This window comes from Ylistrum balloti, unplaced genomic scaffold (assembly GCF_031769215.1).
Source record: "Ylistrum balloti isolate Yb309-2 unplaced genomic scaffold, AGI_CSIRO_Ybal_v1 Utg371998, whole genome shotgun sequence".
NCBI classification, from domain to species: Eukaryota; Metazoa; Mollusca; class Bivalvia; order Pectinida; family Pectinidae; genus Ylistrum; species Ylistrum balloti.
In genome coordinates this window covers 142,922-215,010 of record NW_026782973.1, presented here as the reverse complement: position 1 = coordinate 215,010, position 72,089 = coordinate 142,922, and the positions used below count along the sequence as shown (strand labels likewise).

The following is a 72,089-nucleotide window of genomic DNA, read 5'->3' as shown; positions in this document are numbered from 1 at the left end:
GAAAGTGACTCGACTGTTACTGATGACAAAGAAATAGACGGGGAAAGTGACTCGACTGTTACTGATGACAAAGAATATAGACAGAGAAAGTACATCGACTGTTTAGTATGACAGAATCATATCTCTGCCACTGACTTACTGATGACAAAGACATACCTGGATTGTATTCATATTGACAATGATAAAAATAATCTCCAAACCATTCAATACTTACGTTGTTATACAAAGTACTTATTTCACTCGAGGTAATTATTTCTCAAAATTTACATATTTGTGAGTATTTTTGTAATTTAAGGAACATTTATCCATAAACAACAACCAGGAGTTTGTGTGAACTGAGTTTCTACTACAAATAAAGAACTATTCCGGAGATGAATTGACCAGTTTGGTACCCAGTTGTTCTTGAAATTTGCCAGTGTGTTATGATATGTCTTGAGGTGAAACGACTCTGATTGAATTCACAGTGTCAGTAATATGAGGGAAATATTCATTTGTATGCGAGGGAAATATGTTTACTTTTTCATGGCATTGATAAGATGTTACTACCAAAGTCAAGTACTGTAACAGATTGTGGTTGTAAAAAATTAGAATTGAAAAGATGGATATAAGCATTGGACTTCTGTTGCCATTTCTGGGCATAGTGAATGTCAGCTGGATAAAGGCAAGTTTGGTGAAAAACGTTAGCCAACTGAATACAGTTTAAACATATACATTGTCCTGTAGACATTCGTGTTGGCATTCATTTTCTTTATAAATGACAACGGCTCAGATTCCATTTCTACCTCTAGTTAAAGTGATTGTGATTCTGTATGAAGCTAAAATAAAATTAAAATACTGACATAGAAAGCAAACTAAAAAAACGAACAAAAGAAAAACAACAAAAACCAAAACAGCATGCGATTGTACACCCTAATTTTGGAAATGCTCCCACAGTCTGAATTACATACAAATCACCTAAGTTTATTATTTTTATCACTTCTATAAAAACACTCTTTCGATAATCCTCTTTGTGAACTAGCTGGCTTCTTTAAATGTTGTTTTTCCTCCGTGATATTTTAACAATTAAACATCTAAACACTAAATGATTAACGTGGAAATTGCGTGTGAAATAGATCTGGAGAAATATACCATAACCATATAAAAATGTCACCCTCTCGAATGTTTATACAGATGTATTATATGACTTGGTTTCTCTTATATCTTGGATAAATGTATACGAGACAAAATCCGAACTTTTTTCATTTTAAAATCAGAAATTTATCAATTTTTCACTCTTTGTCGGTTCAGTCATATCTCCGTTAATAAACTTCAAATTTCTTTGGAGAGGGTTAAAAGGACAAATCTATGCCTGAACGTGAAGATAATATATTATTGCGAGTCTCCTGCCATACAAATATTACTTACATGTACGTACTAGTTACAACTGGTGATGTTCCTCTTAAATGCTCTGAAGGTTTTTATTTCTTGAATGAAAATTCACTGAAGCGTAATAATAAGAAGATCTCAACAGATAATCGGATATAAAAGCGTGTAGCTAACTCTGAATCTTTCGATCTCATTCATTGGCGCTCTTAACATAAATAGTAAATTGTATGTTTAAATACGAATGTTTAAAACTAGGGCAATGTATTGTTGATTTGACCTGGATAGAATAAAGCTGTGAAACGTGATACATCAATTTGAAAGATCGAGTATAAGTGCCTATCAATTTAAGAACATTAATGTTTTTGTATTTCAATGAAAATAGAAATACGCGAAGCAATTTAAAGGTACATTTACAGCTTGAACAAGCAAAGACAGTTGTCTGATACAACAGATAGTTAACAGACGACCATGCTGGGTATAAATGTCTTCTACATTCACCATTATCCGAATTTATCTGTTTGTTTTCTATGAGCTTAATGTCTCTACAACAAAATCTAGGTCTTTAAAACGCCAAATGTATTTGTGACAGAGAGAATGACGAATGTTTCAATCCCATAGACGCGCTTGAATATAGTTCCGCTACAGAATCGTGAGCTCTGGACTTGATGAAGTATAATCTACACCTGGGCGATGTCAGCTCCTTCGGGGGCTAATAGTCCTGATTCAAGGGTCAAATTGTCCCTAGTGGGATCATACATGGTTCAATTTTTTCAAGATGGTTCTTATAAGAATTAATAGTTCTAAGTTAGTTCCTACGGGACCCAATCGTCCCAGGATGGATCCTACGTGAGTAATAGGAAAGCTCCTGCAGGATTCGATAGTTTTTAGCTTGCTCTATCAGAGTCTATGGTTTCAAGTTAGCTCTTACAGGCAGGGATCAGTAGTTTCAACTCAATTCCTACAGGGATAATTTGTGGTTCCTACAGCCGTAAGAAGTCCTCTATAATTATGTAACTGTCCAAGTCATTCCTTACAAATATTAGTTCAAACTGGGATTTATTGTTAAGTGTCAAGTTAATTACTTATTCCAGGGAACGTAAATACTTATACTAATCTTTGGTTTATAGTACACACAGGGGTCATCAGCTGTCTCAAGGGTAAATGTCATCAATGGAGAATATTCGCTCCAACAATGTGAAATTCTTTGAAATGTTGTGAATGTTAGTTTTCACAAGGGTCAATAGTTAAGCATCATAGTTCATGCTAGTGCCCATAAAGGTCAAATTGCTCAATATCAATGTCATAATAAGGGAATATATTAGTTCCTACTGGGGCCAGCAGTTCAGGAATGTAGTAGTTCCTACTGGGGCCAGCAGTTCAGGAATATAGTAGTTCCTACTGGGGCCAGCAGTTCAGGAATATAGTAGTTCCTACTGGGGCCAGCAGTTCAGGAATATAGTAGTTCCTACTGGGGCCAGCAGTTCAGGAATGTAGTAGTTCCTACTGGGGACCAGCCAGTTCAGCAGTTCAGGAATATAGTAGTTCCTACTGGGGCCAGCAGTTCAGGAATGTAGTAGTTCCTACTGGGGCCAGCAGTTCAGGAATATCGTAGTTCCTACTGGGGCCAGCAGTTCAGGAATATCGTAGTTCCTACTGGGGCCAGGCCAGCAGTTCAGGAATGTAGTAGTTCCTACTGGGGCCAGCAGTTCAGGAATGTAGTAGTTCCTACTGGGGCCAGCAGTTCAGCAGTTCAGGATGTTGTTCAGGAATGTAGTAATTCCTACTGGGGCCAGCAGTTCAGGAATATAGTAGTTCCTACTGGGGCCAGCAGTTCAGGAATGTAGTAGTTCCTACTGGGGCCAGCAGTTCAGGAATGTAGTAGTTCCTACTGGGACCAGCAGTTCAGGAATATAGTAATTCCTACTGGAGCCAGCATTTCAGGAATGTATTAGTTCCTACTGGGGCCAGCAGTTCAGGAATGTAGTAGTTCCTACTGGGGCCAGCAGTTCAGGAATATAGTAGTTCCTACTGGGGCCAGCAGTTCAGGAATATAGTAGTTCCTACTGGGGCCAGCAGTTCAGGAATGTAGTAGTTCCTACTGGGGCCAGCAGTTCAGGAATGTAGTAGTTCCTACTGGGGCCAGCAGTTCAGGAATGTAGTAGTTCCTACTGGGGCCAGCAGTTCAGGAATGTAGTAGTTCCTACTGGGGCCAGCAGTTCAGGAATATAGTAGTTCCTACTGGGGCAGTTCAGCAGTTCAGGAATATAGTAGTTCCTACTGGGGCCAGCAGTTCAGGAATATAGTAGTTCCTACTGGGGCCAGCAGTTCAGGAATATAGTAGTTCCTACTGGGGCCAGCAGTTCAGGAATGTAGTAGTTCCTACTGGGGACAGCAGTTCAGGAATATAGTAGTTCCTACTGGGGCCAGCAGTTCAGGAATATCGTAGTTCCTACTGGGGCCAGCAGTTCAGGAATATCGTAGTTCCTACTGGGGCCAGCAGTTCAGGAATATCGTAGTTCCTACTGGGGCCAGCAGTTCAGGAATGTAGTAGTTCCTACTGGGGCTACTGGGGCCAGCAGTTCAGGAATGTAGTAGTTCCTACTGGGGCCAGCAGTTCAGGAATATCGTAGTTCCTACTGGGGCCAGCAGTTCAGGAATGTAGTAGTTCCTACTGGGGCCAGCAGTTCAGGAATATAGTAGTTCCGACTGGGGCCAGCAGTTCAGGAATATAGTAGTTCCTACTGGGGCCAGCAGTTCAGGAATATCGCACTTCCTACTGGGGCCAGCAGTTCAGGAATATCGTAGTTCCGACTGGGGCCAGCAGTTCAGGAATATAGTAGTTCCGACTGGGGCCAGCAGTTCAGGAATATAGTAGTTCCTACTGGGGCCAGCAGTTCAGGAATATCGTAGTTCCTACTGGGGCCAGCAGTTCAGGAATGTAGTAGTTCCTACTGGGGCCAGCAGTTCAGGAATGTAGTAGTTCCTACTGGGGCCAGCAGTTCAGGAATGTAGTAGTTCCTACTGGGGCCAGCAGTTCAGGAATGTAGTAGTTCCTACTGGGGCCAGCAGTTCAGGAATATAGTAGTTCCTACTGGGGCCAGCAGTTCAGGAATATTCCTACTGGTAGTTCCCAGCAGTTCAGGAATATACCTGGGGCCAGCAGTTCAGGAATATCGTAGTTCCTACTGGGGCCAGCAGTTCAGGAATATCGTAGTTCCGACCCTGGCCAGCAGTTCAGGAATGTAGTAGTTCCTACTGGGGCCAGCAGTTCAGGAATGTAGTAGTTCCTACTGGGGCCAGCAGTTCAGGTCCTACTGGGGCAGTTCAGGAATTAGTAGTTCCTAGGAAGCAGTTCAGGAATATCGTAGTTCCCAGCAGTTCAGGAATATCTAGTTCCGACTGGGGCCAGCTGTTCAGGAATTTAGTAGTTCCTACTGGGGCCAGCAGTTCAGGAATAGTAGTTCCTAAGGGGACAGCAGTTCAGGATTTCATAATGGGGCCAGCAGTTCAGGAATATCTAGTTCCTCTCTCTCTCTCTCTCTCTCTCTCTCTCTCTCTCTCTCTCTCTCTCTCTCTCTCTCTCTCTCTCTCTCTCTCTCTCTCTCTCTCTCTCTCTCTCTCTCTCTCTCTCTCTCTCTCTCTCTCTCTCTCTCTCTCTCTCTCTCTCTCTCTCTCTCTCTCTCTCTCTCTCTCTCTCTCTCTCTCTCTCTCTCTCTCTCTCTCTCTCTCTCTCTCTCTCTCTCTCTCTCTCTCTCTCTCTCTCTCTCTCTCTCTCTCTCTCTCTCTCTCTCTCTCTCTCTCTCTCTCTCTCTCTCTCTCTCTCTCTCTCTCTCTCTCTCTCTCCTCTCTTCAAGAATATCGTAGTTCCGACTGTTCAGGAATATCTCTCTCTCTCTCTCTCTCTCTCTCTCTCTCTCTCTCTCTCTCTCTCTCTCTCTCTCTCTCTCTCTCTCTCTCTCTCTCTCTCTCTCTCTCTCTCTCTCTCTCTCTCTCTCTCTCTCTCTCTCTCTCTCTCTCTCTCTCTCTCTCTCTCTCTCTCTCTCTCTCTCTCTCTCTCTCTCTCTCTCTCTCTCTCTCTCTCTCTCTCTCTCTCTCTCTCTCTCTCTCTCTCTCTCTCTCTCGACTCCCTCTCTATTATAAATATGTTAGATGAGTTAGCATGTATCAAATATATAGTGTTTCGGTTTAGGGAAGAAGGGCGACTGGTACACTGTTGATAGCTCACATACACAAAAATAGATTCTGCGCCGTGCACGATAAAAACATTTGAGCTGCGTTGCTAATGTCGTAGGAGACACTTTGGAATGACATCATTGGCAGAAAACCGTCAATTTCACTTCTGGTGATTCCTAACAGTTTCCGACCGGATGTAAGATTTTCCAGCGTCATGCAGGCTTCACGGTATCGAGTTGCAAGCGTCGAGATGACAGGGAGTACTTAATTGTGTAATCGCAGCACCCTAGCCCTCTTCAGACTTTCCGAAGACAATGAAGCGTTGTTGAGATATAGATGACAATCAAAGCGTTGTTGAGATAAAGACGAGAATTGAGCGTTGTTGAGAAGTCTGTTGATTGACTTGCTGTCAGGGAGCTCTTGACAAGGACAATAAGTGGACACAGTGTAAGAGGAGCGACGATAAGATAGCCCCCTACTTCAATGTGTCATGAGAGGCGAGGGCCGTGTTTGTTTTCTTGTATCGATTTTACTGTCTCCTTTTTTCAAACGATTTCCAGTTTAATTGAAGATTCTAGTTTAATTGAAATTGGACCGTTGAGAAATATCAGATTTCAAAAAAAGATGAAAGGATGAAATTTGCATTACAAAGTTTTTACAGCTTGAACAAAACACAGAAATAAAACACATAATCAACCGTCGATAGTTGATAAATTGATAAAAGTTCATTCCAGGTATTGACCAGTTCGTAATTGCTTTTCTTTTATAATATAGAGGACTCGCCTGTCTGATTTGTATCAACCATTCTAGCCAAATTTTCAGCGATATGATCACAATATGGACAATTTTGTAATAATGAGTGTTTATGTGACACAACAAACAATATTGTCATTTTTGGAATCATGATAACACGAAATAACTTCACGACATTTGGCGCACGCTATGATAAGATCCAAGAAGATTAACAGTGGTTGTGTCTTGAGACAATTTCATTTTAATCACAATTTTCTGTCTCGGCTAATTCAGTTATTGAACATTTACATTATTTTTGATTTCCTGCTCCGGGTTCCACCAAACTCTGAATTGAAGTTTTTTAAAGGCACGAAACATTTTGCGCAAACAGAATCAGTCAGGTGTCCGCTCGTCCCTGACAAACACACCCTTATGGTTTATATGAATCGTGACTGGTAAAACAACAATACCTTGAAGGACGGAGGAAAGGAAAAGAGATAAAGGGGGGATTAGTTTACTGAGTATTACTGGCGGGGCGGGGGGGGTCTAGGGAAGGGGGTAGGAAGGGGGTTGATGGCACACACCCCATATACAAACACAATACAGAATAGATGTAAAGCCAAGATTTTAAACATATATCCAATTTTCCTTGTTGTCAATTTAAATTTCAGCAAACAAAGGCTTATTTTTTTACTATAACATAAAGAAATGTAGATACATCGGATTAAGTTTAAATTCAACGTCCAAAAGTTTAGATGTCTGGTCGATATCAGTTAATTAGTATCGATGTATATCATTGGAGAGTGTCACCTTCATTGTGATCACATGGCAGAGTTTTATCTTCATAGTGATCTCATCGAGATTCTAACATGTTTGATGCTCGTTAGTGTGCCTGTTGATTCTGTTCTCAATAACCATGTTTTCATTTGGGAACCTGCCCTTGCTTACTTGGAATAACTAAGGTTTACATGACGGGTGTCGTCGATGGAGCAGAAGACGCTTACTCTTCCGGAACACCTGGTACTTTTTCAGGAGTCTCCTTGTAAATCTTTCTGTTGTTTATATTTTACCTTACTTTGATTTAATTTTAGTTTTGATTAAGATTCTGTTAGCATGTCGTTATTTCCTACGTTGTTCAGCAGGATAGTATATATCATGTACCAGCGACAATCAAAATTGGTCTCCTCCCTCTATGTAGTACATAACTGTCTTTGACACTAGAAATATATAATTTGATAGGAACACATTCTAAAAACGAATTTCATTGTTCAAAGAAAGAACACATATACATATATGTCTTGATTTATCTTGGACCTGTTAAAACTCTTACTAATAACCGTGTATTTGCGATATGCTTGTGTACTATGAACGATCACTTCTTAAGATGACCTTTACTCATCACGTGGGAAAGATGATAACATTTTTATGGAATTTGTGGCAAAGTCGTATGTGATAATTTTGGCGAATCTTCAACGTGCATAGTATAGACTTACCCGTGGTTGTTGTAAACTTCAAATGAATATTTAAATAGTTATTGGGTTAGATATGTATATATTGACATTTTTTCCCATAGAACCTAACACGATGTGATATTAAGGTGGTAAAACTGTTACAAAGGAATGATAACATTTCATATAATGCACGTCCTTTAGCATACCCTGTGAATGCTTGTTCATTATATTGTTCATAACACTTATGGCAAGCTTCACGTCACCCTACCTCTTAATTTGTTTGATGTTATTTCCTTCCTGGATCGCTGTGTTTTACCATTTGATGGCCCTAATGACCTTGTATGTGTTGACGAGCCGTTAAGAATGTCATAATAAGTATGATTAAGTCAATCAGAGCCCATTGTATGTTTTATGCCAGTGTCATAATACTGAAATATCATGACATTGTAGCATGACAGCCAGCCTTGTTCAAGGACTATCTAGTTGTCACTGTTACATCCACAAATGACAGACAGACAACAGTAAATAGTTTATATATTTTGTTATTTTGTTTTGGATTTTAATATAGTACACCAGCTTATACCTTTGATTCTCCTTCATATTGTAATGATATGAGAACATCCGACATTACCTTTTATTTTAACCTGTCATCTTTTTACAGTTCATGGAATTATTACAATAATAGACGAGATAATCATTGCTAAGTTTTTGGTTTCCCCACTTTCTTTTCTTTATACGTCTTCATTTGTTACATTCCCGCACCCGTCCTTCATGAGGGTTTGGCCTTGACCTCAAAAGTCCAAGAATCATGTCCTTTGACCCAGGCGCTACAAATTTCATGATATTTAAACCCGGCGCCTGTTTTTATTATTACGTCCAGCTTCATGAGTCTGTAGAGAATATTGTAGTTAACTATTGCCCGACTGTTTTATAACGATGGTTAAAACTTCAAAGTATGACATTTCAGTGTGATGGTTTGTTAGAAACAATGTTTGATAAGACCTATCGAACGCAGTCACCTAAGATAAAATTGTGATTTTATTAAATGCTAAGACAAGCTAGTCAATATTTGTGACTCGTCAAGTACTAACGTCCGTTCTACAGATGTAAATATTCGTCGTGTATCCTGGTTCAAGAAAATAAATCAGAATGATTTGGACAACAAATCTAATTTTTACGGTGAAGTCGAGATAAGTTGTGACGTCATCTAATCATCCGATTACAATTCTTGACACTGAGAATGGCGCTTTTCTGTGGCCAATTGCGGAAGTGAGAGCGAGAAAAAAAAGAATGAAATTAAATACTGTCTATGTAAAGTATGTACAGAGAGGGAAGGGGGATGATTTATGGTACAGACAACCGGATTACCACTTACAGTTTAATCCTGTTTATCAAGAACCTGTGCTCTTGTTCTCGCCACATGACGGTGACGAATTAAGTCACTGTCATTTCGATCCCCGTGAGTCTAGTAAATACTGGACCCGCCAATCTAATAAGTGTTGACCCTAACAATTACAATAATTTCTATGTCTTCAAATATCCAACATTATGGTATCATTGTGTGTGGAAATGTCGGAGCGAATTTGTGCTCAAGGGGAAATAACTCGAAATTAAAACTTCTAAAATAAGTACCTACACACAAATAAACTTTCCGTAGCTATTTAGTTTTTTTTTTTTTTTTTTAAGTTTTCACAAATGTATTGTTGATTATAAATAATTTCATGAAAATATGAATAATTGTTTCTTTCAACTAAATCGTTTTAGATACACCTAATGTGGACACATTCAGAATAAAACAAGACATCAAAATTATATGCCTGGGAAAAAATCCAAAATAGTCGACAAGGAAAACAACGTTTCAAACGATTGGTTTAGGCAGCTATCGCCGAAGCGGGCCAGTACTTAATAGGGACGAGGGGCCAGATTAGCCCGCTTTCAATGTGACAGGGCGGGATGGTATACAAATGTGACCAGATCATGACATTCCAATGGGATGGCACTGTAATAGTACCCGTGACTAGCCCCGTTATCCATATGCATTGTCTTCAGATATCACAATTTTATGAACAGGGATGGCATTTCAGGGTGAAACGCTAAAGTAAAATAAAACTTGCAAGAAACATGTATCACTTATTCGTGTACATCAACTTTGGCAATAATTTCACAGTACAGTACAATCTGTAGAAATTTGATGTAATTGATTACCAGAACCCTGCGCATTACTCTGTATTTTAGGTAGGTTTCCGAAGATACATGTGGGAGATTGTGCCAGGGAGGTTTAAGAACAGTGGTATAGATGGCTTCTCTCTTCCACATCTCTGTATCTCACTCTCTCCCATCGCTCTATACTATTTCCTCTCTACTCACTTTCCTAACTTTTATTGTCCGCTGAAATCCCGGAAGGCCGTTAGAGTGGACGCAGTACATATCTTCATCTCTCTAGGACTTAGTTTCTTCACTCATAATTTAGCACAGAAAGCTTTAACGAACCAAAAAGAAGATATTTTAACTATGTCATTATTTTCGGTAGATCACCGGCTACATTTTGGGTCGTCGAAAGTAACAGTTACCTCCCTTGTATTGGGTGTCGTCAAACTCAAACGATAAGAAATGCGCAAATCAAATTGAAGACACGAATATATTGGGATTCGCATTCACACTGTTAACGTTTGCAAAAGTAAAACATTGTTTTTGAAACGACTCTTTGTGATTGAATATATCAGTCACTTCAAACCATGATATTTGACTTCTGAAAGGCTCTTCTTTGTACTCTGTATATCGATTTCTGTCGAGACACGAGTTTATTGCGGTCGAAATTGCGGAATACATATTTATATGTAAATAGTCTACTTAACTGATACATTTAAAACTGTTCATTTTTAAGATAAATTGCCAATTGATTTATGGCACTGATACCTGAGAATTATTATATAAGAATAACGCACCTCCTATCGAGAAACAAACTCATTCACGAGAGACTCCAGTACACTTGGGTTAAAGTTATGGAAGCCTAGTTGTCTAGATCTACTTAACGTGTACATCATACACTTAAACAATCATGGCTGGCGGTCGAGCGTTCGGCATGTTGTTAAAGAAATCTTGTCTTGATTAAGATTCCAGACTGAGTATCTACATGAGCTTCTTATGGGACATGCTACCTGATAAGTATCAAGGGTTACAATCACTTTCTCTCTCTACTCCCCTGGAACATGTCGTGGCAAAATTGAAGGTACACGCTAAGTAATGTGATTGCATCCAGGATAAAAAAATGATCATTAACAGGTTGATACGTTCCTTTTGAAGATTACGAAGGAGCTACATCCAAATTAAAAACCATTACAATATACCATTATACGACCTCGAGATTCGTTCGATATACATCAAAAGATCAAACTAGTCTGTTCATTTTTTCCACAAGGTGCTGGAGTATCGAGGATGTAGTGATCGTAACCCCTGGAGTATCGAGGATGTAGTGATCGTAACCTCTGGAATATCGAGGATGTAGTGGGCGCTACCCCTGCAGTATCGAGGATGTAGTGGGCGTTTCCTCCTTCTTAGTCACTTCAGTAACGCTAAAGGCGGGAGTTTATGGTAACATGTATTGCTAGAACGAACAACTCCTGCAACAAGTGCATTGCAATTAATGAAAATCAGCAATCGGACAAATTTATCAAAAAAATTTAAACCTAGACGATTCGAGTTGAAAAAATACCAGTTTAAAAACTATACAGAGCAAGCGAGCTTGGCGAATTACACTTCCCAAACAATTTGTAAACAGAGAATGTACAGGGCATGGATTCTGGCTGCAATAACGGTTTTAGACAGCTTTCCACCAAGCTGCATGATAAGCTTGATCATTTCAATTTCCCTATTGTGAATTTTGGATTTCTGAATAGCAACATTCTTACATCCCCAACCAAGGGTGTTTACATGAGTTTGATTGTTGGTCCCGTTGTTGTATACCTTGTTCTTGTTTGAGAACGTGACATGAGGCAGAAGACGCTTGCTATTCCAACACATCTGGTATTATTTTCCTTGTACTTTTAAGGAGCCTCCGTGTAAATCTTTCTTTTGTTCATATGTTGCCCTAGTTTTATAAGATTTGAGTTTGGGTTATCATTATGTTGACATGTTGGAATTTCCTTGATGTTTTAGGTACTGATTTTGATTTTGATTTGATTTAATAATTATTTTATTGCAAAACTTTGTACAATTGGATTGGGCACAAGTTTTTCCAACTTATTAAGCCCTCTCCATTACATGAATGATAAAACAATACTTAACTACAAGCAATGTAACAATATATTGAATCATAATATTTTTCATTGAAACAAAAAAAGAAGGATGTTAAGAAGAAAGGAGGATAGGTGAGGAAGGAAGAAGGGAATATATAGTACAAAGGAAGAAATGCAGAAACTAGCCAAATCGCCCAGAGGCATCAATTAATTTTTGAACAGCTCTAGCTAAAAGTGAGTTTTCAGCTGAACTTAGTCGTACGTCTCCATTTAAAAGTACATCTTTCGAGATATCACCCTGATACCACGACAGTTCGGTGAACAGGGTGTTACGAATTTGAATGTAGTTCGAACAATGAATTAAATAATGAAAGGAATCTTCAGAGGGATGTCCGCAGGAGCAAGATGCTGAGTTCATGAGATTGCCTCTGAATAGGTCATAGTTGAGTGAGCTTGCCCTATTTCTTAAACGACAATGAAGAATATTCAGTTGACGGGGGCCATATGATAGGAAACACGATTTAAGCTTGTTGGAGTTTTTTGGACGTAGTTTGGTTTTAAACAATTTTAGTGAACCAGCCGTTTTTAAAGATTCATCTAATCTATTCCAGAGTTCAGTTGTAGAAGGAAAAAAAAGAGTTACACATAGATTGAAGACGATAAGTTGGTTGTCGTAACTGATCTGCATTTCGTAAGTCATACCTAGTGAGATTACCAATATGTTCAGGGATAAAGTCAGTGAGGAAAGATGGTGCGATCCCATTAATTATATTATAGAAAAGAGATAACTTGCGATGTTGACGTCGTAATTTAAGTTCTTCCCAGCCCGTTTCATTTAGTAGAAAGTCAGATCTAGTATAAATGGGTAAACCAGTCACAATTCGGGCTGCCTCTAATTGAATTTTTTCAATATTTGATGACATATTAACTCCACAATTATCCCAAACTTCACAGGCGTATTCTAATAATGGCCTTATGTATGTGAGATACATTTTTTCTAAAGTGTGTCTGTTTAGAATTAATTTTAACCTACGTAAAGTTGCTATATATTTAGATACCTTTTTAATAACTTCTTCTACGTGTTTATTCCATGATCCATCATTACTCAGTATGACTCCTAAATGTTTGTGATGATCTGTAAGTTCTATATAAGTATTGTCAAAAATAATTTGTGGTTGGTGATCAGGTCGTGTGTTAGATATTATCATTATTTCTGTTTTGTGTGGATTAAAAGACATTAGCCAGTCTTTCGACCATTTTTCTAATTTTCTCAGATCACTATTAACTGCTATTCCTATGTCTGCTATATTACGAGAAGAGTAGGAGAGTGATGTGTCATCTGCAAATAAGCGTGATAAAGATGTAAGTTCTGTGTAGATATCATTTATATAGATTAGAAAAAGTAGAGGCCCTAGAACAGAACCTTGAGGACTCCTGCAGAGGTATTCATAACAGTAGAATCATTTATAAAGACAGATTGAGTTCCATTGTAAAGATAACTTGAAAGCCATTGAAGAAGTTTACCATTAATTCCATGTTTTTCTAATTTATAAAGAAGACCAATATGCCAAACCCTGTCGAATGCCTTAGAAAAATCACAAAAGACAAATGCAGTATGTTCATATTTTTCTAAACTAAGTTGGAGGGTATGATACAACTCGATAAGTTGATACGTGCAAGAATGATTTGGCAAGAAACCTGACTGGAATTTGTAGACAAGACTGTTGTCAAAAAGGAAGTTATATGTGTGTTTGTATACCACACGTTCAAAAAGTTTACCGATACAGCTAAGAAGAGATATGGGTCTGTAATTTGACACTTTGTTGTGATCACCCGATTTGAAGATAGGCATTACACTAGCAAATTTCCATTTATCGGGATATGAGCCTTTCGAAAGTGAAAAATTAAAAATAATAGAAAGGGGTAAGGCAATTTCTTTGGAAATAAATTTCGACATTTTATGACTAATACCATCTGGACCTGAAGCTTTATTTACATTTAATGAGTGAATTACATCTTCAATTTCATTTGGTGAAATAATGAGATCAGAAAGAGTAGAATTAGTTCTTTTCTCGAAGTGAGGTACAGACTTATCATTATCAGAAAGTGAAGATATGGAAGAAAAAAAGTTGTTTAAGAGTTCACACTTGTCTTTGTCATTAAAAATATATTCATGTGATTTCTCATCGTAGAGTGGGGGTATTTCAACATTTTTCTTTCCTTTCATCAATAGACGCAAGAGTTTCCAATAAGTTTTAGGTTCAGATTTACTTTTATCGATAATAGTATCAATATTTTTATAAAAAAATTCTTTGGCCCGTTTAATCATATTATTAGCCTTATTTCTTGCAGTTTTATATTTGTTCTTATTAAAGTTACTACCTCTTCGAATATATTGTTTTTTTTAATCTATCCCTTATTCTAATTTGATGACGTACAGAGTTGTTCATTCAAGGTTTATCATGAGTACGTAATTGAACTTCCTTAAAAGGAATACAGGTGTTTGCAGCAATTAAAATATTGGTAGTTAAAAATTCGCACATATCATTTACATCATTTAACTCATTCAAAGCGTGATTCCATGGAATATCAGAAATAAATTTCCTAAGTCCGTCAGTGTCAGTTCTATTATACAACCAGACCTTTCTTTTGACCACTTTGTTTATAATATTAGGTACATCAATAATAACAAAGACAGCATCATGATCACTAATAGATCTATCGATAGTTATAACCTCCGAGTAGAGAATATTCACGCTGTCACTAATTAAAATTGGATCCAATAAAGAAGAAGATTCAGCCGTGACTCTGGTAGGTTCTGTAATAATATTTTTTAAGTTGTAAGATGTAAATATGGTAGAAGGTTCACCTCGGAGAGGTTTAAGAGAGTCTATGTGAAGATCTCCCAATAGAATAACATTATTTGTGAGTTCAAAAGCCCGATCAAGAGAGAAATTAATACGTTGCCACAGCCCGTTCAAGTTACTTGTATTAGGAGGTCTATATAAATTACCAATAACAAAAATTTTACCTTTAAAAACAAATTGAGCCCATATAATTTCATCGTTAAGACATTCAAGATCAATTAGACGTTTTGCAACTAAAGAAGAAGAATAGTACATTATTACACCACCTCCAAACATATTTCGATCTTTTCTAAAGGGTTCCTTACAAAACCCATCTATTATAATTTGATCATTAGAAACAGTATTATCAAGATGTGTTTCTGTCAGACAAAGGACATCTATGTCATCAGTCAGTGTTTGGATATAATCAAGTTTGTTTCTCAAGCTTCTGATATTTAAGTGAAGAATATTGAATGAGTGGATGATGGAACTGTTGTTTGATTTAGGACCGGGATTGGGATGGATATCCCTAGCAATAGCCAAAAGAATATAGATAAGAATTGCTATGTTTGAATTTGGAGTAGACATTTGTACAAACGTAAGGAACAAGGTAAAAATCCAACATCTAATGTTAGTAATAAATATGCATGATAATGCATCGAATGAAGTTTTTGAAAAGTGGAAACTGATTAGAACTGTCGATATTTTAGAGTAAAAACTACCTTAGGTACTGATGTACGAAAGACCCACCGTTCAATAAGTATACTCTATATATGCCAGTAAGTGGTGTCGTTTTACTACGTTGTTTCGTTATCCTAGTGCAATCGATGCCATTAGAGGGAATAATTCCGGTAATATATAGTTTTAATTGGCATTTTATCCTCCGCGAAACGCGTTTGTGTGTCCGTGCGTCCGTGCGTCTGTGCTTCCGTGCGTCTGTTCTTCCGTGCGTCTGTGCGTCCGCCCGTGCAAGGTCATTTTCTGGATTAATGTTCTCAAAGCTTACTTATTAAGTAAATAAAAGATTACTCGATTACTCGAAACGTTGTACATTTATCAAACTAGTAATGTTGTAGTGCATTTTGCTCTGGAGAAGTTCTCTTTTTTGGATATTTTTTCTGTTACCACGGAAACAGACAGGCCATATCACAAATTTAAGATTTTTTGGACCAGTGCTTGGAAACCGTCCAAGATAATTAGTCGAAACTTTGTACAGTTATCAAGTTAGTGCTGTAGTACTCAGTACGTACAGCCTATTGCGACGGCCTTTCAGACAAAATTTACCGATCCTGGCCTTCTCATTGGCTGAGATATCGAAAAGAGTTAGAGCCCTCTAGCGGCAATTGATTGCATAAATAATGCCGCGATCTTTTAAATCGCTATTTTAAAAGCATCCACAATAAGTTTATTTTTTAATAACAATACGATTACTATATATTTCAAAAAAGAAGCACAGTGTGGTTGAACTATTGATAAATTTTAAACAATATATTTTACGGAATTTGCTCACGGACATCCCCGACCTGTGCTGTTGAAGAAGATCGAGCTGACGTGATTCTTATCGCCTGCTGTGAATATTCCTAGAAAACAACCATATTAACCGTAAGCAGAGATAAGTCTCTGCCGTAAGTAAGCAAAAAAATGGTTTCTTGTATCTTCAAAGTTTATTGTAACTGCGTGACTTGATTTATAGTGTATTTACTGTATGGCGGCTTATGAATCCTTCTCGACATGACGTAAGCGTACAGAACACTGTACGTGCGAGTTGATAAGAAGCTAGTCTGGGGGCTTAGTTTGAATTATTAACTAAAAGCACTTATAAACAAACAAAACTTACAAACAGAACATCAATTTTGCTTTAATCATTTTACCTCATTAGACGTCACAAAATTGGACTGTTCGTCCCACGCGCATACCCGCCGATATGACTTTTTTTCAGGTTTTTCACACCCACTGACATGACACTTTTCCAAGTTTTTGTAGATAAAAAGTTTGCGCTTCGTACGCAAGGTACAATTGGTGCTCATGATTTATGAATAATATATTTTTAATACTGTACCGATCATGATGTTGACTTTGTTATAACTTATATTTTTTGTCTTTTCGTTTTATTTGATGAAGGCTGGTTGTGCTGATTTCTCTAGGTTTGTTAATGTGTATCAAAGTTCCTTGAAATGAAAATACTCCTTCAAACAAAACGCGTATAAGAAAACCAAAATATTCATGTCTATAATTATCAATTAACTAGAACGAAATATTTCCATAACATATTTATTCATTTAGCGTGTTATGGTGACATTACCTAATGCATTGGAGATCAGAAATAGTAGTAGCTATAGTGAAAATATTGTAAATTTTGTATATATATGGAAGTCTACTTTAATCTCATAGAACTAAGTCTTTATAGATATAATTACTGGAATAAAAATCTAACCATGATACTTCAATTAAGATAGGCATGTAAATACATTTAATGTAATTATTTACACTTTATCTATCTGAAATGCTGTGTACACCTTATCTACTTTCCTCAACTACAAATTTAATTATAATAAGTAAGGACTATTACTTTGCAATACATTTAAAATAGAAGTAGGTATAAAGTCCTTTCGATTTGTCTAAATCCTCATATTGATAAGATAGTAATTGCAACATCTTAGGGATTTCAAAGGTTTTATTTAGTCAACTTCATCATAGAGCTATTTATCATTTGGCTTGTTGGCGATAAATATATGGTTGTGTGTATTTTGTTATTTTTTTTTACCTATTTTGATTTGTTCACATTATTGTCGTCAGATTTGAAATAAGAATTAAAGAAGATATAAAATCGCTTAAAATTAAGAAAAATAACCTCTGGTTCTCTTATTTTAGTAATTTTTGCATTCCAAGGTGTAGGAGTATGGGGAAAGTAGTATATATTAGCGGTTATTTGTGAACATTTTTCAATACGTTTAAGCCTCTCAGTACTTTCAGTACTTTGATTTTCTGTTACCATGGAAACAGGTAAGCCAAATCAAGTTTAGTTTTTGTCAGACCAGGTCTCTTATACCGTTCAAGATAATTACTCAAAACTTTGTACAGTTATCAAGCTAGTATTGTAGTAGAAGTTCTCCATTTCAAAACTTTGTACAGTTATCAAGCTAGTACTGTAGTAGAAGTTCTCCATTTCAATACTTTGTACAGTTATCAAGCTAGTACTGTAGTAGAAGTTCTCCATTTCAATACTTTGTACAGTTATCAAGCTAGTACTGTAGTAGAAGTTCTCCATTTCAATACTTTGTACAGTTATCAAGCTAGTACTGTAGTAGAAGTTCTCCATTTCAAAACTTTGTACAGTTATCAAGCTAGTACTGTAGTAGAAGTTCTCCATTTCAATACTTTGTACAGTTATCAAGCTAGTACTGTAGTAGAAGTTCTCCATTTCAAAACTTTGTACAGTTATCAAGCTAGTACTGTGGTAGAAGTTCTCCATTTCAAAACTTTGTACAGTTATCAAGCTAGTACTGTGGTAGAAGTTCTCCATTTCAAAACTTTGTACAGTTATCAAGCTAGTACTGTGGTAGAAGTTCTCCATTTCAAAACTTTGTACAGTTATCAAGCTAGTACTGTAGTAGAAGTTCTCCATTTCAATACTTTGTACAGTTATCAAGCTAGTACTGTAGTAGAAGTTCTCCATTTCAATACTTTGTACAGTTATCAAGCTAGTACTGTGGTAGAAGTTCTCCATTTCAAAACTTTGTACAGTTATCAAGCTAGTACTGTGGTAGAAGTTCTCCATTTCAAAACTTTGTACAGTTATCAAGCTAGTACTGTGGTAGAAGTTCTCCATTTCAAAACTTTGTACAGTTATCAAGCTAGTACTGTAGTAGAAGTTCTCCATTTCAATACTTTGTACAGTTATCAAGCTAGTACTGTAGTAGAAGTTCTCCATTTCAATACTTTGTACAGTTATCAAGCTAGTACTGTGGTAGAAGTTCTCCATTTCAATACTTTAAGTTGAATGGAACTATTAGAAATAACTAACAGAAGTTGTTGATTATGTAACGATCGTATTTGTAAATGATGCCAAACTATACTAAACATCCACAATAAAAGATGGTATACATCAAAATATCAGTAACAGTGGTGGAATATTACATCTTATTGTAATATCAGCATATATATAGTTATGGTAACGCACAACGCAACGAAAACTTTGTGCATACATCGTGCGCACACAAGCACGATACAGTATCGTGCACACAGCTGTGAGATAGGATCGCACATTTTGTGCGTTTCGGTAAAAGTGGTTGGCTAATATTACGGATTGAAAAATAAACGGAAACTCGTGAAGTTGAACATTAAAACTGATCGGTGATTATAAAACTCATTTTAAATTCGACAGTTTTTTTTAATAACACTAGACCTGCAATATTTAGTCTTATCATATATAGTTTCACACCTCAGAAAGTGGCGTGTAGTGGTGTCTCGGGCGACCAAATCTACCCGTATACGGGTATACACGTGGTAGGTCCGGATCCGTACCGGCTGGGTCGCCAGTGTAACAAAAACAACACTTAAGATTTACCCGAGCATATATTTTTTGTTTACAAAATGAATGAAAAATGAGATTAATACAGAAATAATACAAATGAAATTTCCTTTCTGACGGTATGAAATCTTAAATGAGTCATTGATGTGACTTAAAGAGATTTATGTAAATGTTTACATTTTTATTGTAAACATAATGTGTGTCTGTACACAAAGGCTGGTCACGTGTGGCACTCTGTAAACAAAACACTTAGAATTACGAGTGTATCTAATTAGTCAGAGGATATCTGATATATCTACAAGCGTCCAGCCTATATATTAATGGCTTAATTAGGAAATATATTTAGTTGTATCCTTATATATTTAGAAAATAAATAAGCGATATCCCACACATATTTATAAGTAATTTCTAAATTTATATCAACTACGATAGAATTGCGCAATTTATAAAATAGAACCACACAACGTGCGCTCAAATGTGCTGCATAGCTTATTTCGGAACGCATTTCACAAGGGATATTGTGAGCGGATGCAAGAAGTTCACCAGATGTGGCAATGAAATCTATTTAAGATGAACTCTTTTGAGAAGTAAAAATATTCCAGTATTTATTTAGTTTTTTTTTCAAAATCAAGAAATAAGCTGAAATATTTGTATACAGGTACCAAAATCAGAGAGAGATGTCCACCAAGTTGAGAGAAAACGTTTAAATTGTTGACGCTATTAGCCGAATCGTCAACAAATCTAGTCCAAGAGACACTTATTCTAAACGTCATATAAAGGACCCTGTCTCAACTTATATATATAACTGTAGATAAAATAGTATCCAAAAAGGCAGGGGTCTAAGTTATTACATCGGAATTCATTTAATATTCAATTATGTCCTGATGACGGTCAAACAGATACAATGAAGGACAATCCTTAGAATATTACCTTGATTTGACCTAAACGCCACCAGGTGACAATGACGAACAAACTATTCAGAGTGTGATGTTAAAGGATATTAACAGCAGTTTGCTAATATCCTGTGTGACATGTGATGTGTTTATTTAACTTAATGAGAAAAGTAGTATGATAATATACCATACACAGTTGGTGTGAAAGAATATACTTGGGTTATTAATTAAAGATATATCAATTAGCATTGGCACTTAAGCTATAATTTACACATAAAGCTTTAAGTCCTCGAGAAATATGAGAAGCAAGCGCCAAGGATGTCTGGTGTTTTTGCTAAATTTTCTGTTCAGCAAATTCAGAAATTGAAAATTATGTGTGATTTTATGTTTTTTGAATTGCCATGTCATGAAATATGAAACGAATGATATGTCGCTGGCTTTAGAACGTCATATAATACAGTGTTAAGTCGCTCTACTTTGTTCAATATCTTTGTGGACCTGTTATATCAGATATCTAATCCTTGATTGTAAAGCTAATGCTACCCTACAGGAATTAGTGGAGCGTGTCAAGTTTCTCACCCTGATTCTGACACAATATTAATCTATCATATCTTATTATCTTATTGTCTCTTACCTAAATCAATTACAACAATTAAAAAAGCTGGTCAGTCGGCGTCAGTTCAAACCACGATTCTAATAAAGGTTGTGCAAAGAAGCATTTACTATATGAATTGTATTTCACATGTGTCCTATTTACTGGGATCTATAATGATGTATTATCCGTATCTCGCATTATTTTTATGGTGCGAAGGAATGTCCTGGTGGTTTACATCACTTGACCGATTGGCACAAACGTTGTACATTTATCAAACTAGTAATGTTGTAGTGCATTTTGCTCTGGAGAAGTTCTCTTTTTTGGATATTTTTTCTGTTACCACGGAAACAGACAGGCCATATCACAAATTTAAGATTTTTTGGACCAGTGCTTGGAAACCGTCCAAGATAATTAGTCGAAACTTTGTACAGTTATCAAGTTAGTGCTGTAGTACTCAGTACGTACAGCCTATTGCGACGGCCTTTCAGACAAAATTTACCGATCCTGGCCTTCTCATTGGCTGAGATATCGAAAAGAGTTAGAGCCCTCTAGCGGCAATTGATTGCATAAATAATGCCGCGATCTTTTAAATCGCTATTTTAAAAAGCATCCCCAATAAGTTTATTTTTTTAATAACAATACGATTACTACATATTTCAAAAAAGAAGCACAGTGTGGTTGAACTATTGATAAATTTTAAACAATATATTTTACGGAATTTGCTCACGGACATCCCCGACCTGTGCTGTTGAAGAAGATCGAGCTGACGTGATTCTTATCGCCTGCTGTGAATATTCCTAGAAAACAACCATATTAACCGTAAGCAGAGATAAGTCTCTGCCGTAAGTAAGCAAAAAAATGGTTTCTTGTATCTTCAAAGTTTATTGTAACTGCGTGACTTGATTTATAGTGTATTTACTGTATGGCGGCTTATGAATCCTTCTCGACATGACGTAAGCGTACAGAACACTGTACGTGCGAGTTGATAAGAAGCTAGTCTGGGGGCTTAGTTTGAATTATTAACTAAAAGCACTTATAAACAAACAAAACTTACAAACAGAACATCAATTTTGCTTTAATCATTTTACCTCATTAGACGTCACAAAATTGGACTGTTCGTCCCACGCGCATACCCGCCGATATGACTTTTTTTCAGGTTTTTCACACCCACTGACATGACACTTTTCCAAGTTTTTGTAGATAAAAAGTTTGCGCTTCGTACGCAAGGTACAATTGGTGCTCATGATTTATGAATAATATATTTTTAATACTGTACCGATCATGATGTTGACTTTGTTATAACTTATATTTTTTGTCTTTTCGTTTTATTTGATGAAGGCTGGTTGTGCTGATTTCTCTAGGTTTGTTAATGTGTATCAAAGTTCCTTGAAATGAAAATACTCCTTCAAACAAAACGCGTATAAGAAAACCAAAATATTCATGTCTATAATTATCAATTAACTAGAACGAAATATTTCCATAACATATTTATTCATTTAGCGTGTTATGGTGACATTACCTAATGCATTGGAGATCAGAAATAGTAGTAGCTATAGTGAAAATATTGTAAATTTTGTATATATATGGAAGTCTACTTTAATCTCATAGAACTAAGTCTTTATAGATATAATTACTGGAATAAAAATCTAACCATGATACTTCAATTAAGATAGGCATGTAAATACATTTAATGTAATTATTTACACTTTATCTATCTGAAATGCTGTGTACACCTTATCTACTTTCCTCAACTACAAATTTAATTATAATAAGTAAGGACTATTACTTTGCAATACATTTAAAATAGAAGTAGGTATAAAGTCCTTTCGATTTGTCTAAATCCTCATATTGATAAGATAGTAATTGCAACATCTTAGGGATTTCAAAGGTTTTATTTAGTCAACTTCATCATAGAGCTATTTATCATTTGGCTTGTTGGCGATAAATATATGGTTGTGTGTATTTTGTTATTTTTTTTTACCTATTTTGATTTGTTCACATTATTGTCGTCAGATTTGAAATAAGAATTAAAGAAGATATAAAATCGCTTAAAATTAAGAAAAATAACCTCTGGTTCTCTTATTTTAGTAATTTTTGCATTCCAAGGTGTAGGAGTATGGGGAAAGTAGTATATATTAGCGGTTATTTGTGAACATTTTTCAATACGTTTAAGCCTCTCAGTACTTTCAGTACTTTGATTTTCTGTTACCATGGAAACAGGTAAGCCAAATCAAGTTTAGTTTTTGTCAGACCAGGTCTCTTATACCGTTCAAGATAATTACTCAAAACTTTGTACAGTTATCAAGCTAGTATTGTAGTAGAAGTTCTCCATTTCAAAACTTTGTACAGTTATCAAGCTAGTACTGTAGTAGAAGTTCTCCATTTCAATACTTTGTACAGTTATCAAGCTAGTACTGTAGTAGAAGTTCTCCATTTCAATACTTTGTACAGTTATCAAGCTAGTACTGTAGTAGAAGTTCTCCATTTCAATACTTTGTACAGTTATCAAGCTAGTACTGTAGTAGAAGTTCTCCATTTCAAAACTTTGTACAGTTATCAAGCTAGTACTGTAGTAGAAGTTCTCCATTTCAATACTTTGTACAGTTATCAAGCTAGTACTGTAGTAGAAGTTCTCCATTTCAAAACTTTGTACAGTTATCAAGCTAGTACTGTGGTAGAAGTTCTCCATTTCAAAACTTTGTACAGTTATCAAGCTAGTACTGTGGTAGAAGTTCTCCATTTCAAAACTTTGTACAGTTATCAAGCTAGTACTGTGGTAGAAGTTCTCCATTTCAAAACTTTGTACAGTTATCAAGCTAGTACTGTAGTAGAAGTTCTCCATTTCAATACTTTGTACAGTTATCAAGCTAGTACTGTAGTAGAAGTTCTCCATTTCAATACTTTGTACAGTTATCAAGCTAGTACTGTGGTAGAAGTTCTCCATTTCAAAACTTTGTACAGTTATCAAGCTAGTACTGTGGTAGAAGTTCTCCATTTCAAAACTTTGTACAGTTATCAAGCTAGTACTGTGGTAGAAGTTCTCCATTTCAAAACTTTGTACAGTTATCAAGCTAGTACTGTAGTAGAAGTTCTCCATTTCAATACTTTGTACAGTTATCAAGCTAGTACTGTAGTAGAAGTTCTCCATTTCAATACTTTGTACAGTTATCAAGCTAGTACTGTGGTAGAAGTTCTCCATTTCAATACTTTAAGTTGAATGGAACTATTAGAAATAACTAACAGAAGTTGTTGATTATGTAACGATCGTATTTGTAAATGATGCCAAACTATACTAAACATCCACAATAAAAGATGGTATACATCAAAATATCAGTAACAGTGGTGGAATATTACATCTTATTGTAATATCAGCATATATATAGTTATGGTAACGCACAACGCAACGAAAACTTTGTGCATACATCGTGCGCACACAAGCACGATACAGTATCGTGCACACAGCTGTGAGATAGGATCGCACATTTTGTGCGTTTCGGTAAAAGTGGTTGGCTAATATTACGGATTGAAAAATAAACGGAAACTCGTGAAGTTGAACATTAAAACTGATCGGTGATTATAAAACTCATTTTAAATTCGACAGTTTTTTTTAATAACACTAGACCTGCAATATTTAGTCTTATCATATATAGTTTCACACCTCAGAAAGTGGCGTGTAGTGGTGTCTCGGGCGACCAAATCTACCCGTATACGGGTATACACGTGGTAGGTCCGGATCCGTACCGGCTGGGTCGCCAGTGTAACAAAAACAACACTTAAGATTTACCCGAGCATATATTTTTTGTTTACAAAATGAATGAAAAATGAGATTAATACAGAAATAATACAAATGAAATTTCCTTTCTGACGGTATGAAATCTTAAATGAGTCATTGATGTGACTTAAAGAGATTTATGTAAATGTTTACATTTTTATTGTAAACATAATGTGTGTCTGTACACAAAGGCTGGTCACGTGTGGCACTCTGTAAACAAAACACTTAGAATTACGAGTGTATCTAATTAGTCAGAGGATATCTGATATATCTACAAGCGTCCAGCCTATATATTAATGGCTTAATTAGGAAATATATTTAGTTGTATCCTTATATATTTAGAAAATAAATAAGCGATATCCCACACATATTTATAAGTAATTTCTAAATTTATATCAACTACGATAGAATTGCGCAATTTATAAAATAGAACCACACAACGTGCGCTCAAATGTGCTGCATAGCTTATTTCGGAACGCATTTCACAAGGGATATTGTGAGCGGATGCAAGAAGTTCACCAGATGTGGCAATGAAATCTATTTAAGATGAACTCTTTTGAGAAGTAAAAATATTCCAGTATTTATTTAGTTTTTTTTCAAAATCAAGAAATAAGCTGAAATATTTGTATTCAGGTACCAAAATCAGAGAGAGATGTCCACCAAGTTGAGAGAAAACGTTTAAATTGTTGACGCTATTAGCCGAATCGTCAACAAATCTAGTCCAAGAGACACTTATTCTAAACGTCATATAAAGGACCCTGTCTCAACTTATATATATAACTGTAGATAAAATAGTATCCAAAAAGGCAGGGGTCTAAGTTATTACATCGGAATTCATTTAATATTCAATTATGTCCTGATGACGGTCAAACAGATACAATGAAGGACAATCCTTAGAATATTACCTTGATTTGACCTAAACGCCACCAGGTGACAATGACGAACAAACTATTCAGAGTGTGATGTTAAAGGATATTAACAGCAGTTTGCTAATATCCTGTGTGACATGTGATGTGTTTATTTAACTTAATGAGAAAAGTAGTATGATAATATACCATACACAGTTGGTGTGAAAGAATATACTTGGGTTATTAATTAAAGATATATCAATTAGCATTGGCACTTAAGCTATAATTTACACATAAAGCTTTAAGTCCTCGAGAAATATGAGAAGCAAGCGCCAAGGATGTCTGGTGTTTTTGCTAAATTTTCTGTTCAGCAAATTCAGAAATTGAAAATTATGTGTGATTTTATGTTTTTTGAATTGCCATGTCATGAAATATGAAACGAATGATATGTCGCTGGCTTTAGAACGTCATATAATACAGTGTTAAGTCGCTCTACTTTGTTCAATATCTTTGTGGACCTGTTATATCAGATATCTAATCCTTGATTGTAAAGCTAATGCTACCCTACAGGAATTAGTGGAGCGTGTCAAGTTTCTCACCCTGATTCTGACACAATATTAATCTATCATATCTTATTATCTTATTGTCTCTTACCTAAATCAATTACAACAATTAAAAAAGCTGGTCAGTCGGCGTCAGTTCAAACCACGATTCTAATAAAGGTTGTGCAAAGAAGCATTTACTATATGAATTGTATTTCACATGTGTCCTATTTACTGGGATCTATAATGATGTATTATCCGTATCTCGCATTATTTTTATGGTGCGAAGGAATGTCCTGGTGGTTTACATCACTTGACCGATTGGCACAAACGTTGTACATTTATCAAACTAGTAATGTTGTAGTGCATTTTGCTCTGGAGAAGTTCTCTTTTTTGGATATTTTTTCTGTTACCACGGAAACAGACAGGCCATATCACAAATTTAAGATTTTTTGGACCAGTGCTTGGAAACCGTCCAAGATAATTAGTCGAAACTTTGTACAGTTATCAAGTTAGTGCTGTAGTACTCAGTACGTACAGCCTATTGCGACGGCCTTTCAGACAAAATTTACCGATCCTGGCCTTCTCATTGGCTGAGATATCGAAAAGAGTTAGAGCCCTCTAGCGGCAATTGATTGCATAAATAATGCCGCGATCTTTTAAATCGCTATTTTAAAAGCATCCACAATAAGTTTATTTTTTAATAACAATACGATTACTATATATTTCAAAAAAGAAGCACAGTGTGGTTGAACTATTGATAAATTTTAAACAATATATTTTACGGAATTTGCTCACGGACATCCCCGACCTGTGCTGTTGAAGAAGATCGAGCTGACGTGATTCTTATCGCCTGCTGTGAATATTCCTAGAAAACAACCATATTAACCGTAAGCAGAGATAAGTCTCTGCCGTAAGTAAGCAAAAAAATGGTTTCTTGTATCTTCAAAGTTTATTGTAACTGCGTGACTTGATTTATAGTGTATTTACTGTATGGCGGCTTATGAATCCTTCTCGACATGACGTAAGCGTACAGAACACTGTACGTGCGAGTTGATAAGAAGCTAGTCTGGGGGCTTAGTTTGAATTATTAACTAAAAGCACTTATAAACAAACAAAACTTACAAACAGAACATCAATTTTGCTTTAATCATTTTACCTCATTAGACGTCACAAAATTGGACTGTTCGTCCCACGCGCATACCCGCCGATATGACTTTTTTTCAGGTTTTTCACACCCACTGACATGACACTTTTCCAAGTTTTTGTAGATAAAAAGTTTGCGCTTCGTACGCAAGGTACAATTGGTGCTCATGATTTATGAATAATATATTTTTAATACTGTACCGATCATGATGTTGACTTTGTTATAACTTATATTTTTTGTCTTTTCGTTTTATTTGATGAAGGCTGGTTGTGCTGATTTCTCTAGGTTTGTTAATGTGTATCAAAGTTCCTTGAAATGAAAATACTCCTTCAAACAAAACGCGTATAAGAAAACCAAAATATTCATGTCTATAATTATCAATTAACTAGAACGAAATATTTCCATAACATATTTATTCATTTAGCGTGTTATGGTGACATTACCTAATGCATTGGAGATCAGAAATAGTAGTAGCTATAGTGAAAATATTGTAAATTTTGTATATATATGGAAGTCTACTTTAATCTCATAGAACTAAGTCTTTATAGATATAATTACTGGAATAAAAATCTAACCATGATACTTCAATTAAGATAGGCATGTAAATACATTTAATGTAATTATTTACACTTTATCTATCTGAAATGCTGTGTACACCTTATCTACTTTCCTCAACTACAAATTTAATTATAATAAGTAAGGACTATTACTTTGCAATACATTTAAAATAGAAGTAGGTATAAAGTCCTTTCGATTTGTCTAAATCCTCATATTGATAAGATAGTAATTGCAACATCTTAGGGATTTCAAAGGTTTTATTTAGTCAACTTCATCATAGAGCTATTTATCATTTGGCTTGTTGGCGATAAATATATGGTTGTGTGTATTTTGTTATTTTTTTTTACCTATTTTGATTTGTTCACATTATTGTCGTCAGATTTGAAATAAGAATTAAAGAAGATATAAAATCGCTTATTATCTTATTGTCTCTTACCTAAATCAATTACAACAATTAAAAAAGCTGGTCAGTCGGCGTCAGTTCAAACCACGATTCTAATAAAGGTTGTGCAAAGAAGCATTTACTATATGAATTGTATTTCACATGTGTCCTATTTACTGGGATCTATAAGACGTCAAACGGCAGGTGATCAAACACATGTACGCCCGTGGTACCAAACCATTTCCATAATCACGTACAGTACTGCAACCGTTTCCCTGTGGTTTTTCAGATGTTCGCAATCTCACCTCGCTTAAAGCGTCGAGGAGGTAGTTTTGAGAGTATCACTGAAATCAACCAATGTTTTATTTTTTTAAAGTATTTTTCAGTTATTTCATTTTTAAAAATTTGAATTGACTTTTTCATGATATTACTCAAACCTCAAAATGATCCAGACTCTTCCAAACACATGGATCAAACAGTGTTTTTGCCGGAAGTCATGCTACAAGATATGTCCCGCTTTACTAATTTCATGTTGGTGTAAAACCTAGAGGTTTTAGGCAAAACCTTTACGGATAAAGCAGGTTTACAACTCGTGTTTCTAAAGAAGTATATACAAGATCATTACGATTTGTATGCTTTTGTAATTTTGGAAACGTTCATCGATGAATTTTGTTAATTTCTGTCTATTACAGGAATAAAACAGTGATACTTATGATAAATATGACTGGCCTGTTATGTTTCCGTAATTCGAGAGTGAATAACGAAACAACAAAGAAAATACCGACTTCTCAACATAATTTTGATTCAGACTTAAATCAAATCACATCAGGGTGAAATATCAATAAAAGAAAGACTTTGAAGAGTACAATAAAAATGTACAAGGAGAATAAGACCAGGTGTTCTAAAAGCCTCTTCTGCTTCATCGACGACACCCGCCATGTCACATTATATAAACAACAGCGGAACCAACAGGCAAACTAACGAGCATCGAACACGTCCAGCTTCATATCACACAAAGAAACAGAATATTTCTGAATAACATCACTATGACGACCGTAACACTTTCCAAACATCTACGTCAGTCTTTTCCCCTAGAAACCGTGTTGGATGTTTATTGAGAACTGCTCTGAAATAATGACGGGTCAGCTGTATCGCATATGAATCATATTACACAGGTATGTTTGTCAGCTGTACACGGCGTAAATATGTATAGTACATCTTCATTAACAGATCAAGATCGAAGGTGGTAGTTACCCCGTTGGTAAGATGTGTACAGATTTCTGACGATCGTTGATTTTGTAATGCTTGATTTCCTCAATGTCAACATTTAATGATGTATTATCCGTATCTCGCATTATTTTTATGGTGCGAAGGAATGTCCTGGTGGTTTACATCACTTGACCGATTGGCACACACACATATATCAAAATAAAACTTATTTGAATTTTACATTTATATGAATTGAGAATAACATTACAACTATGATTGATTGCGCTCGAACAGACGTATATCGTGTCTCGAAGGGAGGGTCTGGAGGGTAACACTGCGCTGTATCATTAATAGCCATCGATACCACTCTGTATTATGTCCCGAGGGGAGAGTTGTCATAGAAACACTTCGCGCTCTAATTAATGACTTATATAAATTCCCGTAAGTAAATCATATTTTTTAAACATTTATATGTTTTCTCAATGTTTCTACAAAGATTACTTATTTTCTGTAAGAACTCAGTTTCTCCCTCAAGTTCATCCAACATATCTAGGATGATTCAATATATCATAGAATCAAATACTACTGTTCTCTTGGAGAGCCCCCTAACATTTCAGACACCGCACAATGCGTTACGTCATTAAAATCGTCAATCCTATTTTACATTTACCATAAAATGCCATTCACACAAAAACACAATTGTTTTTATGATGCGTAGAATATCGAGATTCTTGTTATGTATGTTAAATCAAGAAAACAGACTTCAGTGTTAGCATAACTATTTTAAGATGACTGACTGACAGATATCGCACGTGCTTTCACTTCTTTATTGTCGTAAGTCTCTACACTATAATAAGTATTCATTTTGTAGGCAAGATGTGCAGAAATATAGAAAAGAGAAACGAAGAGAAGATAAAGGAAAAGACGGACAGATAAAAAAACATATTGCATTAATAACGCTAAATTTTCTTGATATTTAAATTTTTGTACAATCTAATTCTAAAAAAAATCTCTTTTTATCTTTTTCCGCAAGTGTTAAGTGTAAGCCATTGGGATTTGTTTTCGTTATTGTCATACAATAATACATTTTTTTATTTTTTGTTTGTTTCCCCATTCTTTTTCCTCATTTCACACGATATTTATGACACTGACCAGTGGTTTTGCGAAATGAAAAAGCATAAACCGAAAATTCCTTTCAGATATATTGAGGAATAAGAATTTTTTTTTATATCGGAATGTTTTATGGGAACGGATAGCAATGTGATATTATATCCTATGATATTCAGAAATATAACGTTTAGTGTTGATAAAATAGACGATAGCGATCGTTAACCAATACGTGACATGTAAGCGGTATAATTTCTAATCTGATTTAAAGAGAGAATGGTTACATGGAAGAGGTCATAGCTACAACTGATTTTCTGTTTCTGGATCCACGGCATTACAGTCATAATACTATCGGTGTTTTGTGGACCATTCCTTCGATAAAATCCATGATACTATCGGTGTTTTGTGTTATAATTCCTTCGATAAAATCCATGATACTATCGGTGTTTTGTGTTATAATTCCTTCGATAAAATCCATGATACTATCGGTGTTTTGTGTTATAATTCCTTCGATAAAATCCATGATACTATCGGTGTTTTGTGTTATAATTCCTTCGATAAAATCCATGATACTATCGGTGTTTTGTGTTATAATTCCTTCGATAAAATCCATGATACTATCGGTGTTTTGTGTTATAATTCCTTCGATAAAATCCATGATACTATCGGTGTTTTGTGTTATAATTCCTTCGATAAAATCCATAATACTATCGGTGTTTTGTGTTATAATTCCTTCGATAAAATCCATGATACTATCGGTGTTTTGTGTTATAATTCCTTCGATAAAATCCATGATACTATCGGTGTTTTGTGTTATAATTCCTTCGATAAAATCCATAATACTCTCGGTGTTTTGTGTTATAATTCCTTCGATTAAATCCATAATACTATCGGTGTTTTGTGTTATAATTCCTTCGATAAAATCCATGATACTATCGGTGTTTTGTGTTATAATTCCTTCGATAAAATCCATGATACTATCGGTGTTTTGTGTTATAATTCCTTCGATAAAATCCATGATACTATCGGTGTTTTGTGTTATAATTCCTTCGATAAAATCCATTCGTTTTGTGTTATAAAAAAATCCATGATACTATCGGTGTTTTGTGTTATAATTCCTTCGATAAAATCCATGATACTATCGGTGTTTTGTGTTATAATTCCTTCGATAAAATCCATGATACTATCGGTGTTTTGTGTTATAATTCCTTCGATAAAATCCATGATACTATCGGTGTTTTGTGTTATTGTGTAAAATCCATAATACTATCGGTGTTTTGTGTTATAATTCCTTCGATAAAATCCATGATACTATCGGTGTTTTGTGTTATAATTCCTTCGATAAAATCCATGATACTATCGGTGTTTTGTGTTATAATTCCTTCGATAAAATCCATGATACTATCGGTGTTTTGTGTTATAATTCCTTCGATAAAATCCATGATACTATCGGTGTTTTGTGTTATAATTCCTTCGATAAAATCCATGATACTATCGGTGTTTTGTGTTATAATTCCTTCGATAAAATCCATGATACTATCGGTGTTTTGTGTTATAATTCCTTCGATAAAATCCATGATACTATCGGTGTTTTGTGTTATAATTCCTTCGATAAAATCCATGATAATATCGGTGTTTTGTGTTATAATTCCTTCGATAAAATCCATAATACTATCGGTGTTTTGTGTTATAATTCCTTCGATAAAATCCATGATACTATCGGTGTTTTGTGTTATAATTCCTTCGATAAAATCCATGATACTATCGGTGTTTTGTGTTATAATTCCTTCGATAAAATCCATGATACTATCGGTGTTTTGTGTTATAATTCCTTCGATAAAATCCATGATACTATCGGTGTTTTGTGTTATAATTCCTTCGATAAAATCCATGATACTATCGGTGTTTTGTGTTATTATTCCTTCGATAAAATCCATGATACTATCGGTGTTTTGTGTTATAATTCCTTCGATAAAATCCATGATACTATCGGTGTTTTGTGTTATAATTCCTTCGATAAAATCCATGATACTATCGGTGTTTTGTGTTATAATTCCTTCGATAAAATCCATGATACTATCGGTGTTTTGTGTTATAATTCCTTCGATAAAATCCATGATACTATCGGTGTTTTGTGTTATAATTCCTTCGATAAAATCCATGATACTATCGGTGTTTTGTGTTATAATTCCTTCGATAAAATCCATGATACTATCGGTGTTTTGTGTTATAATTCCTTCGATAAAATCCATAATACTCTCGGTGTTTTGTGTTATAATTCCTTCGATAAAATCCATGATACTATCGGTGTTTTGTGTTATAATTCCTTCGATAAAATCCATGATACTATCGGTGTTTTGTGTTATTCCCATGGTGTTTTGTGTTATAATTCCTCGTTTTGTGTTATAATTCCTTCGATAAAATCCATGATACTATCGGTGTTTTGTGTTATAATTCCTTCGATAAAATCCATGATACTATCGGTGTTTTGTGTTATAATTCCTTCGATAAAATCCATGATACTATCGGTGTTTTGTGTTATAATTCCTAAAATCCATGATACTATCGGTGTTTTGTGTTATAAAATCCATGATACTATCGGTGTTTTGTGTTATAATTCCTTCGATAAAATCCATGATACTATCGGTGTTTTGTGTTATAATTCCTTCGATAAAATCCATGATACTATCGGTGTTTTGTGTTATAATTCCTTCGATAAAATCCATGATACTATCGGTGTTTTGTGTTATAATTCCTTCGATAAAATCCATGATACTATCGGTGTTTTGTGGACCATTCCTTCGATAAAATCCATGATACTATCGGTGTTTTGTGTTATAATTCCTTCGATAAAATCCATGATACTATCGGTGTTTTGTGTTATAATTCCTTCGATAAAATCCATGATACTATCGGTGTTTTGTGTTATAATTCCTTCGATAAAATCCATGATACTATCGGTGTTTTGTGTTATAATTCCTTCGATAAAATCCATGATACTATCGGTGTTTTGTGTTATAATTCCTTCGATAAAATCCATAATACTATCGGTGTTTTGTGTTATAATTCCTTCGATAAAATCCATGATACTATCGGTGTTTTGTGTTATAATTCCTTCGATAAAATCCTTAATACTCTCGGTGTTTTGTGTTATAATTCCTTCGATAAAATCCATAATACTATCGGTGTTTTGTGTTATAATTCCTTCGATAAAATCCATAATACTATCGGTGTTTTGTGTTATAATTCCTTCGATAAAATCCATGATACTATCGGTGTTTTGTGTTATAATTCCTTCGATAAAATCCATCGGTGTTTTGTGTTATAATTCCTTCGATAAAATCCATGATACTATCGGTGTTTTGTGTTATAATTCCTTCGATAAAATCCATGATAATCTGTTTTGTGTTATAATCTCGGTGTTTTGTGTTATAATCCCTTCGATAAAATCCATGATACTATCGGTGTTTTGTGTTATAATTCCTTCGATAAAATCCATGATACTATCGGTGTTTTGTGTTATAATTCCTTCGATAAAATCCATGATACTATCGGTGTTTTGTGTTATAATTCCTTCGATAAAATCCATAATACTATCGGTGTTTTGTGTTATAATTCCTTCGATAAAATCCATGATACTATCGGTGTTTTGTGTTATAATTCCTTCGATAAAATCCTTCGATAATCTCGTTTTTACTATCGGTGTTTTGTTCGTTATAATTCCTTCGATAAAATCCATGATACTATCGGTGTTTTGTGTTATAATTCCTTCGATAAAATCCATGATACTATCGGTGTTTTGTGTTATAATTCCTTCGATAAAATCCATGATACTATCGGTGTTTTGTGTTATAATTCCTTCGATAAAATCCATGATACTATCGGTGTTTTGTGTTATAATTCCTTCGATAAAATCCATGATACTATCGGTGTTTTGTGTTATAATTCCTTCGATAAAATCCATGATACTATCGGTGTTTTGTGTTATAATTCCTTCGATAAAATCCATGATACTATCGGTGTTTTGTGTTATAATTCCTTCGATAAAATCCATGATACTATCGGTGTTTTGTGTTATAATTCCTTCGATAAAATCCATGATACTATCGGTGTTTTGTGTTATAATTCCTTCGATAAAATCCATGATACTATCGGTGTTTTGTGTTTTGTGTTATAATTCCTTCGATAAAACCCATAATACTATCGGTGTTTTGTGTTATAATTCCTTCGATAAAATCCATGATACTATCGGTGTTTTGTGTTATAATTCCTTCGATAAAATCCATGATACTATCGGTGTTTTGTGTGTTATAATTCCTTTTTGATAAAATCCATGATAATATATCGGTGTTTTGTGTTATAATTCCTTCGATAAAATCCATGATACTATCGGTGTTTTGTGTTATAATTCCTTCGATAAAATCCATGATACTATCGGTGTTTTGTGTTATAATTCCTTCGATAAAATCCATGATACTATCGGTGTTTTGTGTTATAATTCCTTCGATAAAATCCATTACTATCGGTGTTTTGTGTTATAATTCCTTGATAAAATCCATGATACTATCGGTGTTTTGTGTTATAATTCCTTCGATAAAATCCATGATACTATCGGTGTTTTGTGTTATAATTCCTTCGATAAAATCCATGATATAAAATCCTTCGATAAAATATGATACTCTCGGTGTTTTGTGTTATAATTCCTTCGATAAAATCCATGATACTATCGGTGTTTTGTGTTATAATTCCTTCGATAAAATCCATTATACTATCGGTGTTTTGTGTTATAATTCCTTCGATAAAATCCATGATACTATCGGTGTTTTGTGTTATAATTCCTTCGATAAAATCCATGTGTTTTGTGTTATAATTCCTTCGATAAAATCCATGATACTATCGGTGTTTTGTGTTATAATTCCTTCGATAAAATCCATGATACTATCGGTGTTTTGTGTTATAATTCCTTCGATAAAATCCATAATACTATCGGTGTTTTGTGTTATAATTCCTTCGATAAAATCCATAATACTATCGGTGTTTTGTGTTATAATTCCTTCGATAAAATCCATAATACTATCGGTGTTTTGTGTTATAATTCCTTCGATAAAATCCATAATACTATCGGTGTTTTGTGTTATAATTCCTTCGATAAAATCCATAATACTATCGGTGTTTTGTGTTATAATTCCTTCGATAAAATCCATAATACTATCGGTGTTTTGTGTTATAATTCCTTCGATAAAATCCATGATACTATCGGTGTTTTGTGTTATAATTCCTTCGATAAAATCCATGATACTATCGGTGTTTTGTGTTATAATTCCTTCGATAAAATCCATAATACTATCGGTGTTTTGTGTTATAATTCCTTCGATAAAATCCATGATACTATCGGTGTTTTGTGTTATAATTCCTTCGATAAAATCCATGATACTATCGGTGTTTTGTGTTATAATTCCTTCGATAAAATCCATGATACTATCGGTGTTTTGTGTTATAATTCCTTCGATAAAATCCATGATACTATCGGTGTTTTGTGTTATAATTCCTTCGATAAAATCCATGATACTATCGGTGTTTCGTGTTATCATTCCTTCGATAAAATCCATGATACTATCGGTGTTTTGTGTTATAATTCCTTCGATAAAATCCATGATACTATCGGTGTTTTGTGTTATAATTCCTTCGATAAAATCCATGATACTATCGGTGTTTTGTGTTATAATTCCTTCGATAAAATCCATAATACTATCGGTGTTTTGTGTTATAATTCCTTCGATAAAATCCATGATACTATCGGTGTTTTGTGTTATAATTCCTTCGATAAATTATAGCCAATATATATATTATTTTTGTTACTGATACCGATTTTAAGTTATTTCATGACCATTTTGATGTAATTTTCTTTTCATAGCTGCTGAATACAGCATCCACAGAGCTTGAGAAACAATTTACTGTAGTACAGAAACAGATTAACTGTGGAAGTAATGTGCATGTATTTTCTTTTTCCTCTTCTTTAAACCTCATTGTTAATCTTCATTTTAATATGAATGAAAAATCAAAAACAAAAAACAAAGTAAAAGCGAAAACAGAAAAACAAAGAAATAAAAAAAGAGGTAAATAGATAAGTGAAAAAAAAGAAAAGAAAAAAAAAAGGTCGAAAAACAAAACAAACAAAACAGAAATATCTTAAAATATCAAATTGGTATCCCTAAAACAATCGGTCGTAATATCTACAATGACGTTACAATAAGAATTACTGTAAATAGTGTACAAAGAACACGCACAAAACTGTGGTTAATGACTATCACACAACTTATACAAAACGGGTTAAGGTTTACAAATTAACATGTTAAAGTATACACAGTAACAGGTTAGGGTATACAAATTAACAGAATAGGGTATACAAATTATCAGGTTAGAGTATACAAATTAACAGTACAAATTAACAGGTCAGAGTAAACAAATTAACAGGTTAGGGTATACACAGTAACAGGTTAGGGTATACACAGTAACGGGTTAGGGTATACAAATTAACAGGTTAGGGTATATAAATTAACAGGTTAGGGTATACAAATTAATAGGTTAGAATATACACAGTAACAGGTTAAGGTATACAAATTAACAGGTTAGGGTATACAAATTAACAGGTTAGGGTATACACAGTAACAGGTTAGGGTATACAAATTAACATGTTAGGGTATACAAATTAACAGGTTCGGGTATACACAGTAACATGTTAGGGTATACAAATTAACAGGTTAAGGTATACAAATTAACAGGTTAGAGTATACTCAGTAACAGGGTAGAATATACACAGTAATAGGTTAGGGTATACACAGTAACAAGTTAGGGTATACACAGTAACAGGTTAGGGTATACAAATTAACAGGTTAAGGTATACAAATTAACAGGTTAGAGTATACACAGTAACAGGGTAGAATATACACAGTAATAGGTTAGGGTAGACACAGTAACAGGTTAAGGTATACAAATTAACAGGTTAGAGTATACACAGTAATAGGGTAGAATATACACAGTAATAGGTTAGGGTATACAAACTAACAGTACAAATTACAGGTTAGGGTATACACAGTAACAGGTTAGGGTATAGAAATTAACAGGTTAAGGTATACAAATTAACAGGTCAGAGTAAACAAATTAACAGGTTAGGTTATACACAGTAACAGGTTAGGGTATACAAATTAACAGGTTAGGGTATACACAGTAACAGGTTAGGGTATACAAATTAACAGGTTAAGGTATACAAATTAACAGGTTAGGGTATACACAGTAACAGGTTAGGGTATAGAAATTAACAGGTTAAGGTATACAAATTAACAGGTTAGGGTATACAAATTAATAGGTTAGAATATACACAGTAACAGGTTAAGGTATACAAATTAACAGGTTAGGGTATACACAGTAACAGGTTAGGGTATACAAATTAACATGTTAGGGTATACAAATTAACAGGTTCGGGTATACATGTACACAGTAATAGGTTAGGGTATATAAATTAACAGGTTAAGGTATACACAGTAACATAGGTTAGGGTATTCTCACAACACACATTTATTTATCGGCCGAAAGGCATTGAAAAGTTATAGCTTCAGGAAACATATTTAGAATGAGAATAATTTTTTATCTTTTTATAAGGCTGGTCAAATGCCATCTTAATAGTGTCAGTGATATCAAATATATTTCACAAATGTGTTTAATATCTTAGTATCTTTCACGAGCGCGCTGCACACGTGTAAGACAGAACAATATTAGACACACGAGTGGAATATATTTGTTATTACTGGAGACACTATAATATCATATTTATTACATTTTCACAAGCAAAATAGCCGACTTACTGCCATATTTAGAAGAGATATAAAAGTCCGAAAGCTTACTAGGCTTGTCGTTGACACTACTCACTCATTATAACTTCGCAGTACGCGACAAGCATAAATTTCAATGTACATTTATCTCTGTATTCACATAGAAAGTGTTACTTATTCATGTCACAAACAGACAAATTTGCTGTTAAACGTTCAGAAATTTAACCTGTGACAAGTTACTACGCGGCTGAAAATATGGCGGCAACCTAAAGCTGTCACTATTGTTGACAAGAATCTCCTTGAAATGTCTAACGTGTTAGCTCCACATTCAAGACGTTTGTTTGGGAATTGGATTTGATCTCTGATAAGGTAATTTGTGTTGCATTGTTTGCTGACTTTCCTGGAAATATAAGTTTATCATGGAATCGAAGGTCCTGTCACTAGTAAACAACGCTTTCAGGTTTCTGGTTTGGTAATTTTTTTGTACCGGGCTTTGATTTGTCAATTTTATAAAATGATTAGTTTTCTCTCTTTTCATTGGTGTAAATCTGCAAAAGTATCATTTTTCCACTAGTGAAAAATAAATTTTATCAATGAAATATTTCTCTGTATTTCACTGGCAAAAATGTAACAAATAAGCTATATTTGTAGTTAAAATGTCTCTTAGTCTGTAATCTACCAAAATAAAACAAAAACAGGAAAGTGCGCCATTATTTTTCTGACAGACATTATCCTGACCATGGGACAACCTTGCAACACGATATTAGGAAAATGAAATTTATACCGAACAGAACGGAAAAACCAGATCCCAGTTAAAACAGTAGACATAACAAAATCTACTATTATCATGGAAATTTCTAGAATATCATTGGTCAGATATTTATTCTTCAATGACAATTAGAAAAAAACCTTGACAAAAAACCACACAGATGGTTACGTCCATAAAATAGATCAAGAGTCTCACAGATAGGGACTACTGAGACACAGACAGGGACTATACAGTCACACAGACAGGGACTATACAGACAGACAGGGGCTATACAGACACACAGACAGGGACTATACAGACAGACAGGGGCTATACAGACACACAGACAGGGACTATACAGTCACACAGACAGGGACTATACAGACACACAGACAGGGACTATACAGTCACACAGACAGGGACTATACAGTCACACAGACAGGGACTATACAGACACACAGACAGGGACTATACAGTCACACAGACAGGGACTATACAGTCACACAGACAGGGACTATACAGACAGGGACTATACAGTCACAGACAGGGACTATACAGTCACACTGACAGAGACTATACAGTCACACAGACAGGGACTATGCCGTCACACAGACAGGGACTATACCGTCACACAGACAGGGACCAGTCACACAGACAGGGACCATACAGTCACACATACAGGGACCATACAGTCACACCGACAGGAACTATACAGTCACACAGACAGGGACTATACAGACACACAGACAGGGACTATACAGTCACACAGACAGGGACTATACAGTCACACAGACAGGGACTACACAGTAACACAGACAGGGACTACACAGTAACACAGACAGGGACTATACAGTCACACAGACAGGGACTATACAGTCACACAGACAGGGACTATATAGTAACACATACAGGGAACATACAGTCACACAGACAGGGACTATACCGTCACACAGACAGGGACTATACAGACAGATAGGGGCTATACAGACACACAGACAGGGACTATACAGACAGACAGGGGCTATACAGACACACAGACAGGGACTATACAGTCACACAGACAGGGACTATACAGTCACACAGACAGGGACTATACAGTCACACTGACAGAGACTATACAGTCACACAGACAGGGACTATACAGTCACACATACAGGGACCATACAGTCACACCGACAGGGACTATACAGTCACACAGACAGGGACTATACAGACACACAGACAGGGACTATACAGTCACACAGACAGGGACTATACAGTCACACAGACAGGGACTATACAGTCACACAGACAGGGACTATACAGTCACACAGACAGGGACTATACAGTAACACAGACAGGGACTATACAGTCACACATACAGGGAACATACAGTCACATAGACATGGACTATACAGTCACACAGACAGGGACTATACAGTCACACATCCAGGGACTATACGGACACACAGACAGGGACTATACCGTCACACAGACAGGGATTATACAGTCACACAGACAGGGACTATACAGTCACACAGACAGGGACTATACAGTTCCACAGACGAGGACTATACAGTCACACAGACAGGGACTATACACTCACACAAACAGAGACTATACAGACATACAGACAGGGACTATATAGTCACACAGACAGGGACTATACTGTCACATAGACAGGGACTATACCGACATACAGACAGGGACTATACAGACACACAGACAGGTGCTATACAGACACACAGACCGGGACAATACAATTACCCAGACAGGGACTATACAGTAACACAGACAGGGACTATACAGTTACAAAGACAGGGACTATACAGTCACACACACGGGGACTATAAAGTCACACAGACAGGGACTATACGCTTACACAGACAGGGACTATACAGTCACATAGACAAGGACTATACAGTCACACAGACAGGGACTATACAGTTACACAGACAGGGACTATACACTCACACAGACAGGGACTATACAGTCACACATACAGGGACCATACAGTCACACAGACAGGGACTATACAGACAAACAGGGACTATACACTCACACAGACAGGGACTATACAGTCACACAGACAGAGACTATAAAGTCACACAGACAGGGACTCTACAGAGACATAGACAAGGACTATACAGACACACATATATGGATTATACAGTCACAAAGACAGGGACTATACAGACAAACAAGGACTATACAGTCACACAGACAGGGACTATCCAGTCACACTGACAGAGACTATACAGTCACACAGACCTGGACTATACAGACACAGACAGGGACTATACAGTCACATAGACAAGGACTATACAGTCACACAGACAGGGACTATACAGTCACACAGACAGGGACTATATAGTCACACAGAGAGGGACTATAAAGTCACAGAGACAGGGACAATACAGTTACACAGACAGGAACTATACAGTCACACAGACAGGGACTATCCAGTCACACTGACGGAGACTATACAGTCACACAGACCTGGACTATACAGTCACACAGACAGGGACTCTACAGAGACATAGACAAGGACTATACAGACACACAGACAGGGACTATACAGTCACACAGACAGGGACTATATAGTCACACAGAGAGGGACTATAAAGTCACAGAGACAGGGACAATACAGTTACACAGACAGGAACTATACAGTCACACAGATAGGGACTATACAGACACATTGATAGGGACTATACAGACAAACACACAGGGTCTCTACAGTCACACAGACAAGGACTATACAGACACAGACAGGGACTCTACAGCCACACAGACAGAGACTATACAGTTACACATACAGGGACCATACAGTCACACAAACAGGGACTATACAGACAGACAGGGACTATACTGTCACACAGACAGGGACTGTACAGTCACACAGACAGGGACTATACAGTCACATAGACAGGAACTATACAGACAAACAGGGACTATACACTCATACAGACAGGGACTATACATTCACACAGATATGGACTATACAGTTACAAAGACAAGGATTATACAGACAAACAGGGACTATACAGACAAACACGGACTATATAGTCACACAGACAGGGACTGTACAGTCACACAGACAGGGACTATACAGTCACATAGACAGGGACTATACGCTTACACAGACAGGGACTATACAGTCACATAGACAAGGACTATACAGTCACACAGACAGGGACTATACAATTACACAGACAGGGACTATACAGTTACACAGACAGGGACTATACAGTTACACACAGAAAGGGACTATACAGTTACACAGACAGGGACTATACACTCACACAGACAGGGACTATACAGTCACACATACAGGGACCATACAGTCACACAGACAGGGACTATACAGACAAACAGGGACTATACACTCACACAGACAGGGACTATACAGTCACACAGACAGAGACTATAAAGTCACACAGACAGGGACTCTACAGAGACATAGACAAGGACTATACAGACACACAGATATGGACTATACAGTCACAAAGACAGGGACTATACAGACAGACAGGGACTATCCAGTCACACTGACAGAGACTATACAGTCACACAGACCTGGACTATACAGTCACAGAGACAGTGACTATATAGTCACACAGAGAGGGACTATAAAGTCACACAGATAGGGACTATACAGACATAGACAGGGACTATATAGACACATAGAAAGGGACTCTACAGACACATTGATAGGGACTATACAGACACACAGACAGGGTCTCTACAGTCACACAGACAAGGACTATACAGACACAGACAGGGACTATACGGTCACACAGACAGGGACTATACAGTCACACAAACAGGGACCATACAGTCACACAGACAGGGACTATACAGACAAACAGGGACTATACACTCACACAGACAGGGACTATACAGTCACACAGACAGGGGCTATAAAGTCACACAGACAGGGACTCTACACAGACATAGACAAGGACTATACAGACACACAGACAGGGACTATGCAGACAGACAGGGACTATACAGTTACACAGACAGGGACTATACACACACAGACAGGGACTATACAGTCACACAGACAGGGACTATACAGACACACAGAGAGGGACTATACAGACAGACAAGGACTATTCAGTTACACAGAGAGGGACTATACAGTTACACAGACGGGACATACAGTTACACAGACAGGGACTATACACACACAGACAGGGACTATACAGTCACTCAGACGGGACCATACAGTTACACAGACAGGGACTATACACACACAGACAGGGACTATACAGTCACACAGACAGGGACAATACAGACACACAGAGAGGGACTATACAGACAGACAAGGACTATTCAGTTACACAGAGAGGGACTATACAGTTACACAGACGGGACATACAGTTACACAGACAGGGACTATACACACACAGACAGGGACTATACAGTCACTCAGACAGGGACTATACAGACACACAGACAGGGACTATACAGACAGACAAGGACTATTCAGTTACACAGAGAGGGACTATGCAGTCACACAGACAGGGACCATACAGTCACACAGACAGGGACCATACAGTCACACAGACAGGGACTATACACACACAGACAGGTACTATGCACACACAGACAGGTACTATACAGTCACACAGACAGGGACTATACAGACACAGACAGGGACTTTAAAGTCACACAGAGAGGGATTATAGAGTCACACAACAGAGACTATACAGACAAACAGGGACTATACAGACACACAGACAGGGACTATACAGTCACACGGGGACTTTACTATCTAGGTAATCTAACCTGACATTATGTTAGTGTATATCCTTATTTTATAGAGAAAACGTTAATATATATGTAAACACATACAAAAGGGTAAATCTTTACAATATCTACCATATATAGTAATGGATACATTTGAATGGCAGCCAATAACATGTTACATTCAGACTTAAGATACCAACAGCACGAGGATAGGAGATTGATTGTAAAGTTATCGTAATGATACATTGATTCCTCACTAGCACAGCCCGGGTCTCAGTTGTAAGAGAATTAAACAGATATAGCAAAATGCTCTTGTAAAAGGTGTTCTTAAACCTGCTATTCGGTATATGCGACTTTTAAAAGGTGCGACAAAATACAAAGTATCTGTGTTTTCGAAGCCACGGAGCGAAAAGAAATGATAGTCTTTAGATGATATCATACTCACTTTTTCACTTAAATGTTTCGGTTTTAACAAAAACATTATTTCTATATCTAGAACTGTTTTATTATCATTACCAATTTTTACTTGAACTTTTTACAGTAAGATACATCTGTATCTATCTATTATATCTACTTGTGTCAGCATATTTATGTTCTAAATAAAACATGTTGATCATCTGTGGTGCAGTTTGTATTTTGTAAACTTGTGAACATATATTTAACAGTAATAATGAAGGGTGTCTGATTGTGTGACTTTGATGATGATGCTGTTGGGGTGGGTGGTTGTGAAAGGTGAGGTGGTGTGTGTGGCTGTGATGATGATGGTGTTGGGGTGGGTGGGTGTGAAAGGTGAGGTGGTGTGTGTGGCTGTGATGATGATGGTGTTGGGGTGGGTTGGTGTGAAGGGTGAGGTGGTGTGTGTGACTGTGATGATGATGGTGTTGGGGTGGGTGGGTGTGAAGGGTGAGGTGGTGTGTGTGACTGTGATGATGATGGTGTTGGGGTGGGTTGGTGTGAAGGGTGAGGTGGTGTGTGTGACTGTGATGATGATGGTGTTGGGGTGGGTTGGTGTGAAGGGTGTGACTGTGTGTGGCTGTGATGATGATGGTGTTGGGGTGGGTTGGTGTGAAGGGTGTGGTGGTGGTGTGTGTGTAGCTATATATGTGTCAGTGAGTAGCTATATATATGTGTTTGTGTGTAGATATATATGTGTCAGTGTGTAGCTTTATATGTGTGTCTGTGTGTAGATATATACGTGTTTGTGTGTAGATATATATGTGTTTGTGTGTAGCTATATATGTATGTGTTTGTGTGTAGCTATATATGTATGTGTTTGTGTGTAGCTATACGTGTGTCTGTTTGTAGCTATATATGTGTTTGTGTGTAGCTATATATGTGTCAGTATGTAGCTATATATGTGTCTGTGTGTAGCTATATATGAATCTGTGTGTAGCTATATATGTGTGTGTAGCTATATATGTATGTGTTTGTATGTAGCTGTATATGTATCTGTGTGTAGCTATATATATGTGTGTGGGTGTAGCGATATATGTGTTTATGTTAAAATAACTAATGAACAGATATGTATGTTTTGGTGATTCTAGAAAAAAATGTCGTCGTGTTTCCCATATTAACTGACAAATATACAAATATAACTATAGATGTACATATACAACTCATGTGTATCATTGTATAATCGACATTTTATAAATAGCATGTATGTAATCTTCTGTGTTGTTGTTTACTGTCACTGTTAGGTGTTTGGATGAACGTATTTCAATAAAAATAAACATAAACACTTGAGCACCATGTGAATATTTTCAATGTTCTCTCATGCCCACTATGCTATAAGTGTAGGAAACTTTTCCTTAACATAATTACGTCTCGGATTGGTAGTTTAAAATCCTTTTCGTGCTATACCAGGTAGTAGATTAGGGAGGCCACTTCTATACACCTGTACGCCTATCCGGAAATGACTAACACCTCTAGAATGTTGTTATTGTGTTACCTGTATCGGGATAGAAAGGGAGGAAAGGAGAGAGATCAGAAAAGGGGGAAGAGGATGAGAAATCAGGACAGGAGAAGGCGGAGGGAGGGAAAAGAGGTCAGGAAAGGAGGAGGGAGAGAGAGGTCGGGAAAGGAGGAGGAGGAGGAGAAGGAGGAGTAGGAGAAGTAGGGAAAGAGAGAGGTCGGGAAAGGAGGAGGAGGGAGGGAGAGAAGGAGGCACGAAGGAAAGGAGGAGGAGGAGGAGGAGGAGGAGGAGGAGGAGGAGGAGGAGGGAGGGAGGGAGAGTGGTCAGGAAAGGAGGAGGAGGGAGGGAGGTAGGTCAGGAAAGGAGGAGGAGGAGGAGAGAGGGAGAGAGATCAGGAACTGGGAGGGAGGAAGGGAAGGAGAGAGATCGGGAAATGGTGAAGAGGATGAGAGGTCAGGACAGCAAAAAGCGGAGGGAGGGAAAAGAGGTCAGGAAAGGAGGAGGAGGGAGGGAGGGAGAGAGGTCAGGAAAGGGGGAAGAGGATGAGAGATCAGGACAAGAGAATGCGGAGGGAGGGAAAAGAGGTCAGAAAAAGAGGAGGAGGGAGAGAGAGGTCGGTAAAGGATGAGGAGGGAGGGAGAGAGGTCAGGAAAGGAGGAGGAGGTGAGAGGTCGGGAAAGGAGGGAGGGAGAGAAGGAGGGACGAAGGAAGGGAGAGAGGTCAGGAAAGGAGGAGGAGGGAGAGAGGGAGGGAGAGGGAGGGAGATCAGGAAAGGGGGAAGAGGATGAGAGATCAGGGCAGGAGAATGCGGAGGGAGGGAAAAGAGGTCAGAAAAGGAGGAGGAGGGAGAGAGAGGTCGGTAAAGGATGAGGAGGGAGGGAGAGAGGTCAGGAAATGAGGAGGAGGAGAGAGGTCGGGAAAGGAGGGAGGGAGAGAAGGAGGGACGAAGGAAGGGAGAGAGGACAGGAAAGGAGGAGGAGGAGGGAGAGAGGGAGGGAGATCAGGAAAGGGAGAAGAGGATGAGATATCAGGGCAGGAGAAGGCGGAGGGAGGGGAAAGAGGTCAGGAAAGAAGGAGGAGGGAGGGAGGGAGAGAGGTCAGGAAAGGGGGAAGAGGATGAGAGATCAGGACAGGAGAATGCGTAGGGAGGGAAAAGAGGTCAGAAAAGGAGGAGGAGGGAGAGAGGTCGGGAAAGGATGGAGAGAGAGAAGGAGGGACGAAGGAAGGGAGAGAGGACAGGAAAGGAGGAAGAGGGAGAGAGGAAGGGAGAGGGAGGGAGATCAGGAAAGGGGGAAGAGGATGAGAGATCAGGGCAGGAGAAAGCGGAGGGAGGGGAAAGAGGTCAGGAAAGGAGGAGGAGGAGGAGGAGGAGGAGGAAGGAGAGAGATCAGGAAAGGGGAAGGAGGAGGGAGGGAGAGAGATCAGGAAAGGGGGAACAAAAGAGGGAATTCGAGAAAGGGAGAGGAAAGAGATATCGGGAAATAGGTCACAAGGTTAGAGGTCAGGAAAGGAGGTGGAGGAAGGAAGAGAGGTCAGGCGAGGGAAAAGAGGAATGTCGATAAGTGGAACGAGAGAAATCGGGATAGGTGGAGGAAGGAGAAAGAGAGGAAGCAGTGGTTGGAAAACGATGTAAAGGTGAAAGAAGAAGAGAAGGAAGATGGATCGTTATGTTATGTTTCAATTAAGAAGATGTTTTGATAAAGATTGATAGTAACAATCAAGCTTAACAAAATAGCATGTATCCATACAAATTTGCGTTTAAAAACTTGTGCTCAACAAGAAAAAGAAGAAAACTTTAACGGATTGCATACACATATTTTTGTCATATAAGATGAATTATTTGCCTTTTATCTTTCCTGCGTCTTGATTAACACTGACAGCAATCAGATTGGTTTGTTTTGTCTTGGCATCTTAACAAAAGTATTAAACAGGACTGTTACAGCGTGGATAGTGTGAAGTCACTAGGATCAGTTAAAATGTCCTACACACAGGAACGTGTCCGCATGTAAAGGACAGAATTCCACGACAGAAAACGATTGAAGCAGATTATCCACGATAACAAGTTCCATCATGTATAAACACATGATGGTGAAGCATGTGGTAGATTTTGTTTAAAAGATTGATTTCAAATATATTTTTTATCATACTACAATATTCTGAATACAACTTTAATCTTGAGTAATAAATCTGATGCGCTTTACAATGGTAACTGTGCATTGGTAGTGTTATATCGTTTTATTAATCTCATGAACATAAGTCAAGACCACATGCCTTTTGTCAGCAAAAGACACTTTCTAACACGTGTTTTATAATGATAAATGATTGATGTATAATTATGAACCAAGCACTACTTCAAGGATTTTGTGAAATATCTGTCTGAATGATCACCTGTAAGTATAATTTAATGATAGACACATTAAATGCTTAATGTGTACTGGTCTTTTTATAATAGATGACATGAAGTTAAAAAGAAAAGACAAAAAACAAGAAAATACCAAGATGTCAACATAGTTATAATCCAAACTCAAAGTCAACGATCGTTGAACAAAATATGAACAAAAGAAACATCTACACGGAGACTCCTGAAAAAGTACAATGAGAATCAGACCAGGTGTCCCGGAAGAGTAAGCATCTTTTGCTTCATCGACGATAGCCCCCGTGTAAATCTTGGACAATCCAAGTAAGTAATGTCACGTTCTCACACGTTCCCATGAGTCTCTTGGATATTTTTGTCATCGGTAATCTGTTCCGTCAATAATGATCCGAAACAGTCCTAAAAATTGACATTGATGAAAAAAATAGAATCTTATTCGTTATTAACAAAAGAACATATTTGGCCATTGTAGTCCGGCAGCGCGTCACAAATCACACAAGGCTGAACAATTATCCTTTAAGTGTCCAGTATATGACTCATACATTGACCCCTTATCACTTTCCATATCTGTCAAAACTTATACTCACAAGGATAAAGTGATATCTGTATATGATCAGTTAATTAGTAACGACAGTTCAGTCAAGTAAACTGTGAAATCGAGACACAAAAAATTACAAAAGTTACATCAAATACATGTAAACATGATGTTATAATATGTCTTCATAATTCCTTCATGAAAATCTCCTTAGGGCTTGAAATGCGTGTATGTATACATACATAATTCACGTCTTTTATAAATATGATTTTGATAAACACTTTTTAACGGTTAAGCTTAGGAAAATGCATGTAAATTATTTTCAGAGAAATTTCAAATATTTCATAACGTCGTTTTAAGTTGTCATGAAGCCGTCAACCAAGTGATATCTAATACATGTCACTATAGATGTTTATGACGGTTTATTTCACTAGTTTGTATAGAACACATCATTAATTCAAAGTATTTTGTAAAACCTACATTTACTAGCAATATATCATTATTATTGACAGTTCTTAACGCATGACAAGTCTTCGTACGGCAGGACTTTGCATTCACTAAAGAAATTTACTCTTATTTACTATTTTCCTTTTGTCTCCGTGACGTCAAATGTGACAAATATCCAATCATCCATAATACAAACCATTCCGATACCCAGCCAACCATTCTACAGAGAAGAACCAAATAAAACAACTGCATTAAACAACTGTTTCGTCCTTCTATGACTCGTCTGTGATGTTACATCATACTGCTGTTTCGTCCTTCTAGGACTCGTCTGTGATGTTACATCATACTGCTGTTTCGTCCTTTTAGGACTCGTCTGTGATGCTACATCATATAGCGTTTCCGTCTTTCTAGGACTCGTCAGTGATGCTACATCATACAACTGTTCCGTCCTTCTAGGACTCGTCAGTGATGTTACATCATACAGATGTTTCGTTCTTCTAGGACTCGTCAGAGATGTTACTTTAACAACTGTTTCGTCCTTCGAGGACTCTTCAGTGATGCTTAGGACCCTAAGTTCGAAACCTAGGAAGCTACTGAGGAAAATCCAAAATGGTCATAACAAATGCACAATTCTAGATTTCATATGTGTGATGTTTTTTGAGAACATCAAATGCATATGTACATTCTGAACCGTGCCACTAATGGAATGAATTAAAACATGGCTTGTTGGTTACGGCAAACATGTTCTTAAAAGACATGGGATTGGATATCAGTTGGTACTTTATATCTAATTTTAACAAAACAACACCCCACCCCACCCCCTCCCACCACCACCACCACCAAAATTAACATCTATGGAATGAAGTTTTCCCTACGTTTACCTTTTAATATGTAGATTTGTTCATTTTCATTTTGATATCCCTCTTTACCGCCGCTTTCATGCCTGGACACTCCTAGAACCAACCATCTCTGTGTGTGCTGTTGAGTTGTGCTCGTTGTTCAAGACTTGCTAATTTCTACTGAAAGGTGTTACAAACTGTTATATCTTTTGCTTCATCCCTTGTGAGATTGATATCCATAAATAGATAGTTCCTGCGTTTCTGATATGCTAAAGGAAAGTGTATATGACATTTTACTTAACTTAAATAATACCAAGTTATACAAACAGAACAACAAACCAACCTGACCCCATTTTGTAAATGGTAAGTATTTCAACTTATTATATTAGAAACTTAATCTTTTTCTGGGTCATTAAAACGTGTCCCACTTTCTAAACCCTTTGTTGTTAGATGTAAAGTTTCACTAGTTGCGAGAATGTGGGATGTACCAGGCGTGGTACAACCCGCTGAAAAGTAGTTAGAATGTAGGTACTTATCTAGTGCTGGTTCTGGGTGATTAACCCAGTTAATAAGGCACAGGTAGTTAGACCATTGTGTTCGAGATCGTATCTCGATGTTTTATGAATCTGCACTAAATGTTAAAAACTGTCCGTCTTTTTTAATGTTAGACGTAATAGTATATATGTTTTTTGCGTTGTTTATTTCAACAACAAATCATACTACAAGTATTTAATCAACAAGCATGAAACACCACTAAATAAACATGAAACACACGCCCCAGACATTACTGAGTCAAATGACTTACCTATTGAGTATAATTTCATATCATACGGGTACTGACTTTGAAGTCTTTCAATATATTACGTCTTTGATGCTATTTTTGTTGTACATTAAATTTTTTATATAAATTATAAAATCTCTCCAGTATGTTTCTTCTCCAAGTTTGACTTTAACATTTAGATAAATCTGATATTAACGAAATGTTCCATTTGAATATTACCACAAAGTATATTGAAATGGTGATATATAAGTGGTCCATTATGTACAGGACAAACAATCACCACATCAACAATATCATAAACAACAAAGCGATATATCATGTACAAAAAATAAAGGGATTTTTGGGTGGTTTGTGTCCTTTATTTTTAATTCCAAACAGACAAGCTCCGGTATTCAATGTGCTTGAATGGAGGAAACAAAAAAAAAAATCAGGAAGAAGGGAGAAAACAATAGACAACAGAGACGGGGGAGACAATAGACAACAGAGACGGAGGGCAAATAAAACTGGGGGGGGCAATAGACAACAGAGACGGGGGGGGGCAAATAAAACGGGGGGGGGGGGCAATTAACAACAGAGACGGAGGGGGGGGGGGAGCAAATAAAACGGGGGAGACAATAGACAACAGAGACGGGGGGGGGGGGCAAATAAAACGGGGGGGGGGGGGGGGGCAATAGACAACAGAGACGGGGGGAGGGGGGCAGCTAATAAAACGCGGGGGAGGGAAGGACAATAAACAACAGAGACTGAGGGGAAAGCAAATAAAACAGGGGAGACAATAACAACAGAGACTGAGGGGAAAGCAAATGAAACGAGGGGGGGGGCAATAAACAACAAAGACGGAGGGGACAGAAAATGGAACGGGGGGGGGGGGGCAAAAAACAACAAAGACGGAGGGGACAGAAAATGGAACGGGGGAGACAATAAACAACAGAGACGGAGGGGACAGAAAATGAAACGAGGGGGGCAATAAACAACAAAGACGGAGGGGACAGAAAATGGAACGGGGGAGACAAATACAAAAGGAACGGAGGAGACAAAGGAAATATAGGGTATACGAAAATACGGAACGCAGTGTTTGCACAATTCTGATTTTTAATCATTATAAATGTGTGTATAGTTTGAGAAAAAAATGTGTTATATTCCGCGCGGTGAATGAGGACGTTTTCAATTTGTTGTCGTCTCTAATCGTTCAATACTCCGATGACGTTAGCTGATAATGTATTGAAACATTACCACAGAACAGACGTAGTAATACATAGGTTTTGTGATATATGTATTGATTGTGTTGTCTCTTTATGTGCAAAATGCGTCAGATAATGTTTTTAACAGTAAAAACACAAATCATATATATGAAATGTAACAACCGACTAGAACAAGCAGATATCACCCTGTAAATTAAAACAGACGAATGCAAAGTATATACATATGTTTTTAAGTGAATAAACCTGAAAAAGTCATTTGAAGAGTGAAAGCCACTTGCTCAGGTCGGGCTCTAGTTTTTAATTTTACTATCTTCTCATAACACGTGGATCTATGATATATTTGAATATTTTATCGTATTTTCTGCATTAACTTTACATATTTCATTGGTTTTTAAATCTTCCAATCATTACGTAGAGGGGTTCCGCCCGCGGATGCGACACTTGTATTAAGTGCAAAGGGAAAATATATATTCACAAACAACCAGGTTGTATATCCTGTCCTTGTAAGTATATAGAAGTAAGTACAATATATAGACATCATCACGCATTGTCGAGGACTAGTGCATTCTGGGATATCCTGCTTAGTGACATGCAGATACATGATATACACATATTTTTATACAATCATTTAAAAAGAATTTTAATGGATTCGAGGCTCTTTCCCGGAATCAAATAAAACGATTAACTGTAAAAACAGTATTTTATTTAGATTTATTTTCGTTGATTTTGGGAGTGATATTAAAGTAATAATGTACATATCAGTGAACTATTTAAAATTAGTATAAGTTGATTTATCAAAGTTTAATTGACCACGACATAGCAATTTCAGGGAGAAAGCACGAGAATTAAGTCCCTCGAAAATATATCATTTTACAGTAACAAGGTAGATTGAAAACCAAAGTAAGAGAACTCACAATCAGTTTATAACTTATAACTTCTTTCAAAAAAAAAAAAAAAACAATAACAGAAAAAACAACTTTTTGAATCAATTCAGAAACACGGGTTTACGAATATTATATAAAATTCGAAAAAAACCACTTACTTTATATTTCTAGTTGTATCATAGAAATGGCAATGAATCGTTGAAGATATAAGGCACTGATAAGAGTAGATATCACTCGAACTTACATCACTTTTGTTGATACACATTAATGCTTGAGGCATTGATATCAGAAGTAGATGCAGATTGCTCCTAACCTGTCTTACGGCTAACGTCTACAGGTTGATCCTAATCAGGCTGACGTCTAACATCAGTCTACCGTGACATGTTAAGGAGATATATATTGCTCCTAACCTGTCCTACGTCTAAAGTCAGTCTACCATGACATGTTAAGTAGATACAGATTGCTCCTAACCTGTCTTACGTCTAAAGCCAGTCTACCGTGACATGTTAAGTAGATACAGATTGCTCCTAACCTGTCTTACGTCTAAAGCCAGTCTACCGTGACATGTTAAGTAGATACAGATTGCTCCTAACCTGTCTTACGTCTAAAGCCAGTCTACTGTGACATGTTACTGTGTAAGTAAGAGGACTTTATCAAATCAAAACCGTTTTGTCTCGGAAATTTCTAGAGATGATAGTCATTTCTGTCATTTTGTTTGTAAAGATGTGAAGTTGCATGCAACATGTTTCACAAAATGCTTCCAGATCACATTAGCCGTTCTTCTCGGGAACAATTCCAAAGAATGTTATTTAAAAGAACTGATATGCTATGTGTCTTCATTTAAGTATAATGATCATTTCCCCCTTCATTGGTGAAAGTTTTTTACAACTTAATCATCTCTCCCTTCTGGCTAAGATCTTCTATTGCACCTCAAAAGAGGAGAAAGATTCTACTGATTAATCGCTTTGTGTAGTATGGACATACCTACTTTAACCCTTAAGTTAATTCCTCAACCACTATCCATGTACCAACACTCAAGGCCATTAACCTCCATGCCATGTCCAGGAAGAACGACACAGCTGTGTGGGGCAGTGCTATTCATCATGTGTCTTTACACTATCTAATACTTTATAATTATATCAAAAGATGCTGCTTTTTTGTGTTTGTGTGTGGTTTTTTTGGTTGCTTTTTTTTATTTTGTTTTTTTTCCCTCCGTTCTGAAGTGTCTAACACTCGGCATCTAGCGCTGAGCATTTTGAAATGCCATTATCTTTAGTAAACAAGCATGACGATTCCATTAGTCTTCTTTATCGTCAGACCAAATCAGGTGGCACTATATATACAAAATAAAATGATCTGTTGCTCAATCAAAATTGAGAACCCGAATCTGTGAACCTCTAACCTCAACTAATTAGCAACTCATACAGGCTTAGTTGTGGACTGTACAATACTGGTCTTTTGTTTTAGACAGAGACTTGTCAACGCCTATAAGTTATTCTTATCTCTTCAACAATTGGTAAATATGGAGCCAGGTTATAAACAAATACGAATTGACAATATCTGAAATGCGTGTGCTTGCATATATTGGCTAAAAGTGACTAATTATTTACACTGTTCAAATCTACCTAGATTGATATTGTTACAAGTCTGTAGCCATTTTGTATGATTGAGCCTTTCTGACTCTGACATATCAGTATACCAAACAACTACGAGAAAATACCAGCATGTCAACTTAATTCACATTCAATAAAACTAGTGCAAAATATGAAAAAGAGGAAAGATTTACACGGAAACTCACGAAAAAGTACACGGAGAATAAGATTAGATGTTGCGGTAGAGTAAGCGTCGTCTGCTTCATCAATGACACCCGCCATGTAATCCTTGTTCAATCAAAGTAAGTGAAAAACACGTTCTCAGATAAGAACAAAATATACAACAACGGAACCAACAGGCAAACTAACGAGTATCAAACACGCCCAGCTTTATATCGCACAACGGAACCAACAGGCAAACTAACGAGTATCAAACACGCCCAGCTTCATACCGTACAACGGAACAAACAGGCAAACTAACGAGTATCAAACACGCCAAGCTTCATATCGTACAACGGAACCAACAGGCAAACTAACGAGTATCAAACACGCCCAGCTTCATATCGAAAAACGGAACCAACAGGCAAACTAACGAGTATCAAACACGCCCAGCTTCATATCGTACAAAGGAACCAACCGGCAAACTAACGAGTATCAAACACGCCCAGCTTCACATCGTACAAAGGAACAGAATATTTCTCGATGGGATCACTTGGACGACCCTCAAACTTCCCAATAATCTTCATCGACGTGAATCTTTTGAAAACATGTGTTATAAATTTGTCCATCTGTTAACGACTTAAAGAATTACTCTCATTTTGTGATATTTGTTACAATTCTGTTGTGATAATAGTTGTGCTTAATAGTAGTATTTCATATTGACTTATTACAAATTTGACACGGTTAAGGACTACAAAACTGATCCCTTATTAGGAAAATAGCCAGAAATCTCCTGATTATTGTTTCTTTGTAAAAATGACATTTGCTCTCTTTGTACCTCTTGTGTATTTGTCAGGCTTTTAATTTTGATTCTTTATCAAGTGAAAATAAAGCTGGCAATTGGAAGAGCTGTGGCTGGTTGAAGGCTTCCATTTTGTCACTCCATGACACCATGGCGTGATATGCATCGTGATGTCACCAGATATAGATACATGGCGTGATAATTTCGCGTACTTATGTTCCACTTCAGACTTCAAAGATGATGTTTACACGATCATACAGATCTATGATACAAGAGTTTTTATTTCATGCTAGATTGATGAAGTTCGTCATGAAATTGTCAACTCGCCAAAAAAAGATTGTAAATCGGTTGCATCCATCTCTTATAAAAGGGAAGCTTCTTTAATATGCTCTAAATCTACTGTTTTGTGATTATGATAAGCTATAAAAAAACTAAGCAAAGTTTCAATGGCTTCTATCTTCATCTCATTTGGAAATTTATGTTCTCTTAAATGTGACTGTAATATGCAATCATTTATAATCCTCATTCACTTATTGCCGTCCTGTACAATGCTTCTTATGAATATTTATATTGGCTAATGGCGGGAAAGCAAAATCCGACTTTCTGTATATAAATATATATATATATATGTCTTCATTCAAAATATTCAAAAGAACATCGTTCTTCGTTCATAATATGCTATCTTTTGATCAATTTTGGATTTGAACTTTGTTGGCATATTAGTACCTGGTTTACTTGTGATACATGCCAGGAACACCATTAGTCAATGTATAGTGATACTCACACGAGACAAAAAAGTGCACTTTGAAATAATTCAGCCTCTCTCTTCTGGATATATGTACTGATTAGCGGAATCAATGTGATCTGACACAAAATAAAAAAAGTTTGTAAATTCCAAGTCGATATTTTCGATTATATTTGTATCATAGGTGAAGTGATATGTGTTCATGTTTATCCCTAACTATCTGTAAAGAATTGATACGACAGCTAAAGACTCGTAAGTATGCAATACACAAATAAAATAAAAATGGCGAGACGATTAAATAGATTGCATTCAGCCTTGTGGGGATTCTAAACAGGTGTTGTCAGAGTCGTATATTATGTATTGGCATACAATGTCTCATTTCAAAGAAACTTCAATGAAGAATCATTTTTGCCGTCAAAAAATTTCATTTCTGTAAAAATAAAATGCACATATACACATTTTTGTTGTATTTTTTGCCCACTTTGCCTACCTAAAAATCGTCAGATTTTTCTCATATTTCTCAACAAGAAGGCGTGTCCAGTTTGCAAGCATCTACTCATTGCACTTAAATATCACTAAGAGCGGAAGAGGTTTTTGTATAGACAGAACACCACTTACACCTATTGTGCCAATTGAAATGAAAGACTATTTATGCATAGATATATGAAATAACATCACGAAATGATAAGTGTGTATGGCTTATAGATATAAGGTTACTCTCCCTCTTACTCTTCTTTGTAATAAAACTATGACTACTGGCTCTATCCCATTACCTTGGAAAACTGCTAACATCAATGCTATTTATAAAGGGAAAGGCGGGAAAAATGAAGTTTCAAACTATCGTCCCATCTCAGTTACTTCCTGTTTCAGCAAAATAATAGAAAAGGTTATTTTCAAATATTTATACAACTATCTTCGGCAATGTGAAATTATTTCTAAACACCAATCTGGTTTTATTCCAGGAGATTCAACCGTGAATCAGTTGTTATCGATTTATCACAATATCATGAATTCTTTAGATAAAGGACAAGAAGTACGATCTATATTCTGTGATATAAGTAAGGCCTTTGACAGAGTGTGGCATGAAGGGTTACTATATAAACTTGAATCCTACGGTATCAAAGGTAATTTGCTTAATTGGTTTACTAACTACTTATCACAAAGAAAACAACGGGTTTTAACTGAGGGCATATTTTCAACCTATAAATCTGTAAATGCCGGCGTTCCACAAGGGTCAGTTTTAGGCCCGTTTCTATTTCTTATATATATAAATGATATTTCAGATATAGTGACCAGTGACATTAAATTATTTGCAGATGATACGTCCTTAAGTGAAATTGTTGACAATAATAATATTGAAGCTGCAAATAAAATTTCAGATAATATGTTGAATATAAGTAATTGGGGTAAGAAATGGGATATAAACTTTAATCCCACAAAAACAGTCTCTATGATTTTTACCAGGAAGAGAGAATCAGTACACCCACCTATATTTTTTGATAACACTCCTGTATACTCAAGTGCAACTCATAAACATTTAGGCGTATTTTTTTCTGATGATTGTAAATGGGTCCATCATGTCAATTATATATATGGGAAAGCTTCTAAAAGAGTAAATGTATTAAAAACCTTAAAAAATAAAGTATCTAGGAACACTCTTTTGAAAATTTATAAAACATATATAATGCCAATATTAGAATATGCTGATGTGCTATGGGATAATTGTCCTGATCAATGTAAGCAACAGATCGAATCAGTACAACTAGAAGCTGCGAGAGTTATTACAGGATTGCGCAGAGGCACCTCCCACCTCAAGCTTTATCAAGAACTTAACTTGGAAACTCTTTCTGACAGGCGTAAAAAACATAAACTTTTATTAATGTTTAAGATTCTTCGTGGCATGACTCCAAAATATTTACAAGATATTGTGCAACCTTTTCTATATGTAAGTGAAAATGAACGGTATCAACTACGAACCACTAGAATTTTTAATATTCCTATTTGTCGAACAACTAGCTATTTTAGTAGTTTTTTCCCGAATACATTTAGAGAATTTAATGCTTTCGCTCATAACTTTGATTTATCAAATGTACATTCAAAATCGCAATTTAAATCTTTATTATTCAATAAAGACGAAATTGCCAGTGATACAACTGAAATTTTCAAAAAGGGTGGTAACCGAAAAATAAATATAATTATGTGCCAACTGAGAAACGAGGCTAGTAATTTGAAATCTGACCTTTTTATTGATCACTTAAATAATTCACCAATGTGTTCATGTAATACTGGACAGGAATCTGCAGAACATTACTTTATGACCTGTCCACTTTATAACCATTCAAGAATTATTCTGCAAAATCAGTTAATAAACCAAAATATTACTCATGATCACTATAATGTTAATGTTTTGCTTCATGGATGTCACGAATGCAGTAACGAAATAAATGTTTCTTTATTACAAAGTATCTCAGAATACATAATTGACACTAAAAGATTTGAATGAAATGTATTAGGATGTAATATAGTGGGGAAATGGAGACACTATTGTATTCAATTGTATTCTACTGTATACTAGTTCTGTATAGATTTTAGTTTTTAGAAACCTTATTGTTTGATTTAAATTGTTGCCAAACGGAAGTTACTGGAGAAGGCTTAAATAGGCTATGCCTGATGCCTGATCCCTTTGCCTCAATTGTTTATATTGAGCAATAAAATTTGTTGAAATGAAAAATAAGGTTAAGGAATAATCCGTTATGGATGTACATGTCTTCTATTGATGTTTTAAAGAGAGTGTCAAAACATGTCGGAATCTATCATAAACTTGAGTGCGATGTAATTCTTGAATACAAAGACGATAATTATAGCGCAACTTATAACTTATCTGATTGGTTTGGGTTTATGTTCAAGTTTGAATTTAATCTCTTATCACTGTCTATAAACAACAGAAACATCTTTATTTCGAATGTAGATATCAAAATTTGAAAAGTTTAGATTAGCATTAAACATTTAACCGAAAGAAAAAATAACGAAAAAAACAAAGATACTTCAAGCTCGAATAGAGGATCTTAGATATATGTCTGTGTAATGCTTAGGTTACACGCAACATTTAATACTATATACAGTACATGTCTCCATCAATTTGAGGTTGGAATGTACCGACCGAGAACAATTTTATGTCAGCATGCACTAATATGCACGTACGTAAACGTGGTTTTAATTTTAGGTATTATCGGGTATGATCAGGATAATTGTTTTTTTATTGTTCAAGTAAAATCACTTACGTATTCATGAATATTGTAGTTATTCTGCTACATTTCTTGCCTCCGACTGGTGTGATTCTGATAAGAAATCTTGGTACCCAACGGTCTGAGAGCTTTGTCATGGCAACATGTAATTATGTAATGCACTCTTTCCTGTGAAATCCCGACTGTACTGGCTATATATCTGTCTGTAACTCCCACATCATGGACTTATTGACAATTTCTGGGGATGCAACCGTTACAAGCCTTCCAGGATTGGTGTCATCCTCAAGGCTCTGCCTGCCCACATAAATTCCGCCACCAACGTTTTCACTGCAGCATGTGAAGGTGCATCATTCCCTAGTGTTGCTCCCACATCAGTATGGATATCTTTAGGTACTAGACCATTCTTATGCTAAAAATCGAATCACTTCTCAAACAGCGATTTTATCCATTTTGCAAAAGTCACTTGCCTTGCTTATGTTAGAGTGCTGCCTCTTTGACATAAACTGACCAATGAATCCAGCCTTCGGGTACACAGACTTAAATAGACAGGAAATAGTAGAGCTGAAAAAGAACCTAATTGCTTTATTTCTTCAATACCAAGCTCACAACTTATCAATCAGCCCTCGTACCATGAGGTAAAACATATCCGATTTGAAGGATTGAAGAAGACGTCATTTATTGCAGGCAGCACTCTTACAGTTCAAAATTCATTAATACCGATATACATGCATTAACTTAAGGGTGTTTTACAAAGAGTTAGAATTGTGTATTTTGTGTTTACGGGGTTTAATGTGCTCGCCAAAACGACTGCGTCATCTGCTGACAAGTTTGACAAAAGTTATAAGGACAATGTATCTGTTATGGTCTCTTCATTGTCTCCTTGAAATAAGACACAGAAGAGAACCCCAGATTATGCAGTCTTTGTGATGTCTGATATCGTAAGACAGGAACACAGTATGTTCCCTGAGAATGCCAATGGTATTTAGGTACATTTCGGCTTTGATTTAGACGTACATTTTACGAAACACATTCCAGTATAATTCACATCCACTTACTTATAAAACACTTCATCAGTTTCTGAAATACATTTTTATAACTATCCATTGGATAAAAGAGTTCTTTTTTCATTTTGGAGTGTGGTATGGTATGGCACAGTAGAGAAAAATCAAAATGAATAATGAATTCTACTTTTCGATTAAACAATATCACAATAACACTACAAACTTCAATAGTATTAATTGGCTGAAGAAAATGTGATGTTTATGACAAAATGATAAACAAATAAACAAAAAGCAAAAACAAACAAAGAAAATCAAAACAAGTGTGTTAAAACCAACACACGAGATTCATAAATATCATATGAAATGGTAACGAATGTATGATCCTGCTTATGACATAACTTATATCTTTTTGTAAATATTTCTGAAAACAGCACATCGGTAGACTGACACAAAAATTCCATTGTAGATATTCTCGCTCTTTGTCTCATTATTTGGTGAAAAACGATTTGAACTGTCCGCCAATCACAACTCCGTTAGGGCATATAACACATGTGATATAACAGCTATGGTATGTGATGCGTGTTATTATAGTATATATGTGATAAATTGCTTCAATAGCACATATCAAAAGAAGAATACCAGAGAAACACCTTGTCGTACGTGCAGGATAACAATAAGGGCCCCTTCTGAAGATTATTTTTCACTGTTTTCTCAAAATTGAATAAAGGCGTGAAAAATAGGAACTTCGAAAACAGATTACTAAGAAACCAATGGTCTCTTGAATACATGTAGTTTGGCTGGACTAATGAAAACATCTAATTATACAGATTGTATAGGATCATTTGTACTATCGTTTATTAGTACCCCAAAGAACTATATTTGTATCTGTTTCATACCATTTGATTTCTACAGGAGTTACATGTTGTCAGAATCGCGTGATTGTCGCTTGATTTTTAGTCAGATTTCGAGTATACACAATTGGAAAAGGCCGGATATTATCAAACACGAGTGAGTATCAAGTTATTGAAAATATAAAGTATTAACATGTTACTAATACATGCTCAGGGAAAGAAGATAACGCTAGTTTAAACCTATAGCGACAATAGTGTACTTAACGATTTAGTCGCTCGCGCTTCTAGTATTGCGACCACTAGAGGCCAGGTCTACAATTAGTAACACACAAAAAAAAGTGTGATTCATTTCAAGACTGTGACGATGATTTATCCCATTGAGTGGTCGTCCACTTACAACTAGCCACGACAAAAGTAGGAATTTTCCTTTTAACAGATCACTAGTGCAAACCTAACTCTTAATCTTTATTAAAATGTGATATTCACTTGTGTATCTTTTGTACAATCTTCCCTGGTCTCAGGTACATAGCTGCAGAGCACCTCCAAATATTTTTCATTTTGGAATAGAATTTAAATATAATGATTACAATTTATCTTTGTAAACTATCACATACTGAGCATTAATTTCAATTATTTTTATTTATGTTGAAAATCAGTGGCTTTAATGTTTCTGTACTTTCTGTATTTATATGAAACCATAAAAACACAAAATATACTTTTGTCAATATCAATGGCGTGATCCACCACACCAATGCATGCCCGCACCAGTCATTATATCGAAAGTTGTACCATATGACGCACACGAAACTGCGCCATAGTTATGATAATGTCGTCTTCAACAGCAGTCCGTTAAGGTCAGTAACGTGATAGGGACATGAGAGGTAGGGGCGTGAGCAGGTGAGAGACCATGGTGGCCATTCTTTATCTCACATTGAATATACATCTATGTATCCATGACAACATTATCGGATTTACGTCACCGATTCTGTAAGTCATCGATCGATCGGATCAGCTGAATTAAACACAAATATCCTTTTGATTATTGCAGATTTATGTATTTCGATTGCATTTGCAATAACATATATGGGTTTGAGGTTAAATGTTGAAAACAGAAAAACCCAAAGTTATGTTTCAACAATGGGGTTTGGACGAGGAAGATAATGAGAAATGTTTAACCACTTGTCGACAAGTTTCATATGTTGTTGATTCCCAAATGATGGAAAACAACAAATATCATGCGTACAAAAATGTCGGTTTTGTATTGTAAGAAAGTTGACAACGCGCTGAGGAAACCACACTGAATGAGTTACGATGTGGTCACTGGTAGTTTCCGTTTTTTGACGTCATAGTTATAGTCAGGTCCTGTCTACTCGGTAAGAGGGGTTGGTGTAGTTTTTTGCACTGAAAGCACTTCTCGATACAAAACAATGACAATATCTGCAAGAATTTAAGGTTCATATGTACTGACACACATGCTTCCTATATTGTCCACGGTACATATGTACCGAGAGTCATTTCCTTATAAAATGGTCATGATTATACACTTACTGAATCATTCATCTAATTTCTTTAACAGAATGTGAAAATTTATAACACCGGATTAATCGTGACGTGATTGTGTTTACAATGTACAGAGACATAACAATACCAAACAGCGAAACAAAAAAAAATGAACAAAAAAAAAACACACAATAAGATGTATTCGATGCCAAATGAAAGAAATATTGACTGATCATCCTTGCCCCATATGTATGTTTATCGTGATTATAGTGAACAAAGTTTCACTTAATCACCTACGTTCATATTTCTACATAGTTGATTGTTACAAACAATTCCCAAAGAAATGCTGTTTGCCCCACGAAGATATATTACATGATGGTGAAACCATTACACAAGGTCATCTACTTAAACCAATTAACAACAAATGATAAGCAAGGACCTAAAACCACAATGCTAGGCAAGGAACAAAACAACTTTTGTTTCAATCATGAGATACCGCCTACTTTATTTTGGTGAGATTATGCCTTGAACACGTACATACGGCGGACTGATGTGTCTACGTGTTGAACTTAAACAGTCACATGGAGACTGGTCATTTTCCTCACGGTTGACACTGGAAAGACCTAGCTTAATCTGAAGGTTCCTTAGTCAGTTTGTGTATTTTCTTTTTTCTTTTCCCTTTCGTGTTCGTACTTCTTTGGATAACACTTTGGCACCCATATAACCAAGGCTGGTGAGAGAACAGTAACACAGAGATGGACAACCATATCAATTAACATAATAATGAAAAATATGCATTCAATATTTCTCATGTAGACCTCAGAAATTCATTGTTGTTATAAAGTGTTTACATTTGCTGACGAATCACACCTATGATCGTGGTGTGTGACCAGAGATACGCTGTTGAAGAGTTCGATATTGAATTACTAGCTTCTGAATTATCAGAGATACTTTGCAACTTCGACAGATAATAATGACGCTCTTCATACAACATATACTGGAATTATTTTCCTTATTTTCCAGCCAGTTCTAGTAATTTCATTTTCTTTGCCGATTTGAAGTTTGTCGTGTTCAATGCTTGTTTGTATGCCTTTTTTACGTCGTAATAAATATTTATCTCATTTTGAAAGATGACATATTTAAAATGACCTAGATTTACAATGCGGGTGTTGCAGAGGCCGCTTACCATTCCGAAATTCTTGGGCTTATTCTTCCATGTTTCCCAATGATATGTGTGTAAGCATTTCCTTTTAAGTGTCATGAAGTAGATGATGCTAATTGGAATTGATTAATAAGTATGATGATGTAGGTTTTACTTAATCAAAATTCTGTTTTTGCTTCCCTCACAGACATCATGAAACCATTGGTCATCATCGCTTGCTGGGCCAACCCAACAAACAGGTATAAAGCGAAATGAAGCTAGGTCAAATAAGTCCTTCGATGCCGTTGGATTTGAGCTAGAGTTACGGCTTCCGATTGTTTTATTGGTTTTAAGTTTTGTTGCAGTTCTTACCAGTTTCACTGAAGCCTTCTACACTTATTTCTTTAAATAAGGAGGTATATTAGATAAAACCTTTTCTGTGGGACTTCGGACATTTTAATCCTTCGAATAGTTATGTGCGCCAAAAATTGTACACAAGTGAATAGCATTTTTCAACGCAAATATAATATTAGATACAGTAGTGCCAAAGTGATGAATTAGACTGCATCATACAATTGTTTCTAAGACTCGTCAGTATTGCTAATGGCCAAGGGTTTGAATCCTAGGAGACGACTGTGAAAAAGAACAATCTAAATATAAATGGGGATATGCAATAGACCCATAATTCCAGAGATTAAATAAACGAATGGAAATAATATTAATCACTGATGTTGATATCGTCAGACCTGGTTATCTATTGCAAATACAAGATGTGATATGTAAAAGATTCCTGCTGCATAGCTTCCTAAAGGATAATCAGTTTTAAAGGTTCCCACGGTCCATTTAAAATGCATATTGTCATTACACTTTTTCAATGTTTATTTTTGTCTCCGTGAAGACATGGTATAGTTCTTGCCGAAGGAAATGATATTAAGTAAAACATTTTAAAACATTTAAAATGTAACTAAAATTCCAAGACAGCATGACAATGAAATTTAATTCTCATGGTTTTACTTTTTATAAACATAATTTCACTGGACTTTGGACTTTCGCTTTCCTTTAATCACTCGATTAAAGGATCTTGTCCTTTTCGTCATCACTGGTCGTCATAGTAATGAAGATTCAATTAATAGTTTGTAAGTTTGTATATCCCCCACAAAAACATTCTCACCGAAATAAAAACATCGTCATCCCCAGCACCAAAACAGCATTCTTACTGAAATATTCATCGTCATCCCCAGCACCAAAACAGCATTCTTACTGAAAAAGACATCGTCATCCCCAGCACCAAAACAGCATTCTTACTGAAAAAGACATCGTCATCCCCAGCACCAAAACAGCATTCTTACTGAAATAGACATCGTCATCCCCAACACCAAAACAGCATTCTTACCGAAATAGACATCGTCATCCCCAACACCAAAACAGCATTCTTACCGAAATAGACATCGTCATCCCCAACACCAAAACAGCATCCTCACTGAAAACAGCATTCTTACTGAAATATACATCGTCATCCCCAGCACCAAAACAGCATTCTTACTGAAATAGACATCGTCATCCCCAGCACCAAAACAGCATTCTTACTGAAATAGACATCGTCATCCCCAACACCAAAACAGCATTCTTACCGAAATAGACATCGTCATCCCCAACACCAAAACAGCATTCTTACCGAAATAGACATCGTCATCCCCAGCACCAAAACAGCATTCTTACCGAAATTGTATTGTTGTTTTTAAGTATCTACAACTTATCAGATTGATTGGACATGTTAATCAACGTGTACCTTCTCATTAACATTTTACCTTTCCTAAGTTTCTAGATACAGTTTGAACCTCACTCAGGATATATCATATTGCTAAATACATATTAAACTCGATTAAAGGATCTTGTCCTTTTCGTCATCACTGGTCGTCATAGTAATGAAGATTCAATTAATAGTTTGTAAGATAAAATCTTGAAAGTCAACTCACCAATCACGGACCGATGCAGAAATGCCATTACGAAGAGATACCATTGTGTCTATAAACACTATTTAAAGTTCAATAAAATAGTGTTGTTCGGAAAGAACAGATGGCAAACGACAAAGGAAAATCCAGTAATATTAACAATGATTATCTCTACAGAATGACCTCCACGATGTACTACCGACAATCTTGTGGCTTGAAAAAACAGTAATATGTGGAAGGACATAGCTAATACTGAAGCCTATAGGAACAAAAGCACCTAATTAATCACTGTATGAGTATTTAGAATATATTTCGTGAATTGTGTTGAGGGGCATAAATGAAAGAATTTCCTCGGGAAAATCATCAACAATAAATAAAAATTAAATTGTATTTGAATTCTTTTATGGCAAATTTTCTTGTTTCATTAAAATCATCTTATTAAAGTTATCCGAATATCCTTAATTTCGTTTTTACAATGATAACTTTTCCATTTCGTTTTCACCAGTTTACATTCTTTATTAATGATCATAATTCCACTAGGGAAGTCAAGCAACAAAAATAACTTCGCAACTAATTTTCAACCTCAACAAAATCTCCGGTTGATAACCAGGTCCAAGAACAAACCACATCACATTCAACCTCAACAAAACCTTTTCTCTTTGAACACCAAAACAACAACTAATTCAACCTCAACAAAACCTCCGACAAACACCAACACATCAACTAATTCAACCTCAACAAAACCTCCGACAATATCACCAACACAAACTAATTCAACCGAAATCCGAAAAACATCAACTAATTCAACATCCCCACACCAACACAGCAACTAATTCACCAAAACAGCAACTAATTCTACATCAACAACACCTTCGACAAACACCGACACAGCAACTAATTCAACCTCAACAAAATCTCCGACAAACACCAACACAGCAACTAATTCAACCTCAACAAAATCTCCGACAAACACCAAAACAGCAACTAATTCAACCTCAACAAAACCTCCGACAAACACCAACACAGCAACTAATTCAACCTCAACAAAACCTCCGACAAACACCAAAACAGCAACTAATTCAACCTCAACAAAACCTCCGACAAACACCAACACAGCAACTAATTCAACCTCAACAAAACATCAACTAATTCAACCTCAACAAAACCTCGTCATCCCCAGACCAAAACAGCAAACAGAAACTAATTCAACCTCAACAAAACCTCATTCAAACTGAAATAGCAACTAATTCAACCTCAACAAAACCTCCGACAAACACCAAAACAACAACTAATTCAACCTCAACAAAACCTCCGACAAACACCAAAACAACAACTAATTCAACCTCAACAAAACTTCCGACAAACACCAAAACAGCAACTAATTCAACCTCAACAAAACCTCCGACAAACACCAACACAGCAACTAATTCAACCTCAACAAAACCTCACACCAAAACAGACAAACACCAAAACAGCAACTAATTCAACCAACAAAACCTCAACAAAACCAACTAATTCAACCGAAATAACACCATCCACACACCAAAACAGCACCTCAACCTCAACAAAACCTCCGACAAACACCAAAACAGCAACTAATTCAACCTCGCCAAAATCTCCCATAACAACCAAAACAGCAACTAATTCTACATCAACAACACCTTCACAGCACCAAAACAGCATTCTTCAACCTGAACAAGAACTCATCCAACCAAAACAGCAACTGAAAACCTCGTCAAAACCTCCGACAAACCAACACAAAACTAATTCAACCTCAACAAAACCTCCGACAAACACCAAAACAGCAACTAATTCAACCTCAACAAAACCTCCGACAAACACCAACACAGCAACTAATTCAACCTCAACAAAACCTCCGACAAACACCAAAACAGCAACTAATTCAACCTCAACAAAACCTCCGACAAACACCAAAACAGCAACTAATTCAACCTCAACGAAATTTCCGACAACAATCAAAACAACAACTAATTCAACCTCAACAAAACCTCCGACAACAACCAAAACAACAACTAATTCAACCTCAACAACACCTCCGACAAACACCAACTAATTCTTACTGAAATAGACATCGTCAACCCCAACAAAAACAGCATTCAACTGAAATAATTCATCAATCCCCAGCACCAAAACAGCATAATTCAACCTCAAAAAATCCTCACTCCGACAAACACCAAAACAGCAACTAATTCAACCTCAACAAAACCTCCGACAAACACCAACACAGCAACTAATTCAACCTCAACAAAACCTCCGACAAACACCAAAACAGCAACTAATTCAACCTCAACATCGTCATCCCCAGCACCAAAACAGCATTCTTACCAAATATACATCGTCATCCAACCTCAACAAAATCCTCCGAAATAACATCGTCATCCCCAACAAAACAGCAACTTAAAATTGTATTGTTGTTTTTAAGTATCACAACTTATCAGATTGATTGGACTCAACAAAACCTTCTCAAACACCCTTTCCAACAGTTTCAACAATTTGAACCTCACAAATATCGTATTGCTAAATAATTCAACCTCAAAACCTCAGTACAAACACCAACACAGCAACTAATTCAACCTCAACAAAACCTCCGACAAACACCAAAACAGCAACTAATTCAACCTCAACAAAACCTCCGACAAACACCAACACAGCAACTAATTCAACCTCAACAAAACCTCCGACAAACACCAACACATCAACTAATTCAACCTCAACAAAACCTCCGACAAACACCAAAACAGGTCAACAAAGTTATAATCCAAAATCAAATCAATTAAACTAAAGCAAAATATGAACCAAACCAAAAATTGATCCGAGACTCTTAAAAAGTACCGCGGAGAATAAGACCAGGTGTTCTAGAACAATAAACGTCTCCTGTGTCATCGACGACATCCGCAATATAAATTTTTGTCAATCCAATGAAGTAATGTATCTCGAATATGAGGACAGATAGATAACAACGTAACCAACAGGCAAACTAACGAGCACCAAACACATCCAGCTTCATATCGTACAACGGAACCAACAGGCAAACTAACGGGCATCAAACACGCCCAGCTTCATATCGTACAATGTAACCAACAGGCAAACTAATGAGCACCAAACACATCCAGCTTCATATCGTACAACGGAACCAACAGGCAAACTAACGAGCACCAAACACATCCAGCTTCATATCGTACAACGGAACCAACAGGCAAACTAACGAGCACCAAACACATCCAGCTTCATATCGTACAACGGAACCAACAGGCAAACTAACGAGCACCAAACACATCCAGCTTCATATCGTACAACGGAACCAACAGGCAAACTAACGGGCATCAAACACATCCAGCTTCATATCGTACAACGGAACCAACAGACAAACTAACGGGCATCAAACACATCCAGCTTCATATCGTACAAAGAAAATTATATCTTTCAATGAGTTCATCATGACGACCGTAAGACTTCCACATAATTTTCATCAGCCTTCATCTTTGAAATCCTGTGCTACAAGTTTTTTTTCTGTCAGTCGTTATAATGGGAACAGACCTTTGCAAAATAATCAACTGCGACATGTAAAAACCATAGGTAAGGGATGCATAGTTGTTGCTATGAAGAAATGGAAAATTCGCAGTAAGGAAATTGAAATCATCACGCTTAACATATAGCTTGGTGGTGGAAAGCTGTCCACGTTGCTTTCGTTGTAGGAAAAGATCAGGATAAGCGGCTGATGCAGAAGAGTCTGTCGTTGATTTCAATTTAGGCCCTTAAGTGGCCAGTCCTAGAAGGGCGAAACAGCTGTATGATGCAGACTCATTGCTTGGCACTACTGTAACTAGATTTGCATTGAAAGATGCCATGCTTTGGTGTGTCGTTTGTACAATCGTCAAAGTATGAATTAAAGTCTTTTTTGCTGGTTAAATCACCTATTTTCTTACTCTAATTTCCAATTTTTACTAGTTATGATTTCAAATTGCTAGAACACAGAACACATTGTTTCAGAGTTTCGGAAGATTCTGAGAACTCCTGATCCATCATCATCACCATCATCATCTCTTTATATACAGTATGTAATGCATTACTTCATTTGTCATTCGATGCAACATCATTTTTACAATTGCCCAACACCAAACTGGTACTTCCGCCATGTGTTAGAGGTAAATTTGTATATTCTATGATCACTACCAATTTTCAAATTCCACTAATAAAAATCATCCCGTTGTCTTCTATTTATTTACAAACATTCACAAAAGGCATACACTACTCACACTAAGAGAAAAAAACTAATAACGGAGTCTCCCAATGAAAATAGCAGAGGAGTTATTGAGATACAATAGTTCTCACAAGACATATACAAAAAAGAAGGTTTAACATTGGTACCACTGGTTGTATAATCGACAGCGTCTATGCTCATTTTCATGTCTCCCCTGTGCTCTTGATCATTTTAAAGTAATTTTCTGTAGACCGGAATGTATTTCTGTGGTCAGTCAAACAAATTATAATTTCTAAATAAATTTCTAACAAATTGTAACTAAAAGAAAAGAAAATAATAAAAAATATATGTTTTTCAATACACAATAAAAGTAAAGTAGTTGGTGAGTTAACGTTGGGTACTTGCAGACTTAATTCGACAACTAACGAAGACGACAAGACGGCACGTACATTGAAATTTTACGCTTAAAGTTCATTTTCCATCGCACAGCAGACCTTTTGTAACATCAGCTCATACGTAAGCAAATTCTGTCTTGTTTACATTATTTTTATAATTAATAAAATGATGTTAGAAAATAATCGTGAGACTTGATAATTGTTTTGTTCTCAATGAACTTGTTTTCTTCCTAAAACACGACTTAGGTGGCAACGGTTTCTAGGAACTTCATATGTGATTGGTTCCCAGCGTCCGACAAAATGTCCTATTAATAACGACTTTTATCAACAACAGAGAGAAGGGGAGGAGACGGGGTTTCCGAACTTCAGTTGCACTTGACCTTGTGATGTCCGTACACATGATATTTTACACATCAGTCATAGTCCTGACGCTGGGGGAGACAGTATGGTGGAGTACATTTGAAGTTTTCTTTTATACACAGTCAATATGAAGGCTATAGATAATGGAAAACCAAATCCTAGTGACTCTAAAGATCAAAGGACGTCTGCATTGTACTTATATGCTTATATGTGTCATATTTATGGATATCGACTCGAAGACGTCCTGGTGAGTTAATATTTATATATATATATATATATATATGTATATACTATACATCGTCAGCTTTTTTTTTTAAGTTTGATTTGTTTTGTTTTTGTTTGGGTGGGGATGGGGGAGGTGGTCACATTTTCTAAAAAAAAATTATGTGCATTTGTGATCAACAAAAGAAATATATATTCTGTTTAACTGTCCTTTCTTTATGTACAAGTTACTGTTCATTATAAAGAGGTAAGGTAGATAAGGCTAACCTGCACATTGCTGGTTCACAATATCATCAAATGTGAGAAAGTTTCAGGAGGACATCTAAGTTTTGCAATGATATTACAAAACAAAAAGTATAGTAGTTGAAAGCAGATATTTTAAATTCTTGAAAAACAATCTAATCTGGACATAACGTATTATTTTTGTTAAAAAGTCTTTCTAGAACCACATAGCGAAATTTGGCAAAATAATGAACTGTTCAATCGAAAATTTTCGATAACTTTTTTCTACAAAGCGAAGCATACTTTCATTCACAAATTGCATGTTAGGAATTCAGGGCTGATATCTAAAATCAAAGTCTGTTGATCGACTTCACAAAATTGTGGTAGCTTATTTTTCTTCAAAACTTATCTTATCCTCTCATCTGAATGATTATCAAAAGATGTTCAATATATAATACATGTAGTTTCAATAAACATATGTACATACTACATGTATGAGCATGCCATAGCAAAATAAAAATTATGCAGAAAATTATCTGATTGTTCCGAGACCTCAAATCTTGTTCAATATATCACCCGCAACACATGCGCTCGAGTCAATCGACTTCCTCACGGAAAACTTTTTTCAATACAGCTATGGATTTTAGAAAGTTTAAATCCATTTTTCATTGTTGTTTTGACTATTAGGCCGAACAAAACATAATGAAGAGCGTCTTGTTGGTATTTTATGAATTCCTTTATAAATATTGTTGAATGTGCTATTACACATCAAGTGTTTGAATACACTTTGACATACCAGTACCTTCTGTGTCGTGTATAGATGACCGTTTTGTGCAGTAGAATTGTTGGAAACGCAAATTCAATAGAAACAAAAACTTCTTTAATTAGCAAACCATATCACAGGATTCTGACACGTATCCATTGATACTCGTACACATCCTCGATACTCAGAGGTAACGCCCACTACATCCTAGATACTCCAGGGGTAAGGACGACTACATCCTCG

General features: G+C 36.2%; 1 protein-coding gene across 1 annotated transcript; it reads left to right on the top strand.

Annotated features, from left to right (window-relative positions):
• Positions 1–46,808: 46,808 nt before the first annotated feature.
• On the top strand, positions 46,809–67,736 carry LOC132564125 (salivary glue protein Sgs-3-like). The gene is made up of 2 exons (XM_060228803.1): positions 46,809–47,105; positions 66,903–67,736. The coding sequence occupies exons 1-2, from the start codon at positions 46,809–46,811 to the stop codon at positions 67,734–67,736; spliced, it is 1,131 nt and encodes a 376-aa protein (XP_060084786.1).
• The last annotated feature ends 4,353 nt before the right edge of the window (positions 67,737–72,089 follow it).

Excerpts from the sequence above, each read along its gene's own strand:
- LOC132564125 (XM_060228803.1), top strand. The coding sequence starts at position 46,809 with ATGGAGAGAGAGAAGGAGGGACGAAGGAAGGGAGAGAGGACAGGAAAG. Across the intron at positions 47,106-66,902 it reads ATCGGGAAATAGGTCACAAG|CAACTAATTCAACCTCAACA; the intron begins GTTAGAGGTCAG and ends AAACTGAAATAG.